The sequence below is a fragment of the Manihot esculenta genome, chromosome 12 (genome assembly GCF_001659605.2).
Source record: "Manihot esculenta cultivar AM560-2 chromosome 12, M.esculenta_v8, whole genome shotgun sequence".
Classification (NCBI taxonomy): Eukaryota; Viridiplantae; Streptophyta; class Magnoliopsida; order Malpighiales; family Euphorbiaceae; genus Manihot; species Manihot esculenta.
The window spans coordinates 17,680,065-17,752,153 of NC_035172.2; the positions used below are offsets into that span (position 1 = coordinate 17,680,065).

Below are 72,089 nucleotides of genomic sequence, written 5' to 3' on the forward strand. Positions count from 1 at the left end.
ATCAGTAAGCAAGCTGGAATCTCAAGGGAAACTGCCCTCCCAAACCGTACTAAATCCAAAATAGAATGCAAGTGCAATTACGCTGCGAAGTGGGAAGGAGTTGAAATCTGCCAGCCCGAAGAAGCCCAAGGTAGTACGGCAGGCCAGAAGGCAGAAGCAGAAATAGAAATTCTAAAAGAGAAACAACCTTAGAAATCTGAGGAAGAACCATCCCCAATGTAGGTAATACGTCCACCTTTTCCCAAAAGACTTGCACAAACAAAGAGGGAAAAGGAAGAAAAAATAGATCTTTCGCAAAGTCCAAGTGAACATACCCCTTATTGAAACCATAAAGCAAATACTGAGGTATGCGAAATTTCTAAAAGACCTTTGCACTAATAAAAGAAAATTTTATGGGTACAAAAAGATTAAAGTAGGGGAGAATGTATCAGTTGTACTCCAAAAAAAATTGCACAAAAATATAAAGATAAAGGCATGTTTGCAATATCATGTAAAGTTGGAAACCTTGAAGTCAAGAAGGCAATGTGTGATTTAGGAGCTTTTATAAATGTTATGCCTCTGTCAGTTTATTTGTCTTTGGATGCAGGTCTTTTGAAACAAATAGGAATCATACTCTAACTCACTGATAGATCAATAGTTTATCTTAAAGGCGTGTTGGAGGATGTTTTGGTCCAAGTGGAGAAATTAATTTTTCCAGCAGACTTCTTTATCTTGGATATGGAAGATGACATTTCATCCAACTCTACAGATTTATTGCTAAGAAAACCATTGTAACGACCCGAAAATGGGACCGCTATACCGGCGCTAGGATCCAGGTCGGCTTAAGGCTGCCGAGACCCGTAGCAAGCCTGCTATCCTCTCTGTAAACCTGTAAAAATCCCATACATGATCATACATTTCTGCAAAAACTGTAAAACTCTGCTCTGTACCAAGGCTCAACCAGTTCATGCACTATCTCTAAACTCAGCGCACAGACCCCTTACTAGAGCTCTCAATGTCCTAGTTGGGTCCACACAATATATGTTAAGCCTGGTATTTCATACTCAACAATAAAACATTAATAGAACATGTATACAAACAGGGATTTACAAAACATATGGGTCAAGCACAATACTATACTATGTACAATACTAAAACATCTCTTTTACAATATTATATGTCCACACTAAGCTATTACACAACTCTTTACTCTTCCTATACCCTGCTGGACTCCTGCTGTACTCTAAGCCTACAAGACTGGGGTTAAGGGAGTGGGGTGAGCTACTATAGCCCAGTGAGTAGAACAGTAAAACATGTTAATAAACATGCTCAAATGGAATGCATCACATCACAAACAATTCACATTAAGGATGAACGTGTTACCAATAGTCCCAACACTTACACTATACCGTGCCAGGGCGTAGAATGGGCTCTTGGACTTTCTCATATACCGTGCCAGGGCATAGAATGGGCACCTGGTCTTCCTCAGGGACTAATGGATCATCCACTATCCATCTACATCAACAACATAGAATGCAATGCAACATATTCGTGAATTCTAATGCAATCAACCTATAGCATAACCATGGTGCATGAAACATGCTAAAAGCATTTGATTTCTCAATTAGAAAGATTAAGTTTAGTTCCACTCACCTCTGGCTAACTCTAGACTGACTCTGAAGCAGTGCTCACTGCTGATCTCTTCGGTTCCTCTGGTCCGTTCCTACACAGGTGGACTCAAATGAGGGACCAAACTAACTCAAGAACATCTTTATAAAACTCCCAAAACCCCCTAAAACATCCTAAAATAATCAAGGGAAACAAGCAAAAGAAGGCTGGACAGGGCACTTTTAGCGGCAGGTTCGGCGGCCGAAAGTCCTCTCCAGAGACGAATGTTAATTTTCTGATAGATTATCTACTTTTTTGCTGTTATTATTTATTCAATTAGCTTGATCAATCGTTGCACTTCTGTTTGTAGAAAATTAAAGAATCTGGTGGCAAGAAGAGGAAGGGCGAAGGAGATGGTGAAGAAGGAATTGAAAAATATTTAGGCATCAAGGATAAGAAGTCCAAGAAGTTCAAGAAAATATGAGATCAGCATAACCTTCTGTGGAATTTCTTTTTTAAATATTTTGTTATGTAAAATAACTTTTGTTGATTACACAACATTACTTCCCTTCATAATTACATAGCTAACTATCCTCTCTCAGCATTTAGACGACTTTTCTTTACTTGTCTCTTTAATTTGACTATTTTGGTGACAGTAGAAAGGATAGATTTCTATTCTCAGGTGGTAGTTTTATTCAATTTATGTCTTTTTGAATAAGTTAAAGTTATATAATATGTAAATTAAATTAAAATATTTTACATGTCATGTTTATATGTATATGTATAACTTTGCACACCTAAAATATGTTAATTTTTAGAGTTGAAATGAATCAAAGTTAATCACAAATTATTTAATCATTGGCTTAATAAAAAACGAGTTTAAATTAGACGAGTCAAGTTTAAAATTCAATAGTATTAAGTTTATCAAGACTTCTTGTGAGTTGGCTTGTTAAACATCTTGAGATTATAGGAAGAAAACTGTTTTTATTTTCTTATCTCTTGTGTAGTAAGTTACAGAGTTTATATAGTACATGATATGAACAATTAGACCTTTGATTGAGCCCTCAATTATGTCCTAGAATCGTGCTATGCTAAATATGGTAATATTTGATCACTGACTGATTTACAATCATGACAGAGGATCACTGATTGATTTACAATCATGGCAGAGGATTCTTTCCAACAACTGATTGATTTACAATCATGGCAGATGATTCTTTCCAACACTCCCCCTCAAGTTGGTTCATGTGGATCTAGCATACCCAACTTGCCCAAAACCTCATGGAATATTCGTCCAGCTACTGCTTTGGTTAGGATGTCCGCCCATTGATCCTCTGATCGAACAAATGGTAAAGATATCAGACCATTGTCCAACTTTTCTTTGATGAAATGTCGGTCTATTTCAACATGTTTTGTTCGATCATGCTGAACTGGATTTTCAGAAATGCTTATTGCCGCCTTGTTGTCACAACGGAGTTCAGCTGCATCCTTTGATGGGAATCCAAGCTCAAACATCAACTTTCTGATCCATAGGAGTTATGCCAGTCCTTTTGCTATTCCCCTGAATTCTGCTTCAGCACTTGACAGTGCCACCACCTTCTGTTTCTTACTTTTCCACGTTACCAAATTTCCTCCGACAAAGGTAAAGTATCCTGAAGTAGATCGTCTGTCAGAGAGATCTCCTGCCCAACTTGCGTCCGTATATCCACTGATACTGAAATGACCATTCTTTTTGAACAACATGCCCATCCCAGCTGTTCCTTTCAAATATCGAACGATTCTTAATGCTGCCTCCATATGGTCTTGTTTTGGATCATGCATGAACTGACTTACCAAACTCACAGCATATGCCACGTCTGGTCTGGTGTGTGATAAATAAATCAGTTTTCCTACCAGTCTCTGGTACCTCCCCCTGTCTGTGGGTCCTTCTTTTGAGTCCTTGCTCAACTCGTGATTGACCATTACCGGAGTATCGACTGGTTTGCAATCTATCATTCCTGTTTCAGTTAACAAATCAAGAATGTACTTTCTCTGTGATATTAGAATTCCCTGGTTTGATCTGAGAACTTCGATTCCAAGAAAATATTTTAGCATCCCCAGGTCTTTCATCTCAAATTCTTGGAATAAGTTGTCCCTCAGTTGTTTGATTTCGTCCACATCATCTCCAGTTATAATCATGTCATCCACGTATATAATCAAACACGTGATCTTCCTTCCTTGCCTCTTCAAGAATAGAGTGTGATCGGAGTTACTCTGTCGATATCCATTTTTCTTCATTGCTTGAGTAAATCTCCCAAACCATGCTCTGGGTGACTGTTTCAACCCATACAAGGCTCGCCTCAATCGACACACTTCTCCCCTTCTATATCCACTCATGAACCCTGGTGGAGCATCCATGTATACTTCCTCCTCCAGATCACCATGTAAGAAAGCATTTTTCACATCAAATTGGTGAAGTGGCCAGTCTAGGTTTGCAGCTAGAGAGAATAGGACCCGTATTGTATCAATTTTTGCTACTGGAGAGAATGTTTCAGAATAGTCAACTCCATAAGTCTGAGTATATCCTTTTCCTACAAGTCTAGCTTTATATCTGTCCACCGTTCCGTCTGACTTATACTTTATGGTAAACACCCATTTGCATCCCACTGGTCGTTTTCCCTTGGGTAGCCAGCATTTTTCCCAAGTCTTGTTTTTCTCCAGGGCATCCATCTCGGTCTCTATCGCCTCAACCCATCTTTTGTCCTTCTGGGCCTCTGTGGCATCCTTTGGTATCCATTCTGAGCAAATGTTTTTCTGTAGGTTGACCAACTGAGGTGATAGTCTTTCTCCTCTGGTAACATTTGCCACAGGGTATCTGGACCTGGCTGCCTCGAATTCTGGATCATATCTCCTGGGTGAAATTCCTCTATTATTCCGAGGGGATAGGACATATTGGCCTGTTTCAGAAACCTCAAGGGAAATGGGTTCAGTAGTAAGGTTATTAGAACCAGGGGAAAGTTCAGATTCACATACCTCAGTTGTGTGTTCCTCAGGATATTCTACGGTGTCAGGTTCTGGTTGTGACGTTGAGACCGAGGACTGTACTAGATGGTCAGTGTCTCCCAGTTCTGGTGTAGACTCAGGAAGAGAAGAATGATCAAGTTCTGGCCCCTCCTGACTAAGCCAATTTGGCAGTGGTGGTGATTGTGCCATTGTCTCCCCCTCACTGCTAGTTGGCGAGGGAAAAAAATATTCCTCTTCCAGAAAAGTGCAGTCCATGGTAGTGAAGAGCCATTTAGAGATTGGGTCAAAACACCGATAGCCCTTTTTATGGACACCATAACCAAAGAAAACACACTTAAGAGCACATGGATCAAGTTTAGTGCGGTGTGTTTTAGGAATGTGAACATAAACTGTACAGCCAAAGATTTTAGGTGGAAGGTTGAGAAAGGAAGGGATGGTGTGATGAGAGGACAAGGTATGCAAGGGAGATTGGAAATTAAGGACGCGAGACGGAAGTCGATTAATGAGGTAAATGGATGTGGCAACTGCTTCAGACCAAAACTTAGGAGGAACTTGGGCTTCAAACAATAGGGCTCGGGCAGTCTCAAGGATATGTCGATTTTTCCTTTCAGCAACCCCATTTTGCTGTGGTGTATAAGGACAAGTAGTTTGGTGAAGGATCCCATTATCCCGGAAAAAGGTTTGGAGATGGTTATTGACAAATTCCCCCCCATTGTCAGATCGGAGGACTTGAATGGTCTTGTGAAATTGGGTTTTAATCATGCGGAAAAAATCACAGAATTTCTCAGCCACTTCACTTTTTTGTCTTAACAGGTAAACCCAAGTAACACGAGTGCAATCATCAATAAAAGTCACAAAGTATCTATAATCAGGGGAGACAGTTTCCGGGGCAGGCCCCCATACATCAGAGTGTATTATTGAGAAGGGAGTATCAGATTTATTTGTGGATATATGATAAGTACTCTTATGACTCTTAGCAAGCACACATGAAGAACAAACTGGAATGTCAATGGATTTAAACTCAGGAAACAAAGTACGAAGATAATCACTTGAGGGATGGCCGTAGCGCCGATGCCAGAGCCATAACTGTCGGGTTGAGGACCCTTGAGCTAAATGAGCTGACCCAGTACTTGAGATCTCCTCCACATAGTACAGTCCATCTTTCTCAGTACCATGGCCCAGTACCGTGCCCGTATGAATATCCTGCAAAACACAAAAATGAGGATACATGAGTACTCTGCAATTTAACTGTTTGGTGATCTGACTGACAGAGAGTAATTTGCAAGATAAGGAAGGTACATAGAGGCTGTTGGAGACATTTAAAGTGGGGGTTATAAAAACGGTACCACCACCGATGACCGGGAAAGAGCCACCGGTAGCGTTTAGAATATTGGATTTTGAGGGTGGGGCTGACAGAACAAAATCTGAAGAATCATTAGTCATAGTGTCTGTGGCTCCTGAATCAAATATCCACCCACTAGTATTTTGTACCTTGTTAGAATTAAAACAAGCAGAGGCACATTTAGATTTATTTAAAGAGACAGGGGTAGAAAGGTCATTTGCCCTCCTTTCTAACCCTAAAATACCTCCTTTCCGATCATAAGGGACACCCGTGCCTCCTCCTTTCGCGGCTCCTTGTAGTGCCGTGATAAACATCTCCATCATCTTTGCCCATACAACATAATTGGAATCATTCAATTTTATGTCGGACGGTGGCTGTGCTGAATTAAGAGTGAATTGGTTCACTCATTTCAGATTTCCATCTTGGCTATTCTGAATTAACTGGAATAGTTTTTGTGACAGGTCTGCTATTGGATCAATTATTGTCTGGGATTGGTCAACCGGACTGGGGAGGTCGGCCATTGTTGTTTCGGTGAGAGAAAGAAGTTGGGAAGGGTATCTGGTAAAGGATTATTGCAGGATGGCTATATTTTTAGACCGAAACCTGCTCTGATACCATCTTGAGATTATAGGAAGAAAACTGTTTTTATTTTCTTACCTCTTGTGTAGTAAGTTACAGAGTTTATATAGTACATGATATGAACAATTAGACCTTTGATTGAGCCCTCAATTATGTCCTAGAATCGTGCTATGCTAAACATGGTAAGATTTGATCACTGACTGATTTACAACCATGACAGAGGATTCTTTCCAACAACTGATTGATTTACAATCACATAAATACATTTATACAGTTCCTAATCTATCCAACTCATCCCCATTTGTTACTCATGAACCAAGTGTATGATGAATCAAAATATAAAAATCTCTATATAAGATTATTTATTAATTTCAAGTTAGAGGATCACTTACACAACCATCTCTTGAGTATTCCATAGACACAAGTTATTTTTCATATAGATTTCTTAGGTGGATCAGTTCAATGTACTCATTCACAAAATAAGCACAAACATATTAGTTCCAGATATCTCACATATCTCAACCTATGAGATTAATTTCTTCCTCTAAAAAGAAAGAACATAATATGTACCAGTATCAACAGTTGTAATCATTGTCCAATCATGATAAGAATATCGATCAGAAACATTTGGAGACGTTACTTAAATGCAATAGAAATCTCATAATTATAACTATATTATAATTTCCATTACATAGTAATATAGTCTCATGACTTTATCTTTATTCGAGATTCAATTAAATTAACATTAAAAATAAATAATTGCCTTTATATTTAAATACTTAAAATACACGAATAATAATATCCAATTACAACCAACAGATTGGCTGTAGGGCATATTTCTAACAAGTACCTCCCTTTCTAATTGAATTCAAGTTATGCTAACATTTTGGAGAAACTTCTTAGCCCTTTTCACATGATATATCTATCTTCTCAATCTCCTGGAGAAACTTTTAGAAATACAAGCCAGTTGTTCTGATATGTCGATCGTTGTTTGAGAAGGTTTTTCTTCTCAGTTGGTCTTAGGAATTCTCTAGATTCGAACTCCTTCACAAGCAACACTATTTTGGATAGTTTTTCAAACTTATAGTTAACATTAATATTTATAGTTATTTCTATAAATATCTAACATTAACCTTAGATGTATTTTTAAAATTTTAAAATTAAAATTTCCCTCCAACTTATGCACTACTTTCTCTATTAATTTTCTTTTAACTACATCTTCCTTTTTAACAAATAATAAGAAATTGTGTTATTATTTTGAAGGAATAACAAATAATTAAAAAATAAAACTTCTTTTTTAACATTTAATTTCTCTAAAAAAATTTAACATATAATCTATTAGGTAAAAAATGGTATCATTTATTACTTATTTTTATTGTTTAAATAATGTTTTTAAGTAATGTGATAATCACTTGTGATCAATTTAAAATATGTCTGTTAAATGTGAAATCAATTTAATTAAGAAAAATAAATATACAAGGGTAAATTATATTTTACATTAATTAAGATTAAATAAAATTGTTTATTACACATAATTCAATTTATTATATATTAAGGTCATATCAAATTGAATTTACGTGTCAGCATTAATAGATTACGAGATGTGGAGACAATGTGGAGACAATGTGATTACATGGTAAAGTCATGGATTCTCAATTCTATTTCAAAGGATCTGGTCGGAAGTTTTCTTTATGCCATCAACGCTCAAGAACTCTGGTTCGAATTAGGAGAACGATATGGAGAGAGCAACAAAAAGATGATTTATCAAATTAAGCAAAGAATAGCATCGATCTTCCAAGAAAATCTCTCTATGACGACATACTACAGCTGTAATACCCGGCTAAGCTCTAGCGTCGGAATTCCAGTCTTCCGACGGAATTCCCATTGGAATCCGGAATCTCGAAATTGGAATCTCTTAGAAGGGTAAAATAAGGTTTTCATAAAATGAATTTGAAACTTTTTCTTTTAGAGTTTTGTGTTAAAAAGAAAGAGAAGAGTGTTGAAGGAAAACCCAGGTTCGGCCGCCGAAGGGAGGTTCATCCAGGCCGCCGAAGGTGGTTCCTGTTCGGTTGCCGAAGGTGGTTATCCAGCCAGCTATAAGAGGCTTTCAGCCCGAAAATGTGAGAGCTTTCTCTCTATTTTCGGGCAAAGGTGAGTCTTTGCCCTCCCTTTGTTGCTCTTGTTGTTTTTCCTCCAATCTCCTCAAAAAATTCCTGAGTTTTCTCTTATTTTTGAAGTTCTGAGTTCAAATCTAAAGTTTTAAGCCTTGGAGACCTCTGAAGGCCGTTTTACCTCATCTCTAAGTTGGGGTTTGCTGTCACCTTTAGATCTCCAATAGGTAAGCCTAGATCTTTACTTTCTCTATGTTTTAAATAAGTTTTAAGAAGGGGTTAAGGGTTGTTAATGCTTGACATGGTCAAATCTAAAGTTTAGGTTTTGAGTTAGGTTGTTAATGAATGTTTTCTCTTGTGTTGTTTTTGTTGTTGCTTGATGGGGATTAAGCTAGTTTTTATGTCCCTTATGCATGTTGAGTGAGTATGAATGTTTTTGAGTAATTGGGTGTGAGGATCGGAGTGTTTGGTGGCTGTGTGCATAGGGCAGAATCGAGTTCTGTCTTGCTGGAGAACCCAGGTTCGACCGTCGAAGCAAGGTTTGGCCGCCGAACCTGCTTGTGGAGGCAACCTTTTGGCCGTCTAACCCGCCTTCGAAGGTTTCAACTTTCGGATCTGTGTGGAGTTTAGGCCGCCGAACCTGCCTTCGAAAGTCCCTGACTTTCGGATCTGTGAGGGAACTTCGGCCGCCGAACTTGCCGCCGAAAGTTCCCTGCCCAGCCTTCTTTTGCTTGCTTTGTATGCATGTTTTGGTATGTTTTAGGGGATTTTGGGGGAGTTGATTAGAGTCTTGTAATAGTTATGTTTAGTCCCTCATTTGAGTCAATCTGTGTAGGATCGGACCTGGGAGACTGTAGAGGTCTGTAGTGAAATAACTGCGTCAGTGTTAGGCGAGCATCAGCTAGAGGTGAGTAGAACTGAACTAATCTATTATTTTAAAGAAATCGAATGTTTTAAGCATGCTCATGCATCACGAATGCCATGTATATGTATCAGGTTGTTTTGCATTAGAATTTACGAATATGATGCATTGCATAATTTACTGTTGATGTGGATGGATATTGGATGACCCACTAGCCTTCGAGTATGATATGTTATAACGGATATGGAAAGACCAGGGCTACCCATTCTACGCTCCTGGCACAATGTAAGAAAAAGACTAGGGCTGCCCATTCTACGTCCCTGGCATTATGGATATGTTATGTTATGTTTAAGAGGAAGTCCTGAGGAGCTCCCATTGAGGGCCGAGCACTATTGGAATTTGTGGAGGGTTACTGGTGACAAGTCCATCTTGATGTGAATTGTTTGTGTTGTGACGCATTTCATACAAGCATATGTTTATTAAACTGTTTTTATGTTCTGCTCACTAGGCTCTTGTAGCTTATCCCTTTCCCCTAACCCTAGGTTTACAGGATCAGAGTTAGCATGGGAAAGTCGGTATAGTTGCTGGTATAGTCTAATGTAATAGTATAGATGTGGACATGTATTATTTATTATAGTTTTAGAATAGTGCTTTGGCTTAATTTTTGACCTTGTAATCCATGTTTACATGATTCTGATGTAAAAGTTTTAATTATGAGTTATGTTTGAACTAAGCTTGAGGCATGTGATGTTTACCACACTGGAGTATTTGATGAGGGCTCTAGTATAAGTTTATGTTTTTCAGTTTAATACATGCACAGGTCGAGTCTTGGTTCATGAAATGTTTATGTTTTTGTTATATCTTATGATCATGTATGGGATTTTATCAGGTACACAGGATGTATAGTAGGCTTGCCACGGGCTCTGGTAACCTTAAGTCGATCTGAACCCTAGCGCCGGTAGCGGTCCAAATTCCGGATCGTTACAACAGCAAATTGAAGTAACTATAGGACGAGTTAGCCAACATTGTGTCGATACTTCCATGCAGTTGTGGATCAAAGAAGCTCGCGACAAAAATTCACAATGCTGATCATCTAATGCAATTTTTGATGGGGCTTATTGATGCCTTTAATCAAGTTTGCAGCCAAGTATTGCTTCTAGATCCATTACTGACGGTGAACAAAGCCTTCCCAATGGTTCTGCGGGTAGAATCTCATAAGGAAGTTCAAGCCAACCTCATAAAGCATACTAAGGTTATTGCTTTAGCCATTCGATCTCACAGGCGAGATTACAGGAAGTAAGATACAAGGAAGGGCTACTGTGATCATTGCAATTTAGATGGACATACACGAGCGGGGTGCTTCAAGCTGATCAGTTATCCAGAATGGTTCAAGGACAAGAACAAGCAATTCACCAATCCAAGGGTGTTCAAACCAAGATACATAGCTCACATGTCACACATCGAAGGTCACAGTACATAATCAATTTTGAAAACACCATTAGCAAGTGTTGGATTGATCGCCACCACTAAACAAAATGGAAGAAGTCAATTCAAAGCTCGAACTAATGCAGCAAGAAATGAACAGGGTGATCAAAGGTAAAGCAGTTTGCTACGATAAATACAGTCAATTCGCATTCAGCCTACTCTTACAATCCAACTGACTATTCTAGTAATAACCTCAGCCCTTGCCATTTCAACAGTAAAGTTTCTTTAATTTTTGCTTGTTGTGCTATGATAACTGAAACAGAGGCATGGATAATTGACACTAATGCATCAGATCATGTCACACTATATAAGCATCATATGATATCTATATGTTCTGCTTCTGCACTAATAACTGTGCATTTACTGAATGGCTTGTCCACACAAGTCCCACACACTGGAAATGTTACATTAAACACACATAAAATTAATTGATGTTCTCCTTGTTTTTAATTTTACTATGAATCTTTTGTCTGTGTCTTAAACATACCAACTTGACAGTACAGTTTTATTCATCATGTTGCTTCTTTCAGGACCAGAAGACTAGGTCTATTATAGCTGTTGGACGAATAATTAGTAGGTTATACATTTTAGATAATAATAGTTTTTCTGCTTCCAAAGTTTAATACTGTATTGACTCTATTTGTAATGTACTTGCCTCAAATCTCACTTAAATGCTGCTGAGTTTCATAATTGCAATAAAGAAATTGCATATCTTACAAATTCCATAACAAAAGTTCCTTTTTTTATTCCTCATGTTAGATTAGGACACTCTTCTTGTCATAAAATGTCTCATATGCTTGTTTTTAAGCAATTTGTTGATACTAATCACACATGTACCTTGTGTCCTCTAGCTAAAATGTCTAGATTGCCCTTTCGTAATAGTAATATTCTTATTGTCAATCCTTTTGACCTTGTACATATGGATTTATGGGGACCCTTTTCCATTCATTCTTTCATTGGTGCCAAATAGACCAACAATAGAAATTTGTCATTCCACTACCTTTTCCCGAGAGGTTAGCAAAAAACAAGAAGAAAAAAGAAGAAAAGGAATTTATTGAAACTTTTCGCAAGGTTGAGATAAACATTCACTACTTGATGTTATTAAGTAAGTGTCTAAATATGCGAAATTTTTGAAGGAGTTTTGTACCAAAAATAAAAAGCTACCCGAAAATGAAAGAGTAAATGTGGGGGAAAATGTTTCTGCAGTTAGTCAAAGAAAATTACCTCCTAAATGCAATGATGGAGGTATGTTTGTTATTTCTTGCACCATTGGTAATGTTAGATTTAAAAATGCTATGTATGATCTTGGAGTCTCAATTAATGTCATGCTTTTATCCATTTATAATTCATTGGAGTCTCAATTAATGTTATGCTTTTATCCATTTATAATTCATTAAATGTTGGTCCCTTAAAAAAGCAAGTGTTGTCATCCAACTTGCTGATAGATCCATTATGTAACTTGAGGGTGTTTTGGAAGATGTCCTAGTCCAAGTTGATGGATTAGTTTTTCCTACAGATTTTTACATCATTGACATGAAAGAAGATAAAGTTTATATTATAGTTGATATTTTATTGGGTAGGCATTTTCTTACCACGCTAATAGATGTGCATGATGGTACACTCATTATAGAATTTGAAGGGGAAGTTATTAAATTTAATGTTTATGATTCTTTGAAATTTTCTTGTGATGTAACTAATGGTAATGATATTGATGTTCTTGATACTTTGAGCCAAAATACATTTGAGTTTAGTCATGATGACAAACTAAATGTTTTATGTAGAACCCAGTTTCGGGCAGTTTGGACGATTGAAATTCCAAGACAGATGCTGAAATCAAAGAAACAACTTATTCTTTAGGTTCTGCACAGCTGAAGACACACTTCACTTAAAAAAGGAGAAGCTAATTATATTACTTTATGAGTACAAAGAAACAATAGGATGGGTTATACCAACACAAAAAGCATACTACACTTATGGATTAATAAAAAATATTATTTTTTTAAATGTGGGTAGGGAGAGTAAGATGAAGAGGGAATTAAAAAATGCAGATTAATTATACGTCGTCGCTTCACATAAAACGCACCACTTTGCTCAACCATTGAGATCCTACTAAACCCTTGCCGTTCTCCTTCCTATTCGCCGCCGCAAGTTATTATTCATGCACCATCGTCTCCTGCCTTAAACAACTCAGCTTTGTTGACTTGGTTAGGCACAGTTTTTTAAAATTCCCTCAATCAAATAATTCGGAGGCACAAGTAGTGATAATTTTTTGTTTCTAAAGCTGAAAAATGGCAGAAGAGAAAGAAGAAGTGAAGACTTTTAAGGATTTAGGGATATGCGAACAATTGTAGGAAGCGTGTGATGATTTGGGATGAAAAAACCCTACGAAGATACAAGTCAAAGCAATTCCCTATGCCCTTGAAGGTTTATTCTCTTTTCTTATTATGAATTTATCTCATTCATAGTTATATTTGTTTTAGTCGACGATCTATTCCTGATGATGACTATATACTTTTTAAATTTTTAGGCAAAGACTTGATCAATCTTGCTCAAACGGGTTTTGGTAAAACTGGAGCTTTTACTCTTCCCATATTGCAATTGCTTCTCGAAGCTTCAGAGAAATCTACGCAATCGTTCTTTGCTTGTGTGATGTCTCCTACGAGGTTTTTGTGCCTACCTATTTTTGTTTGACTGTGAACAGTAGTTGTTTGATTTAATTAGGAATTCTTTATATCTATAGATGGGTTATTTATATTTTATTTTTCTGTTATTGAAGGGAATTGACAATTCAAATAGCAGAGCAATTTGAAGCTTTAGGATCTGGCATTGGTGTGAAATGTCTTGTAGTAGGCTTTTACTCTGAACTGATAAGATGTTCATAGAATAGGTTTTATGATTTAACTATTTCTCATTTCATAAAACTATAACAATTTTTTTGTTTTTAACTTAGCCATTAAATTTTGAGTATTAAACTTTCATTATCCCTCTTTTTAATAGCTTATTGGTGGGGTAGATATGGTGCAACAGGCTATCGCACTTGGAAAGCGACCGCACATCATTGTAAGTATTTTTAACATTTTGCAAAACTGTAATAGGGTGTGTTCAACACTGTTTAGTCAGTATGTTGTGTATTATTTTTTCCTTTTGGTTTTGCCTTTAATGTTAAACAAATATAATAATATATTACATTCTAAGAATGGGAAAAGATTTTTTCAATTTCTTGCTTCGTTGTAGGTTGGAACCCCCAGACGTCTTGTGGATCATTTGTCGAACACAAAAGGTTTTTCTCTACGCACACTGAAATACTTGGTATGGTCTTTTAAAGTTATGATTTAAGTTACTATCTTTTTAAGATATATATATATATATATATATACTTAGATGCTCTATGGCTGCTATTAGATATAAGTTTTTCATTCATTTGAATAGTTTATTGTTTTTTTGTGCATTGAACAGGTTTTAGATGAAGCAGACAAGTTGCTAAATGAGGATTTTAAGAGATCACTTGATGAAATTCTAAAGGTTATACCACGGGATCAAAGAACATACTTATTTTCTACAACTAAGACCAAAAAGGTATGTAAAAGAAATGTGGTAATTTTGTCGAAAAGAAGCTTTGAGGGTTTTGCTATATTTCCTGCTCGTGAGAGGAATTCTTTTGGTGGCACCAACTTGTCAAACATTCATGCAATTTTTTTTAATTTTATTTTATTTTGTCAAATGTTGTATTATCTTGATTGTGGCTTATCTGTACTGCCTAATGATGGAGAAGTAGCTCCTATATGAGTGTAGATGATAGTTTACTATCTGTGAAATAGTCTGTTTTGGTAGCACATATATTATGTCTAACTGTATCTGATAATATTGTTTCACGAAATGAAAGAAGTTGTTGAAAAAATATAAAGAAAGATGCTGCAAGGATGAAAGTTTGACAATTTGTCCTCTTATTTTTGTAGGTGAAAAAGCTCCAAAGGGCATGTCTAAGGAATCCAGTGAAGGTATGGTAATATCATTTCCATCCATCTTATTGTTTCTTCATGCTCATTTTGGCTACTGGTAACTCATGCAAGTCCTTCAATTGTTTCAAATAGAAGCAGCATCTAAATATTCCACTGTTGACACATTGAAGCAGCAAGAACGCTTTATTCTTGCCAAATACAAGGTTTGTACTCTTTCAATTACTAGATTATGTAACAGCCCGGAAACCGAACCGTTACCGGCACTAGGATCCAGATCGGCTTAAGGCCGCCGGGACCCGTAGTAAGCCTGCTGTGAACTCTGTGTACCTGTGAAATCTCATACATGATCATACATTTTCTGTAAACATTGAAAACTTTTTCTTTTCTTTTCTTTTCTAGAGCTTAACTTGTGCATATTGTACTCATTCTATGTTAAGCCTGGTTTTCATCGCATACATCTCATAAATCATTTCATAAAATGATCATGCATACCAATAGATTACATCTCATAGATTGGTCAAGCACTGTTCTATACACTGTACAGTACACTCTATCTCTTTACAATCACATGTCCATACTATCTATTACATATCCTTCCATTCTTCTTACCCTGCTACCCTCTGAACTCTGAGGTCTACAACCTGCAAACACTGGGATGAGGGGAGAGGGGTGAGCTATACTAGCCCAGTGAGTCAATAAATAACACATGCTCTCATGGAATGCATCATAGCATAATCATCTTACATCATGTATCTTATCCGTTCTGGGTTCACGCATGCGTCCTTCCCCATATGAGTTCACGCAAGCGTCCTTCCTCAAGGAGTTCACGCAAGCATCCTTCCTCCCTTGGATTTCTTTTACTCTTACTCATATAAGCATGGACTAATGCAATGCATCATCTTAGTGAGGGCTAATGCAAACAACCTAGGTACATCATGATGCATGAAACATGATTTCATGAGACAAGTATTTGAGTTTCCATTCCACTCACCTCAGAAAGACTCTTGCACGAACGTAACACTGTGCTCACTGCTGAGCTCCCTGATTCCTTTGATCCGTTCCTACACAGGTAGACTTCTATGAGGGATCAAACGAGCATAAGAACAACTCTAAGAAACTCCCCAAAACCCCTCTAAAAGATCCTGAAACAATCACATAAAACATGCAAAAGAAGGCTGGACAGGGCACTTTCGGCGGCTGGTTCGGCGGCCGAAACCCCCTCCAGAGACGAAACTCATGCATGTTCGGCGGCACCTTCGGCGGCCGAAGGTCTCGTCCAGAGACGAAACTCACATACTTTCGGCGGCCGAACTTCATCTTTCGGCGGCCGAAAGTCCTTTTCTAAACCGAAAGTCTAGCTTTCGGGGGCAAGCTTTGGCAGCCGAAACTGCCTCCTCAAAGGGTTCGGCGGCCGAACATTCCTTCGGCGGCCGAACCTGGTTTTGCCCGAAGGGCAGAACCTTGCTCTGCTTCATGCAAACTTACCCAAAAATCCTACAACATGCATATCAACTACTCCCAACTAGCATATACACATATATATGCACAAAGGGGTCCAAAACTAACCTAAAACCCCAAACAAACATCATCAAATAACACTTATCATGCTTGAACATCAAAATCAACAAAACCTCCTCTAAACCTAAACATGCATACTACCCATACAAACTTCATAGAACCTTTCAAAAACATGCTAGAAGCTCAGGATCTTCACTTACCTCTTGAAGAACTTGAGGTTGAAGGATCCTAACGTGGAGATATGAAGAAAGCTACTCTCCAAGCTTCAAACTTCTAAACTTGGTGATTTTGCTCAAAACGGCAAACCAACCATAAAACCTTTAAAACTCATGAAAACTTTGAAGGAAAACTCAAAAATCATCAAAGTCAACTTTGGAAGGGTTTGGAGACACCTCTGGCTGAAGATGGAAGCAAAATATCCTGTTTCCACCGACTTGGCGCCCTTTATAGGTGGCTGGCCAGACCACCTTCGGCGGCCATACGTGCATCCGAAACCATGCAGGGTTCGGCGGCCGAAAGTGACCTTCGGCGGCCGAACCTTTGCAGTTCTCCCTAATGCTTTTCTTTCAAAACCTTAGTCCTTAAACCATTCTAACACATTCAAAACACTGAAAACATCTTAGAAAACACATATATTACCCTTCGAGATACCTCCGACACCCGAGAGTCCACCGGACTACAGGAATTCCGATGCCGGACTCTAGCCGGGTATTACATTCTCCCCCCCTTAAGAACATTCGTCCCCGAATGTTCCTCACACAGATAAACACAGAAACACATAGAAAAGGGGAAACACGCACCTCCAAACAGATATGGGTATTGCTGGAGCATAGACTCCCGGATCTCCCACGTGCACTCCTCTAGGTTGTGATGGTTCCAAAGGACTTTCACCATTGGTATCTCCTTGTTCCTTAACTTCCTGATCTGGGTGTCTAAGATCCGCACTGGCTGTTCTACATAAGTGAGATCTCCTAGGATCTCTACATCAGGTTTATTGAGAACCTTACTCGGATCGGACACAAATTTTCTCAACATAGAAACATGGAATACCGGGTGAATCCTCTCCATAGATGCAGGTAAAGCCAGTCTGTACGATACATTCCCGACCTTCTGCAGGACTTCAAAGGGACCAATGTACCGTGGAGCTAGTTTACCTTTCTTTCCAAAGCGAACCACTCCCTTCATCGGAGACACCTTTAGCAATACCATATCCCCCTCCTGGAACTCTAGCTGCTTCCTACGGACGTCTGCATAGCTTTTCTGTCTACTGACAGCTGTCTTGATCCTCTCTCTGATGATCGGCACCAACTTGCTGGTAATTTCTACAATCTCTGGCCCTGCAAGAGCCTTCTCGCCAACTTCTTCCCAGCAAACAGGTGTTCGGCATTTCCTTCCATACAGAGCTTCATAAGGAGCCATCCCTATGCTAGTATGATGGCTGTTATTGTAGGCAAACTCCACCAGAGGTAGATGCTGCCTCCAAGAACCGCCAAAGTCTAATACACACATCCTCAACATATCTTCGATGGTCTGGATGGTCCTCTCTGACTGACCGTCTGTCTGTGGATGGAAAGCAGTGCTGAAATCCAATCTTGTGCCCATCTCCTTCTGCAGACTCCGCCAAAACCTGGAGGTGAACTGCGGTCCTCTATCTGATACTATCGACACTGGAACTTCATGCAACCTCACTATCTCTGCCACATATACCTGCGCTAACTTGTCCACAGAGTAGTTACTCCTGACTGGTATGAAGTGAGCAGATTTAGTCAGTCTATCCACTATCACCCAGATGGAGTCTAGCCTGTTGGACGTCGCCGGTAACCCCACTACAAAATCCATCGCTATATTCTCCCATTTCCATTCTGGAATAGGCAGTGGGTTAAGCATTCCAGCCGGCTTCTGGTGCTCTAGCTTCACCCTTTGACATGTTTCGCAGGCTGACACATACTGTGCCACTTCTTTCTTCATTGCTGGCCACCAATACACTCTCCTCAGATCCTGATACATCTTGGTGGCTCCAGGGTGAATGCTATACCTCGCATTATGAGCTTCTCTCATAATGTCTTCCTTCAAACTAGGGTCATCTGGTACGCATATCCTCTTACCATGACGAAGAATCCCCTCACTATCAAATCGGAACTCTGCACTATTGCCAGACTGAACAGTCCTGGCAATCTTCACTAACTCAGGATCCTCGTGCTGTTTCAGAGCCACTTGCTCAAGAAACACTGGTGTAACTCTCATCTGTGCAATCAAAGCACCTGTACCCGATAACTGCAACTGTAGCCCTTCATCCATAAGCTTGTAGAAGTCCTTCACCACCGGCCTTCTCTCTACTGAAATGTGGGTAAACTGCCAAGTGACTTCCGGCTTAAGGCATCAGCTACAACATTAGCCTTACTCGGATGATACTGGATTTTGCAATCATAATCACTGAGCAATTCTACCCACCGTCTCTGCCTCACATTTAACTCTCTCTGACTTAAGATGTGCTGTAGGCTCTTATGATCCGTATAGATCTCACATTTTACCCTATAGAGGTAATGCCTCCACATCTTAAGTGCAAAGATAACAGCTGCCATCTCAAGATCGTGTGTCGGGTAGTTCAGCTCGTGCTTCTTCAACTGTCTAGAAGCATAAGCTATCACTCTGTCCTTCTGCATTAACACACAACCTAATCCCACTCGGGATGCATCACAGAACACTGTGAAATCTTCCTCACTGATCGGCAGAGCTAACACCGGTGCTGAAGTCAACCGTCTCTTCAATTCTTCAAAACTCTCCTCACATTCCTCTGACCATACAAACTTCTGGTTCTTTCTGGTCAGTCTGGTCATAGGAGCAGCTATTTTCGAGAAGTCCTGTACGAATCTCCTATAGTAGCCTGCCAAACCCAGAAAACTCTTGATCTCTGTCACTGTAGTGGGTGTAGGCCAGTTGGCTACTGCTTCTACCTTTTTAGGGTCCACTGCTATTCCTTCTTCTGAAACGACATGACCCAAAAAGGAAATGCTCCTTAGCCAGAACTCGCACTTAGAGAACTTGGCATATAAGCCATGCTCTCGTAAGGTCTGAAGAACTATCCGCAGGTGCTGGGCATGTTCCTCTACATTCCTGGAGTACACCAAGATATCATCTATAAAGACGATCACAAAGCGATCCAGGTACTCCCTAAACACCCTGTTCATGAGGTCCATGAATGCTGCAGGGGCGTTAGTTAACCCAAACGGCATTACTAGGAACTCATAATGCCCATACCTGGTCCTAAAAGCGGTCTTGACTACATCCTCTTCCCTAATCCTCAATTGATGGTATCCAGATCTTAGATCAATCTTAGAAAAGCAACCTGCTCCTGCCAGCTGGTCAAAGAGATCATCGATCCTGGGTAGAGGATACTTGTTCTTGATAGTGACTTTGTTCAACTGCCTGTAGTCGACACAAAGTCTAAGAGGTCCATCCTTCTTTCTGACAAATAATACTGGAGCACCCAGGGTGAGGTACTCGGGCGGATGAAACCCTTAGCTACCAAATCCTGTAACTGCTCTTTCAACTCTCGCAACTCTGCTGGTGCCATCCGGTAGGGAGGAATAGAGATCGGTCTGGCATGGGGCATCAACTCAATCTCGAACTCTATTTCCCTATCCGGTGGTAGTCCTGGAAGCTCTTCAGGAAACACATCTGGGAACTCACTAACAACTGGTACTGTGGATGGTTCCCTAACCTGTTTGTCTAGCTCTCTCACATGAGCTATGAACCCCTGACACCCCTTCCTCAACATCCTATGAGCCTGAAGGGCTGATATCAAACCCTTAGGTGTCCCCCTCCTGTCTCCTCTGAAGACACACTCCGACCCATCCTGGTCTCTGAAACTCACTATCTTATCTCTACAGTTCAGGGTAGCATCATACGTAGATAACCAGTCCATCCCTAGAATGACATCAAAGTCTGTCAACTCTAGAACCACTAGGTCAGCTGGAAGGTATCTACTCTCTATACATACTGAACTGGACCGACAGACTGACTCTGCCAATGATGGGTCACATCTGGGTCCACTAACCCAAAGAGGACACTCTAACTCGGAGACTATCAAACCCAACCTCGCTACGGCTCTAGGAGCAATAAAAGAGTGAGAAGCACCGGGGTCCATCAAAGCATACACCTCTGAACACCCAATGATGAGATTACCTGACACCACTGTGTTCGAAGTGTCTGCCTCCTGCTGAGTCATGGTGAAAATCCGTGCTGGGGCTGACGGACCAGCACCTCGAGAACCCATCCCTGATGAAGAGGCTGCCCCTCTTCCTCTGCCTCTGCCACTGCTTGGTGGTATGGCTGGAGCTGTTGGCTGTGCTATACTGCCTGTGCTCATCTGCTGTGATGATGCCATAGAGGTCATGTTAGGACACTGCTTTGCCATATGCCCTTCCTGCCCACACCTATAGCAGGCTGAAGATCCCTTCAGACAAATTTCTCCATGCTGCTTTCCACAGTTTTGGACATACTGGCTTATCAGCGCCCGAACCTGAGCCTCTACCCAGTCCTAAACTGGATTTCATTCTGCCCCAGAATTTGCTCTTTTTCCCTTTACCCTTCTCTCCTCTCCTATCTCCGGACGAAGCTACACTAGTAGCTTTAGAACCTAAGGACTGTGCCACCTGTCGCCTTGCTGTCTCTTGACAACTGACACTAGCCTCCATCATTCTTGCTGCATCTACAATCGAGTGAAAACTATCTTTCTCCACTGCCTGGATCAAAGAGAAATACCGAGGGTGTAACCTCATGGCATATCTCCTTGCTTTCTTCTTTTCAGTGTTATAGGCGTGCCCCACATATTGGAACAACTCCAAAAACTTATCAGTGTATGCATCTACACTCATTCCCTCCAGCTGTCTCAACTGCTCAAATTCCACCATTTTCATTTCTCTAGAACTGTCAGGAAAAGCCCACCCAGCAAATTCATTGGCGAACTCTTCCCATGTTATACTGTCTATTCGAGGGTCCACATAATGCTTGAACCACTCTCTAGCTTTCTTGCACTTTAAGGTGAACCCTGCCATCTCAATGGCCAGATGATCATCTGCACCCAGCTCACTCGCTATCATTCTAACTGCATTGAGATACTCAAAGGGATCATCTCCCGTGTTAAATTTAGGAGCATCCAACTTTAAGTACTCTGTCATCTTCACCTTTCTTCCTCCTGAAGAACTGGGTTGCTGTGCCTCCACAACAGGGGCTACTGGTTCAGGTGGTGGTGGTGGAGGTACTGCTTCTGGTTGGGCTGAACTTGTTGGATAAGGTGGGGGTGGATACATGGGATAGGGTGGATAAAAGGAGGGATAAGGCATGTAGGGCATATACGGTGGATATGGAGCAAAACTAGAGAAATCCGACATACCTCCCATCGGATACCCTGGGCCCTGTGAAAAGCGTGGATAGCCATATCCCGAGGCCTGTGCGCCTCCCTGCGACTCCCCCATACCTTCTTCGGCCCTTCCTACACCCATGCTTACATCTCTACTCTGTTCCACACCCCTAGCTTCTCTTTCTTCCTCTACTCTTCCGCCTCTGTTTACTCCTCTTCTGCTCTCGTCAGAAGACCTTCTAGGGTCTTGTGACGTTCCCTCTCTGCTTGACCTGTGAGTCCTTGCCCTTGGCAAAGCAGGAGGACGAGCAGCTATTCCCTCACTTACTGGTGGGACTCCAGTCAATCTCGCAGATCGACGAGTTCCTCGCATCTTATCTTTCTGAAAACACAACATATAGCATAGCACATAAGCACATATTCATCATAGATCATAATGCACATGTATATAGCATGGCATTTCACAGCATCATCAGATAGACAGGACTAACATCCTATCCTAGTGGACATGTTTTCCTAGTGTGCTTGACCAACTACACCTCTATGAGCCCATCATTCTCTAAAGGTCCGACCATACGAACCTTGTGCTCTGATACCACTCTGTAACAGCCCGGAAACCGAACCGTTACCGGCACTAGGATCCAGATCGGCTTAAGGCCGCCGGGACCCGTAGTAAGCCTGCTGTGAACTCTGTGTACTTGTGAAATCTCATACATGATCATACATTTTCTGTAAACATTGAAAACTTTTTCTTTTCTTTTCTTTTCCAGAGCTTAACTTGTGCATATTGTACTCATTCTATGTTAAGCCTGGTTTTCATAGCATAATCATCTTACATCATGTATCTTATCCGTTCTGGGTTCACGCATGCGTCCTTCCCCATATGAGTTCACGCAAGCGTCCTTCCTCAAGGAGTTCACGCAAGCGTCCTTCCTCCCTTGGATTTCTTTTACTCTTACTCATATAAGCATGGACTAATGCAATGCATCATCTTAGTGAGGGCTAATGCAAACAACCTAGGTACATCATGATGCATGAAACATGATTTCATGAGACAAGTATTTGAGTTTCCATTCCACTCACCTCAGAAAGACTCTTGCACGAACGTAACACTGTGCTAACTGCTGAGCTCCCTGATTCCTTTGATCCGTTCCTACACAGGTAGACTTCTATGAGGGATCAAACGAGCATAAGAACAACTCTAAGAAACTCCCCAAAACCCCTCTAAAAGATCCTGAAACAATCACATAAAACATGCAAAAGAAGGCTGGACCGGGCACTTTCGGCGGCTGGTTCGGCGGCCGAAACCCCCTCCAGAGACGAAACTCATGCATGTTCGGCGGCACCTTCGGCGGCCGAAGGTCTCGTCCAGAGACGAAACTCACATACTTTCGGCGGCCGAACCTGGTTTTGCCCGAAGGGCAGAACCTTGCTCTGCTTCATGCAAACTTACCCAAAAATCCTACAACATGCATATCAACTACTCCCAACTAGCATATACACATATATATGCACAAAGGGGTCCAAAACTAACCTAAAACCCCAAACAAACATCATCAAATAACACTTATCATGCTTGAACATCAAAATCAACAAAACCTCCTCTAAACCTAAACATGCATACTACCCATACAAACTTCATAGAACCTTTCAAAAACATGCTAGAAGCTCAGGATCTTCACTTACCTCTTGAAGAACTTAAGGTTGAAGGATCCTAACGTGGAGATATGAAGAAAGCTACTCTCCAAGCTTCAAACTTCTAAACTTGGTGATTTTGCTCAAAACGGCAAACCAACCATAAAACCTTTAAAACTCATGAAAACTTTGAAGGAAAACTCAAAAATCATCAAAGTCAACTTTGGAAGGGTTTGGAGACACCTCTGGCTGAAGATGGAAGCAAAATATCCTGTTTCCACCGACTTGGCGCCCTTTATAGGTGGCTGGCCAGACCACCTTCGGCGGCCATACGTGCATCCGAAACCATGCAGGGTTCGGCGGCCGAAAGTGACCTTCGGCAGCCGAACCTTTGCAGTTCTCCCTAATGCTTTTCTTTCAAAACCTTAGTCCTTAAACCATTCTAACACATTCAAAACACTGAAAACATCTTAGAAAACACATATATTACCCTTCGAGATACCTCCGACACCCGAGAGTCCACCGGACTACAGGAATTCCGATGCCGGACTCTAGCCGGGTATTACAGATTACTTCAGTGGATGTTATTGATTAGAAAAAGGATAATTGGTGGTCATTCATTTATAGTTGGTGCAGTAATTCTTAGCAAACAGTTTAATAGAGGATTGACCCCTAAAAATTGACTGCAGCTTGATCTGAATCTGTTGAATAAAATAAAGTTTTGGAACAGCATACCTTAGAAGTTATATCATGTGACTCAGTGATTGCTGCCTGTGAAGACCCTTGTGGAAGAATAAGGCAAAAAATTTATATTCCTTGTTAAATTATACTTTATGGAGGAAAGAAAAAGGATCTTTAATTCATCTTTTGCATACATGTGGATTTTATTATTATGGCAAGGGAAAAAAGTTAGGTGATATAAACTCTGATTTTCATTTGCGTTCATCTATAGTGAATTAATCATGAAGAACTGCAAGGTACAACTGTATTGTGCATATTGAATTTAGGTAATTTGTTGGTTCTCATAATATACATACTAGTTTTTTTTTCTTTTGTTCATTCAAGATTATTCTTGTGTGACAATTTGAACTCAATGAACCAAGGGCTGCTTTATTTCTTGGCTAACTGATTTAATGATTTGTCAGGTTCTTTTTATTTGTCATGATTATAGGATTGCTACCTTGGATATATTCTGACAAAGATGTCTAGAAGTACTTCCATGGTTTTTTACTCGAACATGTGATGCAACTACTTTTTTGGCCTTAGTCCTCCAAAATCTTGGTTTAAGGGCCATCCCAATTAATGGTCATATGACTCAGGTAGACTGATTTAGTCAAAATACTTGTTCTTGATTCTTATATAATTATAGGATATCTTTTTCCTTGTTAACAAATAGGATCTCACTTTTAGTGGAATATTGCAACAGTCAAAGAGACTGGGAGCCTTAAATAAGTTCAAAGCTGGAGAGTGCAGTATTCTTATATGCACTGATGAGGCAAGTAGACGACTTGATATTCCATCAGTGGATATGGTTATTAATTATGATATCCCTACAAACTCAAAGGTTAGGCTTTTTATTTTTCTTTTTCTAGCGTGCTTTCACAATTTTTAATGTGTGAAGCTACTGTGTTGTGTTCTAGAACTTTTTTTTAACCTCTAATTGGTCTCAATATTCTTTCCCTCTTAGCAATTGAGAAGTTCTATCTAATCTAGTTCCTGCAAATTAGTGTTATTCAGCTGGTTACTTGTGTATCTCATGTAATAGGTTGGGAGACATGTAATTAACAAACTAAGGTGGTACATGATTTATTTTAGTATTATAATAATGGGAATATTGTTAGTGTTCTTACATATTTCTTACATACAAAGAAAGAGAATGTTTCAAAAATTATTTCAATAATTATTTCTTACATACAAAGAAAGAGAATATTTCAATAATTATTTAATGAGCAGTGTGCACACAAATTTTAAACCTTTCATTGTCCATTGCAACTTTTTACCTGAATTCTTTATAAATTATATTCTGTCTGCCCAATGAATGGAGGCTTTTCTATATCTCCAAATGCACAAGTTTTTACTCACATGGCTATTTATGGATGTAAAATTTAATGATTTATCAGAGAATTATAAGAACTTCCAGGTTTTAATTTCTTTCACTACAAAAAAACAGTGATTTAGCGACCAAAATTTGGTCACTAAAAGGCAGAATTTGGTCGCTATTATGAAATAGCGACCATTTAGTGACCAAAATTAAATGGTCGGTGTTTGGCCAGTCGCTAAATTTTTGGCGACAATCTGGAAATTGGTCGCTAAAATAGCGACCAATCAGCGACCATTTTTTGGTCGCTAATTTTGTGTCATGGCAAATTAGGTATTAGAAATATTAGTCGCTAAATAGTCACTGTTTTGTCGTTAAATTTTGATCGTTAAATGGTCGCTGTTTTGATCGCTAATTTAGTCGCTATTTCGTTGTTATTTGATCGCCTCAAGGAAGAGCATTTGGTCGCTGTGTGGAAGTAAATTGGTCGTTAAATTTCGGTCGTTAAATGGTCGCTGTTTTGGTCGCTAGTTTAGTCGCTATTTCGTTGTTATTTGATCGCCTCAGGGAAAAGCATTTGATCGCTGTGTGAAAGTAAATTGGTGAAATTAAAGGAGAGACTAATTAATTATTTTTTTAAATATTAAAAATATTTTGGTATTTTATTTGAAATTGAATAATCAAAACAATAATTTTGTTTTACTATAAAACGATTTAAGTCCATCAGTTAGGATAATTACCTTCCAAGCAATAGACCCGGGTTCGACTCCCGGCAAACGCAGAACTTTTGACTTTTTTACTTTTAAAAACATATCCTTATCATTCATTTCAGGAAACTGCAAAAATATAGTGTACATTTCTCGAAGATCAAAACTAATACTAACAATAAATTAATAAATACAATATATGCAAGTTTTTATAAATATGAATTCTGACATCTACCCTTAATCTGACTTGTGCAGATTATGAAGGATGTATAAAGAAGCAGATGATAAGAAAATACAAACAGAATAGCTTAGTAAATCAATTCCTGTAGCTATTGTCACCATTTTGCTCCTCTCAAACATCTTCACCAGAAGAATCATAACAATAACATGTCTTACTTTTGTCTTCAGTTCATCAAGTGAGCTAATCTTCATCCACTTTGGTCTCTCCTGCAAACCCCAAAAAAATTCTTTCAATTGCATCAGAAAAATTCCTGGAAAGTGAGCAAGTTTCTCAGGGAGTGAAATTTACCTTCAAAGCAAACATTCCAAATAGGGAAGAGCCTTTTAGGGCTCGGTCGACATGGGAAGGAACATCAGGAGGCACATTGCTGATAAAAATCCGTATAAGCCCATGCCGAAGATTAGCATCACAGTTCCAGCAAGATAAACATCTGCATTCAGCATAGATATATCAGCATAAATGTTCATCTTCAACAGAAACTTCATATTTCGGATTTAAAATAGGAAACAGCATAAATTGGACTTCTGAGAATGAACTTCAGTGACAAAATTCAATACATGAAAATTGATTGAGAGCACCCTACATATGTGTATTCTCAAAATTAGTTCCCCTATAAAATATTTTGTGAAATTAACATGAATGCTCTTAAGACTAGAAAAATCAAACAAAGCATTGAACTAATTCTTAGAGAAGCTTACCAATAGCTTCGACTAAGCGCAGAACCATCTGTCCAGTGTGAATTCCTTTAACACAACTACTCCAATAAACTTTGTATGCATCAAAAATGTAAACACAACCCTGCAATAGATCAAAAGGGGTGACAGAATTAATCTCATTCTGCACATAGTTTTCTATTAATGTTGATTTAACTGCAATTCATACACTTAAGCTAGAGCTATTAGTTCACATTTCAAAGCACAACCCTCTCAAAAGACCAAAACAACACAAGTTTTGTATCAAAAGCAGCTACCAACTTATGCAGAGAAAGGCAGGTGTACTCAGCCTCTCACTGTGGGAGAGAAAGCCAATAAACTCCTTTGGACAAAATACTAAAGCTCTACCATCATAATTAATTAATGTAAATTCCAATTCTATGCGACTGAATGAAAGAAGTTGATAAATGCTGGGTAGAAGAAAGTACATTTAAGAAGCACAAGAGTGAACCAGCTAATGAGCCTCCAATAGCCAGAAGAGCCAAAAAACGGAAATCAAAGATCACCTGCCACCAGTGAATATAAAAGGTGCTCCATTGTCAGACTTGATATACATAAAAGAATCCAATAAAAACGATTTTGTAAGAAAATTCATGTGTCCAGAATCAATTTTAAAATGAGAGTTCATTTGAATTCTAGTTTTTGGAACAACTAACAACTAAAATTAACGTCCTCATTTTCTATTTTGCCCTTATTTACAAATAAATGTGAGTTAAAGTAGGTTGTTTTTAAGGGTTTTCAATAGAACACTTCATTAAATGAGTCAGAATTCTTGCAAAATAAAGCCACTTTTGTCGTGAATTCATTTATTTCAAAATGACTTTTTATAAAAGACCCAAAACAGTTCCCCTTATGCCTTCTAAAATGACTATAAAACAAAGAACCAGACACAAAAATCCCCAATTCAATGGCTCGATGTAGAAGTTAGCATGCCTGGATGCATTTCACAATGAACAAATATCATTTGTGTCTACAGATAGTGTTTGCATATCATAAACACTCTCCTTTCAGAACATACTCTTTATAAAAATAAAATTACTTACCTTTTACAGTTGCTGATGAGGACTGAGGACTGAACTGAGGAAGACTGAGGGCTGAGGAAGACAGAGGATTGAGGACAACCAAGTTGCTGACGGCGCGGAGAGCCGATGGACTGGAGAGCGACGACCGACGATTGTGTGGAGAGCGACGACCGACGCCGACGATTGTGTGGAGGCCGTGAAGAGGCTCTTCTTGCATGCAACACATCAGAAAGCGAAAAAAATGTCAACAACACAAAGAAGCAAGCACTTGGAGAGAGGATTTGGGTTAGAAGCTAGAGAAATTGAAAAAACCTTGGGAGAAAACTGCAAATCCACCAGTGACAGAGAGACTAGAGAGCGACAGTGAGGTGAGGAGGCAGAGGCATGTGTGATGTGAGGCGGCGTGGAATGGAGATTAGCTTCTCTACTGACTTTTAGATTTAGGGCAAATAAGGGTACATTTCAAAACGACGTAGTATAGGTGATTTTGGTTCGGTTCGATTTAATCGAAAATTTTGAATTTAAAACTGAACCGAACCCTAATAGAACGGATTTGAGTAGTTATAATCGGCTTTGGAATGGGTTCGGGTTTTAAAAATAATACCCGTTGCGGATTCGGATCGAATTCGGATTTTATGTACAGGTATCCACTACCTGAACCCGTTTATATAAATAATTAATTTAATATAAAAAATATATTTTATAATAATATTTATAATTTTTTTTATATAATTTTATTTAAAAATTTAAATTTAAATATTCTTTAGAAATATTAGATTTTTTAAATGAAAATTATTAATGAAAAATATTTTTTATATAAATTATTAATTAAAATATATAAAATTAAACGGGTTCGTGTTTTATTTGAATAATAATAATCGGGTTTGTAACTGTAATACCCGGCTAGACTCCGGTATCGGAATTCCTACCGTCCGGTGGAATCTCGGATATCGGAAGCCTCTAGTAGGGTAGAAACATGTTTTCATAAAATGTTTTAAGGTATTTCATGATTTTAAGTATGAAAATCTAATGAGTTTTTGCATGAAAAGTCTTTGGAGGAAAACCCAGGTTCGGCCGCCGAAAGTCAAGTTCGGCCGCCGAACATGCATGCGTTTTGGAGGCACGTTAGGCCCCCGAAAGCATGAGTGAGGGAAGTTCAGGTTCGGCCGCCGAAACCCAAGTTCGGCCGCCGAACATGGCATGCATGCGGAAGCACTTTCGGCCCCCGAACGTGGCCTGGCCAGCCACTATAAAAGGGTCACTTAGCCGAAATGGGCGAGCTTTCTCCCATTTTCGGCCATAGCTAGCTTCCGACCTCCCTCTCCCCAGATCTAGTGTTTTTCCTTCAAATCCCCACCATTTTTCTTGAGTTTTAAGCTTGCATTGAAGATTTTGAACTTTTGAAACAAGTTTTGGAGCTTTGGGAACCCAGGAGCTCATTTTCGTGGATCTCCAAGTTTAGGTCGTCTTCCTCTCGATCTTCAAGAGGTAAGGGCCGATCTTAAGCTCCTTATATGTTTTAAATAAGTTTTATGAAGTTTTATGGGGTAGAAATGCATGTTTAAGTTAGTTGAGCTATGTTAGGTTTTATGTGATTTTTGAACAATGTGGCATGTTTGAGTATGTTTGAAGTGTTGTAGTTGGGGTATATGCTAGTTTGAGGCCCCTAGGTGTAATGTATGATATGTATGCATGTTTTAGAACTAGTTTATGCATGATTGGTGAGTTTGGAGGCAAAAATGCACAAAGGAGCCGAGTTTCTGCCCTTTGGCAGAAACCAGGTTCGGCAGCCGAAGGCACTTTCGGCCGCCGAACATGGCTGGTGAGGCAGGCCTTTCGGCTGCCGAAGTTGCCCCCGAAAGGAGACTTTCGTCTCTGTCTGGGAGTTTCGGCCGCCGAAGGTGCCGCCGAACCTGCCTGACTTTCGGCTCTGGAGGGACTTTCGGCCGCCGAACCTGCCGCCGAAAGTGCCCTGTCCAGCCATTTCTTACATGTTTTTATGTAATTGTTTCATGATGTTTTAGGGGGTTTTTGGGGAGTATATTAGAGTCATTTTTACGTATGTTTGGTCCCTCATTGGAGTCCACCCGTGTAGGTTCGGACCCGAGGAACCGAGGACCCCAGCAGTGAGCCAGCTGCTACAGAGTTTGTCAGAGCTAGCCAGAGGTGAGTGGAATAAACTTTAAGTTTTAAAAATAAATGAAATATGAATTTTTAGCATAATCCATGCATCATGAATGCCATGAGATATAGTAGGTTGTTTGCATTAGTATTCACGAATATGTTGCATTGCATTTACGATGTTGATGTGGATTGGTTATTGGATGATCCTTTAGTCCTCATATGATATGATGATGATGTTATGGCATGATATGGTATGGAAGTCCAGGTTGTACCCATTCTACGTCCCTGGCACGATGTAAGAGAAAGTCCAGGTTGTACCCATTCTACGTCCCTGGCACAGTTGGTCCATATGATATGTTATGATAAGGGAAAGACCGGTTGACCCATTCTACGTCCCGGCACAGTTGGACCTACGTAGAGGACTATAGGTGACAATACCATCCGAGATGTGATTTGTTGTGATGTGTTGCATTCCATGAAAGCATGAAATTTTAATATATTGTTTTCTACTATTCTGCTCACTGGGCTTTGTAGCTCACCCCTCTCCCCTAACCCCAGATGTGTAGGTACAGGGTAGACCAGGAGGTTAGCCAGAGATTGAAGTATGTCTATGTAATAGTTAGATTATGGACATGACAATTGTACTATGATGTAATGTAAGAGATTACAGTATGTTATGTATTGAGGTTATAGATATGCTTGACCCTATGAGTATTGTAATCCCTTGTTGATGCATGATCTTAGATATTTGATGATAAAGATGTTAGCCAACTCATCTCATGTTGTATCGCCCGTTGGGGCATTGATGAGATCCCACATAGGGATCAGGATTATGATTATGACTATGTACTTGTATGTTCAGGTTGAGTTGGATGTTTAAAGGAAAAGTTTTTAATTTTTATGTATGATTGTTGATCATGTATGGGATTAAACAGGTTTACAGGATGTATGTTTGGCTTGCTACGGGTCCCGGCGGCCTTAAGTCGACCCGGATCCTAGCGCCGGTAGCGGTCCAATTTTCGGGTCGTTACAGTAACGGATTCGGATAGTTTAAATTAATTTTTATTCGGGTTCGGAATGGGTTCGGATATTACTAATATAAATCGGGTTCGGATTCGGGTAGTTTAATTTTCGCGGATACCCTACCCGTTTACATCCCTAACGGAGAGAGGGAAGTGTGACTTGAGTAAAATGAAAAAATAAATGAGGGATTACGGTTAGTTTTGTTAGTATAGTTAATTAGGGATTAGGGATTAGGGATTAGGAATTAGATATTAGGGATTAGGAATTAGAGATTAGAAATTAGGGATTAGTAGGGGTGAGCATTCGGTCGGTTCGGTTCAAAACCGAACCAAACTGAATAAACCGAAAACTGAAATTTTAGTGTTTATGAAAATCAAACCGAACCGATTTTGGTCAGAAACCGAATCGAACCGAATCGGTCTGATTCGGTTTGATTCAGTTCGGTTTGATCGGTTTCGATTTTTAATAATTTTTTTATTTTTTACACTTTATTTTTTGTATTTTTAAATTTAATTAAAATATTTTAATCTTAATATGATTTAATTTCTCTATATTAATGAAAAAACAAATTATTATCATTAATCGGTTCGATTCGGTTTTTTCAGTTTTTTCTGATCAAAACCGAACTGAATCGAAATAATAAAAAATTTTAAAATTAAAAACCGAACCGAACCGAAATGTATAAAAAACCGAACCAAATTTTCAAATCGGTTCGGTACGGTTGGTTTTTTCGGTTTAAACCGATTTCTGCTCACCTCTAGGGATTAGGGTTAATTTTGTTAGGGATTATAGATTAAAATTAAGAATTAGGGATTAGGGTTAATTTTATTAAGGATTAGGGATTAATTAGGGATTAGAAATTAGAGATCAGGTTAGAGTATCCTTAAATTGTCAAAACGACGTCATTTTGTATACCCAATTCAAATCACTTAATTTAAATTTTAAAATTTTAAATAAAATAAAATTTAATTAAAAATTAAATTAAAATTTTAAAAATGAAATGGTTGCTGATTGGTCGCTATTTAGCGACTAATTAGTTTAGTCGCTAAATATGGTCGCAAAATGGTTCGCGCTATTAATTCCTGCTAAATTTAGCGACCATTTTAAATTTGGTCGCTAAATAGCGACCAAATAACGACCAATTTTTGGTCGTTGAGCTTTTTGTTAAATAAAAATATTATTTCATTCATGTAGTAGCAGAATGGTCGCTGATTGGTCGCTATATAGCGATCAAAAATTTTGGTCGCTAATTTTGGTCGCAATTTCACAGTTTTTTTGTAGTGTTCCCTGCCTATCTATCACATACTTGTGTAGTACTGAATTTCGAGGTCCTTTGCTTTGCATCGTGTTTAACAGTGATTTGTTGTTATCACGTGCTTTCCACTTTTTGAAGTTTCTTTACAAATCTTTTCTGGACAGCCTAGCAATAAAAGCAGTATAAGAATTTCTTATAATTCTACTTAATTTATTTTCTGATATAGAGTGGGTGCAAGATTACATTCATCATGTTGAAGGAACTGCCTATGCAGGAGGATCTGGGATTGCAATCTCGTTTGTGAATCAGTATGAACTGGATTAGTATCTACTGATAGAGAAGCTTATTGGTAGGCTAGAAATTCTATGCTGCTGCTTAGAGACTAATTTATTTTTCACTGGGTTTTGGGGGTGAGATGTGCTTCATAGAATGAACAACATATCATCATGTTCCAGGTAAAAGTTACCTGAATTTCCTGCTGAGGAAGAGGAAGTCTTGCTTCTGCTAGACCGTGTCACTGAAGCCAAAAGAATTTTCCAGATGGTATTAACTTGTATTTTATTAGCCTTTGTTTTTTCTCCAATATGAAAGTTTCAAACTTCCTATCATTTGCTTGTCTGGTTATTAAATTTGAATACTGGCAACTTCACTTGCAAATGCTGGCTTAACAAATGAAATATCAAATTACTAATCTTGAGCTCTTTATTTCTCAAATTCTATTGTAAACTGTTTTACTTGCTTTTTTATGATTGTATTTGGTTGTAATGTTTGAATGCTAATTTTCTGCTAGATTATATGTTTTTTTGCTATTATTATTTATTCAATTAGCTTGATCAATCATTGCACTTTTGTGTATAGAAAATTAAAGACGAGATCAGCATAACCTTCTGTGGAATTTTTTTTAAATATTTTATTATGTAAAATAACTTTAATTGATTACACAACATTACTTCCCTTCATAATTACATAGCAAACTATTCTCTCTCAGCATTTAGATGACTTTTCTTTACTTTCCTTTTTAATTTGATTATTTTAGTGGCAGTAGAAAGGATAGATGTGGTGGTTTTATTTAATTTATGTCTTTTTGAATAAGTTAAAGTTATATAATATGTAAAATAAATTAAAATATTTTACATTTCATGTTTTATTAAAATTTATAAATCACTTAAATATTTATATACATTTTATATTTATAAATTTAGAGTTATATTTATGTTAACTATAAGTTTTTAAGATTATATCATTTAAGAGTAGAGTATAATCATTAGAAATATAATTTTAAATTTATAATAAAAATTTAAGTTAGTGGGATCATCATGAGTAATAAATTTAATGTATTATATAATAAATATGTTGTTAATATAAAATAATAAAAAATTAAATGGTAAATTAATAAGTAACACGATAAATATTTTTAATGAAAATATTATAAAAAAAATTACAATAATATTTTCTCGGTATTTCAGACTAGGGGTCGATAATTTATTTTATTAGTTATTATTTTTATAATTTAATTAATAAATTAATATTATTATTTTATTTTTTTATAGTGTACAATTTATAAATGCTATATCAATTATATATAAATAATATTCTCTTAAAATACTCTTTTAATTTTTAATATATATTTATATTATTTTTTATCATCTCATTTTTAAAAGTGTATTTAAAGAAATATCTTTCTAATTTAGCTATTTGTTATTATTATTATTTTCACATATTTATATATATTCTTATAATTATTCTCATATTTATTATTATCTCATTAATTTTATAAATTAAAGTATTTTACAAATATTAAATAATAATTTTTTATCTATTTTTATCTCAGATTATTTAGTATTTCAAAAATACTAAATAATAGGCCATAAGCTAGCACTCGAATACATGATCACGTGTCAAGAGTTTAATTAGATAATATTCAGTCCCACCGAGAAAAAAAAAATACCTAGATGCTTCAGATCTCAGCTATTCGTTAAGACTCGCCCTCTCAACCTATAGAGTGAGACTCCATAGAAAGTTACTGTTAAATGATATTATATATTAGATCTTCGTTACGCCTATAACTACGGGATCTCTTATCTTCGTTTACTAATTTGAGTATCGGAGTGGCTGTTATAGGCGCCTACCATCTCACGTTCTCTTTCTTACAGAATGACCAATCGTAGTACAGTTTTGTTTCAGTCATATCATTTGGTTCTATTGAATTTTCTCTGTTTATTTGGATTAAAACTAGTCTCTTATCGCCTTTCTCTTTAAAAGAAATCTTTCTTTTCTCTCTCGAAATGCCCGGCAGTTCACGAGCTGCTGCTAAGGTTTCTACACATGAGGGCACTATCATTTCTTTCGCTCCTGCTAGTAGACAAAACACACCCTCTATGGTCAACGAAGCAAATCTCAATAATCTGATCAATGAGCAGATACTCCTGTAATACCCGGCTAGAATCCGGCACCGGAATTCCTATTGTCTGGTGGAATCCGGGGTGTTGGGATTCTATATAAGGGTAGGAGTTATGTTGTCTCAGTATTATGAGGTGTTTTCTGGTTTTACAGTTCTTTAGTTTTGAGTTTTGAGTTGAAATAAACCAAGGCAGAGGAGCCAAGTTCGGCCGCCGAAGATAAGTTCGGCCGCCGAAAGTGCTCAATATTCGGCTTCCGAAGGTCAAGTTCGGCCCCCGAATGTTGCATGGTTTTGCATGCGATTCGGCAGCCGAAGCTGTGTTGGTCAGCCAGCTTTTGAGCCATCCTTAGTCAGCATTGTGGACAGGTGTTATGTCCAACTTGTTGCCAGACGTTGGCCACGTCTCCCTTGGTTTATTTGCTGAGTTTGAGCAGCTCATGCAGGAGTTTACTCGTTTACCAAGTTTTGAAGGTTGTGAAGCAAAAAGTGAGTTTGAGAGAGTTTGAGAGTGTGAGAGGAGGTGATCCGTTTTCCCTTGTTCAGAGTGTGTAGCTTCTTACTACAGGAGGTAAGTGATGTTCTTGAATATGTTTTCTGAAGGTTTTAGGGGGATTTGTGGAAGGAGATGCATGTTTAGGTTCTTAATGATAGTTTTGATGAGTTATGCATGTATACATGTTTATGTGTTATGTTTGATTTGTTGTTTGGGGTTATTAGATAGTTTTGGACCCCTGTGATCATATACTTATGTATATGTGTGTTGAGGAGTTGGTATATGCATGTATGGAGAGCTTGAAGGGAAGGAGGAGATGGTTTGCCGTTGAAGCTGAGTTCTGGATGAACTCAGGTTCGGCAGCCGAAGGTTCATTCGGCCGCCGAACCTCTTGTATGGTGGCTTAGGCTGCCACAGTTTGCCCCCGCGAGTTTTGCATGTTCGGCTCTGTGTGGGGGATTCGGCCGCCGAAGGTGCCGCCGAAGGTGCTTGAGTTTCGTCTCTGGAGAGGACATTCGGCCGCCGAACCTGCCGCCGAAAGTGTTCTGTCCAGCTTTTCTTTTGCATGTTTTGCATGCGTATTAGAGTGAGTGTAAGGGGATTCTTGGGGAGTTTAATAGAGTTGGTCATAAGCTTGTTTGGTCCCTCATTTGAGTCTTTATGTGCTTATACAGACCAGAGGAACCAGAGAGAGCAGCAGTGAGTACTGCTCCAGAGGTTCAGAACCTGCAGAGTCAGTCAGTCCAGATAGCCAGAGGTGAGTGGAACTAAACTTATGACTTTGAATTGAACTATAAACTGCTTTTGAGTATATCTCATGCATCATGTTTATGCCATAGGTTGATTGCATTAGTATTCACGAATATGTTGCATTGCATCGTTATTTGGTGATGTGAGTGAATGCTGAATGATCCAATAGTCTCAGACAGGAAGTCCAGGAGCCTTTGACTACGCCCTGGCAAGTATAGCAAAGTCCAGGAGCCTTTGACTACGCCCTGGCAGGTATATAGTAAAGTCCAGGAGCCTTTGACTACGCCCTGGCAATGGTAAGTACAATGGTGTTATATACACATATACATATATGACAGGAAGTCCAGGAGCCTTTGACTACGCCCTGGCACAGAGTTACTGGGACTATGTGGTGACAGGTTTACTCTTGATGTGGCTTGTCTGTGATATGGTGCATTCCATGAGATCATATTTTACTGAGATGTTTTACTGTTCTACTCACTGGGCTATAGAGCTCATCCCACTCCCTTAACCCCAGTTTTGCAGGTTCAGTGTACAGTGTACAGGGACAGTCCAGCAGAGTACAGGAAGAGTAAAGAGATCTGTAATAGCTTAGAGTGGACATGTAATATTAAAGAGATGTAATAGTTGTTGCTTGACCTAGTGATGTATGTTTTGTACATGATCTGTATATGTATATATGTTTTTCTGTATGTGAAAACCAGGCTTAACAGGTATGAGTTAACCCATCTAGAGCAAGCTCTAGTCAGGGATACAGAGTACAGAGTACAAAGATAGTGCATGCACAGGTTAAGCCTTGGTTCAGAAAAGAGTTTTATTTTCACAGAAAATGTATGATCATGTATGAGATTTACAGGTACACAGAGAGTATAGCAGGCTTGCTACGGGTTCTGGCGGCCTTAAGCCGACATGAATCCTAGCGCCGGTGACGGTCCATTTTGGGGTCGTTACAGATTGGTATCAGAGCCCTAGGTTCACATGATCGGACCTATAGAGACAGTGTTGGGCTCAGATAGGTTAGAAGTGGTCAAGCACAATAGGAAATCATGTCCACTAGGATAGGGTCTTGAGTCCTATCTGCTATGATATGCCATGAGTGTATGATTGCTATGTGATGTTTATGTGCTAAAATGGTATGTTATATGTTGTGTTTTCAGAGAGGAAAGATGCGAGGAACTCGTCGATCAGCTCGATTGACTGGAGTCCCACCAGAGAGTGAGAGACCAGCTGCTCGTCCTCCTGCATTGCCAAGGGCAAGGTCGCAGAGATCTAGCAGGGAAGGTATGTCAATAGACCCTAGAAGGTCTGTGGACGAGAGCAGAAGAGGAGTAGTTAGAGGAGGTAGATCAGAGGAAGAGAGGGAGGCGATGGAGACTGATCCGTCTATGGATGAAGGTATGGGCGATTCCGAGGGAGGCGGTCAGGCCTCAGGTTATGGCTATCCATCCTTGTTTCAGGAGCCAGAGTATCCGATGGAGGGTATGTCGGAATACTCTCGTTTTGACCCATATCCTACATACCTGCCATATATGCCATATCCTCACTACTATCCACCATATCCTATGTATCCATCTTCCCCTACCCGTCCAAGTGCAGCACACCTAGAGCTAAATGACCCAGTATTACCACCAGAACCAGTAGCCCCTGTTGTTGACAGACATGAACATAGCCATGGATTTTGTAGTGGGTTTACCAGTAGCGTCCAACAGGATAGACTCGATATGGGTGATTGTGGACAGACTCACGAAATCTGCTCATTTTCTTCCAGTACGGAGTAACTATTCTGTGGATAAGTTGGCACAGGTTTATCTGGATGAGATAGTGAGATTACATGGAGTTCCAGTGTCTATAGTTTCAGACAGAGGACCTCAGTTTACCTCCCGCTTTTGGCGGAGTCTGCAAAGTGCAATGGGCACGAGGTTAGATTTTAGTACTGCTTTCCACCCACAGACTGATGGACAGTCAGAAAGGACCATCCAGACCATAGAAGATATGCTTCGCCTATGTGTGTTAGACTTTGGCGGTTCTTGGAGGCAGCATCTACCTTTGGTGGAGTTTGCCTACAATAACAGTCATCATGCTAGCATTGGGATGGCTCCTTATGAAGCTTTGTATGGGAGGAAGTGCAGATCCCCTGTTTGCTGGGAAGAGATAGGAGAGAAGGCTCTTGCAGGGCCAGAGTTAGTAGACATTACCAGTAGAATGGTGCCCATGATCAGAGAGAGAATCAAAACAGCTCAGAGTAGACAGAAAAGTTATGCAGACGTTCGCAGAAAGCAGTTAGAGTTTCAAAAGGGTAATTGGGTATTGCTGAAAGTGTCTCCAATGAAAGGAGTGGTTCGTTTTGGAAAGAAAGGTAAATTGGCTCCACGGTACATTGGACCCTTTGAGGTGTTGCAGAGGATCGGAAATGTGTCGTATAAGCTGGATTTACCTGTTTCTATGGAGAGAATTCACCCGGTATTTCATGTTTCTATGCTACGACAGTTTGTGTCAGATCCGAATCAGGTTCTGAGTGAGCCTGAGGTGGAGATTCATACAGATCTCACCTATATAGAGCAGCCAGTGCGGATTCTGGACACGCAGATCAGACAGCTAAGGAACAAGGAGATTCCGATGGTGAAAGTGTTGTGGAACCACCATAATCTAGAAGAGTGCACCTGGGAGACGCGAGAGTCTATGCTCCAGCAGTATCCCTATTTGTTTTGAGGTTAGTTTCCTCCTTGTGTTTTGTTTTTGTGTGTTTTAGGAACATCCGAGGACGAATGTTCTTAAGGAGGGGAGAATGTAATACCCGGCTAGAATCCGGCACCGGAATTCCTATTGTCTGGTGGAATCCGGGGTGTTGGGATTCTATATAAGGGTAGGAGTTATGTTGTCTCAGTATTATGAGGTGTTTTCTGGTTTTACAGTTCTTTAGTTTTGAGTTTTGAGTTGAAATAAACCAAGGCAGAGGAGCCAAGTTCGGCCGCCGAAGATAAGTTCGGCCGCCGAAAGTGCTCAATGTTCGGCTTCCGAAGGTCAAGTTCGGCCCCTGAATGTTGCATGGTTTTGCATGCGATTCGGCAGCCGAAGCTGTGTTGGTCAGCCAGCTTTTGAGCCATCCTTAGTCAGCATTGTGGACAGGTGTTATGTCCAACTTGTTGCCAGACGTTGGCCACGTCTCCCTTGGTTTATTTGCTGAGTTTGAGCAGCTCATGCAGGAGTTTACTCGTTTACCAAGTTTTGAAGGTTGTGAAGCAAAAAGTGAGTTTGAGAGAGTTTGAGAGTGTGAGAGGAGGTGATCCGTTTTCCCTTGTTCAGAGTGTGTAGCTTCTTACTACAGGAGGTAAGTGATGTTCTTGAATATGTTTTCTGAAGGTTTTAGGGGGATTTGTGGAAGGAGATGCATGTTTAGGTTCTTAATGATAGTTTTGATGAGTTATGCATGTATACATGTTTATGTGTTATGTTTGATTTGTTGTTTGGGGTTATTAGATAGTTTTGGACCCCTGTGATCATATACTTATGTATATGTGTGTTGAGGAGTTGGTATATGCATGTATGGAGAGCTTGAAGGGAAGGAGGAGATGGTTTGCCGTTGAAGCTGAGTTCTGGATGAACTCAGGTTTGGCAGCCGAAGGTTCATTCGGCCGCCGAACCTCTTGTATGGTGGCTTAGGCTGCCACAGTTTGCCCCTGCGAGTTTTGCATGTTCGGCTCTGTGTGGGGGATTCGGCCGCCGAAGGTGCCGTCGAAGGTGCTTGAGTTTCGTCTCTGGAGAGGACATTCGGCCGCCGAACCTGCCGCCGAAAGTGTTCTGTCCAGCTTTTCTTTTGCATGTTTTGCATGCGTATTAGAGTGAGTGTAAGGGGATTCTTGGGGAGTTTAATAGAGTTGGTCATAAGCTTGTTTGGTCCCTCATTTGAGTCTTTATGTGCTTATACAGACCAGAGGAACCAGAGAGAGCAGCAGTGAGTACTGCTCCAGAGGTTCAGAACCTGCAGAGTCAGTCAGTCCAGATAGCCAGAGGTGAGTGGAACTAAACTTATGACTTTGAATTGAACTATAAACTGCTTTTGAGCATATCTCATGCATCATGTTTATGCCATAGGTTGATTGCATTAGTATTCACGAATATGTTGCATTGCATCGTTATTTGGTGATGTGAGTGAATGCTGAATGATCCAATAGTCTCAGACAGGAAGTCCAGGAGCCTTTGACTACGCCCTGGCAAGTATAGCAAAGTCCAGGAGCCTTTGACTACGCCCTGGCAGGTATATAGTAAAGTCCAGGAGCCTTTGACTACGCCCTGGCAATGGTAAGTACAATGGTGTTATATACACATATACATATATGACAGGAAGTCCAGGAGCCTTTGACTACGCCCTGGCACAGAGTTACTGGGACTATGTGGTGACAGGTTTACTCTTGATGTGGCTTGTCTGTGATATGGTGCATTCCATGAGATCATATTTTACTGAGATGTTTTACTGTTCTACTCACTGGGCTATAGAGCTCATCCCACTCCCTTAACCCCAGTTTTGCAGGTTCAGTGTACAGTGTACAGGGACAGTCCAGCAGAGTACAGGAAGAGTAAAGAGATCTGTAATAGCTTAGAGTGGACATGTAATATTAAAGAGATGTAATAGTTGTTGCTTGACCTAGTGATGTATGTTTTGTACATGATCTGTATATGTATATATGTTTTTCTGTATGTGAAAACCAGGCTTAACAGGTATGAGTTAACCCATCTAGAGCAAGCTCTAGTCAGGGATACAGAGTACAGAGTACAGAGATAGTGCATGCACAGGTTAAGCCTTGGTTCAGAAAAGAGTTTTATTTTCACAGAAAATGTATGATCATGTATGAGATTTACAGGTACACAGAGAGTATAGCAGGCTTGCTACGGGTTCTGGCGGCCTTAAGCCGACCTGAATCCTAGCGCCGGTGACGGTCCATTTTGGGGTCGTTACAACTCCAATACATCAAAAGGTTGCAACCTACTTTCGAGTAATACAAAGGTCGGGGGAAGCATCATTCATGACTCCTAGGAGAAGGGAGGAAGCCTCCATTAATACTCCAAGGACTCAGATAGAGGCGATCCAGACGCGATCAAAAGTGAAGGTCAAGTTCAAAGAAAAAGAGTCGTTAGACGATGCTCCGAAGGACATCGACTAGAAGCTGGTGTGGGCTGTTTAAAGGTATCAGAAGGAGCAGGAAGAGGACTTTGGCCTGGATGATGCCTCGCCTCTTTCAGAAGAGATCTTGCTAGAGACATTTTCCGCTAAGTTCAAACTTCCAAGTTTGGATAAATATAACGGAATGGCAGATCTTAGAAAATATCCGGAAGCTGGCCAGGGTTGGTTGAGGCAAGAGAAAGCTCAGAAACTTGCCAGGACGTTACCATGTCGCTCAGATCAATTTTGGCCAGAAGATAAACAAGATCTTGGACCGAGCTGGTCGGCAGGACAAGTATGAAGAAGACAAGGATAGCGCACGCCCAGCCTGGATCGAAGTTGACCTAGTTTGATGAACTAAACTAAGGTCGCACAGTTCCACGTAGGTTTGGGACGGTTGGTATGATTTACACTCGAGGACTGTGATAGAAGTCACGACCAGGCCACTAGGAGGGTACTATCATTTCTTCCGCTCCTGCCAGTAGACAAAACACACCCTTTATGGTCAACAAAGCAAATCTCAATAATTTGATTAATGAGCAGATACTCCAATACATCAAAAGGTTGCAACCTACTTTCGAGCAATACAAAGGTCGGGGGAGGCATCATTCATGGCTCATAGGAGAAGGGAGGATGTTGGAAAATCTGGAAATAATTACAACCCAAAAGGCGCAGCGGAAAAATAAAAATTCTGATTTCCTTTTTCTCAGAATTCGAGTGCTTCGTTTATTTCATAAGAAAGATATGAGACTAACCTGTTAATCTCGTCGAGAAGATACAATGCCGGACTGGTTGTGCTGCCTTTTGAAACGAACACCCTCTATGGTATCCACACGAACATCTTCTATCCTTCTAGAGTGCTAGCTCTCTCAAAGATGGATAGATTATGTACTCCATAATCTACAGCTATTAGACTGAATTTTCTCAAAAACGTGCCTTCCATAATTCGTAGAACGAGTATTTATATGTTTCAGTCTTTTATTTTTCCCACAACTCCTTTTCCTAAAAAGAGTTGTGTTCATAACCCACTATCACAATCTCGCAGATACTCAAATATCTTATGTGATAGAGTCTTTTATCTGTAACAATTATAGATAAACTGCAGATCTTTTAAATATTATTATCTCATAATAATAAATAATTAATAATAATAACATTTTATTATTATTAATTACATTAATAATTAATATTAATAATAATAACACTTTATTATTATTAATTAAATAATAATAACACTTTATTATTATCAATTATATTAATAATTAATATTAATAATAATAACACTTTATTATTATTAATTATATTAATGGGCTTTGGGCTTTTAGCCCATTAATATAACATAGCACATCAACAACATTTTTTTGTGTGTGACTCAATAGACTCACATTAATTGGCAATAGACCCAGTCTCACAAGGCCCATAAGTCATAAGTGGCCTCTAGTAAGACATTATAACTACCTAACTAATATGAGGATCAATAGTCCAATAAAGCCTAATAAATAGAATATGTATTAATCCCTTTGTCACACGATATCTAGTTTGAACATAAGTCATGGTCAATGTCAAGCTTATAATGTTCAAACTTATGATTTCTCAATCTCTAAGTAGATTGATAAAATCAAATGATATTGATCACACTATCAATTCATTTGAGCACGGCCATGCATTTCTCAATTTCACTTATTGAGGGGTCCAGAAGATATCTCTCTCAAAAAGAGGGACAAATCCTATCTTGATTGTTCAATATTCTCTACATAATTTCTATCATGTTCAATCATAACCTTTATGATTGTCCGATTAAAGACAATGTTTGGTTATGTCAAAACATAATAGTCTTTATGTTGGAAACTATGACAATCTCAAGTTAAATGATTAAGACATAACTACTTTGAGATTCACTTATGAGAATGACCCATGTAGTGATCTCAATGCGGGTCCATTCAATACTTTATTCTCTAACAAGTATCTATGATTATTGAATTATATCAACATATACATAATCATCTCATGATTATCAATCAATAATCATACTAGTTATATTTTATTATTATCAACATAATAATAAGTAACTAGGGATGTTAATTATTATTATGTAACATGCAAACAAATAATAATGATAATAAAAACCTTTTTTAGTAATAACCAAAACGACATACAAAATGGTTCAAGACAATGGCCTAGGGCAAATACACTAACAGAGGAAGCCTTCATTGATACTCCAAGGACTTAGATAAAGGTGATCCAAACGCAATCCAAAGTGAAGGCCAAGTTCAAAGAAAAAGAGTCATTAGATGATGCTCCGAAGGACATTGACTAGAAGTTGGTGTGGGCTGTTTAAAGGTATCAGAAGGAGCAGGAAGAGGACTTTAGACTGGATGATGCCTCGCCTTTTTCAGAAGAGATCTTGCTAGAGACATTTCCCGCTAAGTTTAAACTTTCAAGTTTGGATAAATATGACGGAATGGCAAATCTCAGAAAATATCCGGAAGCTGGCCAGGGTTGGTTGAGGCAAGAGAAAGCTCAGAAACTTGCCAGGACGTTACCATGTCGCTCGGATCAATTTTGGCCAGAAAATAAATAAGATCTTGGACCGAGCTGGTCGACAGGACAAGTAAGAAGAAGAAAAGGATAGCGCACGCCCAGCCTGGATCGAAGCTGACCTAGTTTGATGAACTAAACTAAGGCCGCACAGTTCCACGTAGGTTTGGGACGGTTGGTATGATTTACACTCGAGGACTGTGAAAAATGTCACGACCAGGCCAATAGGAGGGTACACGTCAGGCTAACGATCGGATATCAGTCTTGATTAATAAAAACTCTCAAATTATTATCATGACCAGGTATTAAGTTCGGTTTGTTAGTTTTTTTCATAGCCATAAGGTAATTGTCATTTATGGGCAAAAGTAGACAAAACGATACAAAGCCAATCCAAACAAGCCATATGCCCCAGATCGTGAAGACTATTGTCACCTTCGAATCTAAAGAATCAAAGACCAGCAGGGGACTTCTGATATTACATAATAATAACCCAAAGAAGGCCATGTACTGGTACTCGAAGATAGGACCATATGGCAAGAGTCTGATTAGATGATGTTGGTCCCACCGAGAGAAAAAAAGATCTGGACGCTTCAAATCGTCCTCAGTCCGGCTCTTCGTCAAGACTCGCCCTCTCCTAGAGAGGTCATGTCTTCACAGGAAGTTACCATTAGCGGCTACAATCCAGCAAACCCCCTTTACACCTATAGTCATGACATCCCTGACTAATTAGCCAGCTAGATACTTTATCAATGAGTCGGGCACATCATTGATTGAGGATACTGGTAGGAGGTGAATTAATCATGAGACAAATTTCTCACTAATACCACAAGCTTATTTGAGCCACGACTCGCCTTGCTTTACAAGAGTTTTTTTTTTCTTCTTCTTTTATTTGCCCAAGTCTAGATCCAAAAACCCTCAATCGAAGAGATTTAAGCTATCAATTATGGATTGGACATGAGTTTAAATTTTTGCTCTTAATTATCAATTCAGAATGGAACCAATCAACTACACACTCTTAATTGTTGGATTTAGAAACCAAGCTATACACTTCCTTCTTTCATCTCTTAGACGCGTTTTCTCAATTAATCACCAACATGCTAGCTAGCATGAGAAAATAATTTTATAAATAACTTTCTTTTTATTGTTTTCATGCGATGATACTTTATGGTGAATATGTACTTTAATTTTTAATGTGTTTAGAAACTTTTTCTCAATTAATCAGCAACATGCCAGCTAGTATGAGAAAGTAATTTTATAAATAATTTTCTTTTTATTGTTTTCGTGCGATGATACTTTATGGTGAATATGTACTTTAATTTTTAATGTGTTTCTCAATTTCTTATTTATGTCGATATTCATATATGCGATGCTGCTTAAGCAAGAGAGCTCATGGTGTCATGACGAAGCACATCTGTCCTCGGCAACCTTGGCGTCTTTTAGCAAGGAAGAACACCTGCCCTCCAAAGTAGAGACCTCGCAACGAAGCTATCATTATTGAAGCTGAGAGTTATCCACAGCAAGAGCCAAACCCTTCTTCTGTTTGTTTGCTAAGCTATTGTTGGAGTACGAAGACGTGGGCTAGAGCTTCATCATGTTGTTTGCGGATATATTCCAAAGATGGCAATTTGGTAAGGGTGTAACAGCCCGGAGACCGATACCCTTCTGTAATGGCCCGAACCGCTACCGGCGGTAGGATCCAGATCGGCTTAAGGCCGCCGAGACCTGTAGCAAGCCAAACATACATCCTATTACCTGGTCAAATCCCATACATGATCAAAACTTTAACATAAAAACTGTAACATACGATGTATAGACCGAGCTTGACCTGTATGCGACATAACTGGAAACATAAAGAAACCCCTACTGGAGCCCTCATCAAAACTCTAGCTGGGTCAACATAACATACATCAAGCTGGGATTACATCCAAAGAACTAGAATCTAACCTGTGCATGCATCAGACCACAAACGTAAGACCTCCACTAGGGTCGTCATAAAATACTCTAGCGTGGTAAACAACACATGCCACAAGTTTAGTTCAAACTCAACTCAACACTAAAACATAACATACATCATGTACTAAACAGGGACTAACCAAGTCTTAGGGCCAAGCACAGCACTAATCCATTACTCTACTATACTTGCATTACATTACATTGTCTTATTTTACAATCCATTATATCAATTTATAATACATGTCCACACTAAAAGTACTAATCTATTACATTAACAAGACTATTACCCCTGACGTCTTCCTGGACTACCTCTGACCTGCAAAACTGGGGTTAGGGGAGAGGGGTGAGCTAAAAAGCCCAGTGAGTAGAAACAGAAAAACAGTTCATTAATTTTATGCTTTCATGAGATGCGTCACAACACAAACATTTCACATAACGGATGGACATGACCACCAAAACTCCCTCTGACTGTAACATAACATGGTGCCCGGCCCTTCGGACTCCTCAGGACTTCATTAACATATCATAAATGGGGCTATTGGGGTCGCCTTGGTCCATCCACATCAACAGTAAATAATGCAATACGTCATATTCGTGTAACTAATGCAATCAACCTATTACATATAAACATGATGCATGAACATGCTTTAGGCATTTGACTTTCATAAAATAAAAGATTAAGTTTAGTTCTACTCACCTCTGGCAGACGCTGGACTGACTCTGCAACTGCTAACACTGATGGCCTCCTCGGTCCCTCGGGTCCAATCCTACACAGGTGGACTCGAATGAGGTGCCAAACACACTCTAAACAACTCATAAACAACTACCCAAAAATCCCCTAAAACAACCTCAAAACATGCATAGAAAACAACCATGAAAAGCCTGGACAGGGCACTTTCGGCGGCCGAATGTGCCTTCCAGAGCCGAAAGCCATGCAGGTTCGGCGGCCGAAGTCTCTCTCCAGATCCGAAAGTCAAGCACCTTCGGCAGCCGAACATTACCTTCGGCGGCCGAAAGTCTACTCCAGATCCGAAACACAGCTTTCGGGGGCAAGGTTAGGCAGCCAGCCCATGCATCCATAGGCAGGTTCGGCGGCCGAAACTACCTTCGGCGGCCGAACCTGAGTTCATCCAAAACTCAGCCTCTTATGCATACAAGCCTCCCAAGCCTTCCAAACACCCCAAACAAGCACCCAACCTCTTAATAATAAACCCTTAACCATGCACAAAGGAGCTTAAACAAGCTTAAACTCCAACAAAAAACATCATAAAGCATACATAAATAGCTTATGACCCACATAAGCCAAAACCATCAAAACTACTCAAAACCTCACTTGCTCTCTCCCAATCATGCATACACTCTTCCACATGCATAAAGGAGCATAAACTAACATAAACTCCTCAACACAAACATCACATAACATACATTGGGCATAAAATCCACATAAACCCTAACATGCATATCTACCCATACCCAACCACAAAAACATCTTTAAACTTACTTAAAACTTCATTAAAACACTAGGAAAGCGAGGATCTACACTTACCTCTTGAAGATCGAGGGGTGGTGCGATCCCTAACTCGGAGGTGTGGAGGATCCAAGCTCCAAAAGCCTCCAAGCTCCCAAAACTCCTATTTAAGCTTCAAAACTTCAAAACAAGGGTAGAACTCATGAAAAATTTGAGGGATGGGTAGAGAAAGCATGAAAACGACCAAAGGAGTACAAAAACTCACCTGAGCTCGAGAATGGGGAGAAAACTCGCCCATTTTCGATCTGAAGGCTCTTTATAGGTGGCCTAGTCAAAGACCTTCGGCAGCCTAACGTGCCCTCTAAACTCATGCATGTTCGGCGGCCGAACCTTGGTTCGTTCAAACAAAGCTTTCGGAGGCCAAAAGCTCTCCCGAAACCTTTCCATGTTCGGCGGCCGAACTTCACTTTCGGCGGCCGAACCTGGCAAACGCCTCCTTGGTCTTTTCTTTTCAAAACTAAATTCTTTTCCATTTAAAACCATGAAATCAGTAAAAACATTTTTGAAAACACATTTTACCCCTCTAGAAGACTCTGGCATCATTAAAATTCCAGATTCCAACAGAGATTCCGCCGGAAGGTAGGGATTCCGATGCCGGAATCTAGCCGGATATTACAAAGGGCTTCATCTCATTGGAGCTCTGCAGCAGACACTCATTGAGATGATTAGGCAGCCTCTTCCCTCAGATCACCTATTTGCTTGGTGAGATCTAAGATTTTCCCCTTGAAAATATTGATGTGATCGTGAGACACAGCAGTGACAGTTAAGTTCTCATCCCGTCGCGCTTCCTCGATCAGGAGATCAATATAACTCTAAATAGATCGATTCCTAGCATCGATGTACATAAAAATGCCTAAAGAGTAGCAAAAAGGGAACAAAATGAAATAGGTGAGTAGAAAACAAGATAAAACATTGAAAAGAAAAGGTAATACAACTTACCATAAGTAAAAACTCTCATAAATTTTTCCTAAGAGTTTTCAGAGGGCGTGAGCTGCAAGCGAGTTGCTGCTTGGTAGAACAGGCTAAATTGTAGAGACTCCTAGGAAATGAGGATCAGAGACATCTAGCACTCTACCAAAGACCTTGTTACAAAGCAGCCCGGTCATAGATGCCAGCATGAAATCCACATTGATCTGGGAAAAGGCTAAACAACTATCGTCTGGGGCAGAAGACAGATTGATAGAGATCTCCAAGGCTCTCTTCCCTTTGTTAATAGATGAAGGGAGTTTGGCATTAGTAGGAGTGGAATTCCTAGCTTGTTTGGCCGGATGACCCTCAATAATCAAGTCCCTCTAGCAGAAGGGACACTTTGGATAGGAGAGTCGTCGCCTTTCTTTGAGCCCTCATGCTCTGATTCACTGACATTAATAAGGTTTAAGAAAGAACACTAGGTTACGTCCATATTGAGCATCTATCAAACCCTTATTTGATGAATCAAACAGAACTATCCTCTCATTACCCTAATTCTAAAATTTTTGGTGTCTATAAGATCTCGAGAAAGGTGTTCGAGCAATGAAGAAGAAGTAACAGAAGAGACTAGATCCTCCACTATCAAAAATTCAACAGGAGCCATGAAGAGAGTGATAACGTACCTCTAATTAGCAATGCAAGATTACTAGGAAAAGGAATGTAGAAACAAAGCAGAAACAAAGCAGAAATGGAAGCAATGGATACAAAGTAAAATTTTGAAATCAGAAGAAGACAAGGGAAATGACACATATCATGCTTCTTTCTCGAACCAGAAAAAATTAAATAAAGTCTCGGTATTTACTTTCTCTCCAATCATGAAATAATTGATGAGGAAGTAAAGAGGCACTTGATACTAAATGGGCTGTGCACCAATAGGCTTACAATGGCTCACACGATGCCTATTAGAGTCGGTTAAAATATGGGTCCAAAAAGCGTTATTGATTGAGATTAAAGCCCAAATTAGGCTTTACAATATGAGGCCAAACCAAAACCAAAGAGAGTTGAGAAATCCAGTCAAGCTCTACTGACCCACAAAATCGATCTAAAATAGAAGCTGAAAAAGTAGGGATCATACCTTTTAAATGTCAAAACCAAATGAGAAATTAAATAACTGCCTAATAAATATCAAAATCTCATAATCGTCAAATGAGTCATCCTGGCGGCACAGGAGCCATGTCAAAACATGGGACTATAATGGAATACCCACAAAAGACAAAAAAAGGCATGGAGTAAAAAGGAAAAGAATAATCAAACCCAAAAAGAGCTTACCAAAAAACTCAACCCTGAACCTTACATTTGGATCTCGAGATATCAATTTGCACCATCTGGGCAACAGGCCCTCAATCTGCCGCTCTTGTTGGTCTTTTCCTAACCTGGCATGGGTTTACCCTCCCCATCGCTGGTTTTGCTTTCAGCAGCGGTGCTCCTTTGGAGAGTGTTATCATGTGGCTACTGTGTTGCTTGTGTGTTTTTCTTCTTTGCTTCTTTATACAAGTTGGAGGCTGCCCAGATCTGTTCTTATTGTGGTTACCTGGCAAGAGAAGGAGGCGGTGGCTCATGGAGTTTGAGGCTTAGAAGGCAAAAAGGGGATGTCGAAAAGTGCACCTTCACCAACTCTCTACTAGCGACTTTAGATCTGGAGCAGTTTTCCTTGTCTTTGGTATCTTCCCACCAGATTTGGTTTGCATGCAAAGCTTCCTTCTACTAGGTGCTTTTCCTCTTATTTCGAAAGATCTTAGTTTTCCTTTCAGCTGCGGGCTCTCCTATGGTCATCAGTGAGTGTTTTAAAGCCAAGTTCTTTGTGGGAGTTTTACATCACCATGGAGCCATTGTTTCCGGTGGCAGTTTCTTCCAAAGCTTGGGTAGCGACTACTGGCGCCTCTTCTTCCTTCTGAATTGGGTTTGGATCGTGGGTTGTGAGACACTTAGGTCTCTAGGGTTTTTCTTTGATGATGATTTTGTTTGTTTGGGCCTTAGAGATCTAATAATTTTAGGACCTACCTTCTTTGGCTTGAACTTGTATCATTATATTGGGACATGTAATTTCTTGATATTTTAATGAATATCTTTTATCTCTGACAAAAAATAAGACAAAGGGATGATGTGCTACTCCAATTGGAGGAGTATGGGAAGTGTTGGAAAGAATCCTCTGCCATGATTGTAAATCAATCAGTTGTTGGAAAGAATCCTCTGCCATGATTGTAAATCAGTCAGTGATCAAATCTTACCATATTTAGCATAGCACGATTCTAGGACATAATTGAGGGCTCAATCAAAGGTCTAATTGTTCATATCATGTACTATATAAACTCTGTAACTTACTACACAAGAGGTAAGAAAATAAAGACAGTTTTCTTCCTATAATCTCAAGATGGTATCAGAGCAGGTTTCGGTCTAAAAATATAGCCATCCTGCAATAATCCTTTACCAGATACCCTTCCCAACTTCTTTCTCTCACCGAAACAACAATGGCCGACCTCCCCAGCTCGGTTGACCAATCCCAGGCAATAATTGATCTAATAGCAGTCCTGTCACAAAAACTATTCCAGTTAATTCAGAATAGCCAAGATGGAAATCAGAAATCAGTGAACCAATTCACTCTTAATTCAGCACAGCCACCGTCCGACATAAAATTGAATGATTCCGATTATGTTGTATGGGCAAAGATGATGGAGATGTTTATCACGGCACTACAAGGAGCCGCGAAAGGAGGAGGCACGGGTGTCCCTTATGATCGGAAAGGAGGTATTTTAGGGTTAGAAAGGAGGGCAAATGACCTTTCTACCCCTGTCTCTTTAAATAAATCTAAATGTGCCTCTACTTGTTTTAATTCTAACAAGGTACAAAATACTAGTGGGTGGATATTTGATTCAGGAGCTACAGACACTATGACTAATGATTCTTCAGATTTTGTTGTGTCAGCCCCACCCTCAAAATCCAATATTCTAAACGCTACCGGTGGCTCTTTCCCGGTCATCGGTGGTGGTACCGTTTCTATAACCCCCACTTTAAATGTCTCCAACAGCCTCTATGTACCTTCCTTATCTTGCAAATTACTCTCTGTCAGTCAGATCACCAAACAGTTAAATTGCAGAGTACTCATGTATCCTCATTTTTGTGTTTTGCAGGATATTCATACGGGCACGGTACTGGGCCGTGGTACTGAGAAAGATGGACTGTACTATGTGGAGGAGATCTCAAGTACTGGGTCAGCTCATTTAGCTCAAGGGTCCTCAACCCGACAGTTATGGCTCTGGCACCGGCGCTACGGCCATCCCTCAAGTGATTATCTTCGTACTTGGTCTCCTGAGTTTAAATCCATTGACATTCCAGTTTGTTCTTCATGTGTGCTTGCTAAGAGTCATAAGAGTACTTATCATATATCCACAAATAAATCTGATACTCCATTCTCAATAATACACTCTGATGTATGGGGGCCTGCCCCGGAAACTGTCTCCCCTGATTATAGATACTTTGTGACTTTTATTGATGATTGCATTCGTGTTACTTGGGTTTACCTGTTAAGACAAAAAAGTGAAGTGGCTGAGAAATTCTGTGATTTTTTCCGCATGATTAAAACCCAATTTCACAAGACCATTCAAGTCCTCCGATCTGACAATGGGGGGGAATTTGTCAATAACCATCTCCAAACCTTTTTCCGGGATAATGGGATCCTTCACCAAACTACTTGTCCTTATACACCACAGCAAAATGGGGTTGCTGAAAGGAAAAATCGACATATCCTTGAGACTGCCCGAGCCCTATTGTTTGAAGCCCAAGTTCCTCCTAAGTTTTGGTCTGAAGCAGTTGCCACATCCATTTACCTCATCAATCGACTTCCGTCTCGCGTCCTTAATTTCCAATCTCCCTTGCATACCTTGTCCTCTCATCACACCATCCCTTCCTTTCTCAACCTTCCACCTAAAATCTTTGGCTGTACAGTTTATGTTCACATTCCTAAAACACACCGCACTAAACTTGATCCATGTGCTCTTAAGTGTGTTTTCTTTGGTTATGGTGTCCATAAAAAGGGCTATCGGTGTTTTGACCCAATCTCTAAACGGCTCTTCACTACCATGGACTGCACTTTTCTGGAAGAGGAATATTTTTTTGCCTCGCCAACTAGCAGTGAGGGGGAGACAACGGCACAATCACCACCACTGCCAAATTGGCTTAGTCAGGAGGGGCCAGAACTTGATCATTCTTCTCTTCCTGAGTCTACACCAGAACTGGGAGACACTGACCATCTAGTACAGTCCTCGGTCTCAACGTCACAACCAGAACCTGACACCGTAGAATATCCTGAGGAACACACAACTGAGGTATGTGAATCTAAACTTTCCCCTGGTTCTAATAACCTTACTACTGAACCCATTTCCCTTGAGGTTTCTGAAACAGGCCAATATGTCCTACCCCCTCGGAATAATAGAGGAATTCCACCCAGGAGATATGATCCAGAATTCGAGGCAGCCAGGTCCAGATACCCTGTGGCAAATGTTACCAGAGGAGAAAGACTATCACCTCAGTTGGTCAACCTACAGAAAAACATTTGCTCAGAATGGATACCAAAGGATGCCACAGAGGCCCAGAAGGACAAAAGATGGGTTGAGGCGATGGAGACCGAGATGGATGCCCTGGAGAAAAACAAGACCTGGGAAAAATGCTGGCTACCCAAGGGAAAACGACCAGTGGGATGCAAATGGGTGTTTACCATAAAGTATAAGTCAGACGGAACGGTGGACAGATATAAAGCTAGACTTGTAGCAAAAGGATATACTCAGACTTATGGAGTTGACTATTCTGAAACATTCTCTCCAGTAGCAAAAATTGATACAATACGGGTCCTATTCTCTCTAGCTGCAAACCTAGACTGGCCACTTCACCAATTTGATGTGAAAAATGCTTTCTTACATGGTGATCTGGAGGAGGAAGTATACATGGATGCTCCACCAGGGTTCATGAGTGGATATAGAAGGGGAGAAGTGTGTCGATTGAGGCGAGCCTTGTATGGGTTGAAACAGTCACCCAGAGCATGGTTTGGGAGATTTACTCAAGCAATGAAGAAAAATGGATATCGACAGAGTAACTCCGATCACACTCTATTCTTGAAGAGGCAAGGAAGGAAGATCACGTGTTTGATTATATACGTGGATGACATGATTATAACTGGAGATGATGTGGACGAAATCAAACAACTGAGGGACAACTTATTCCAAGAATTTGAGATGAAAGACCTGGGGATGCTAAAATATTTTCTTGGAATTGAAGTTCTCAGATCAAACCAGGGAATTCTAATATCACAGAGAAAGTACATTCTTGATCTGTTAACTGAAACAGGAATGATAGATTGCAAACCAGTCGATACTCCGGTAATGGTCAATCACGAGTTGAGCAAGGACTCAAAAGAAGGACCATAGACAGGGGGAGGTACCAGAGACTGGTAGGAAAACTGATTTATTTATCACACACCAGACCAGACGTGGCATATGCTGTGAGTTTGGTAAGTCAGTTCATGCATGATCCAAAACAAGACCATATGGAGGCAGCATTAAGAATCGTTCGATATTTGAAAGGAACAGCTGGGATGGGCATGTTGTTCAAAAAGAATGGTCATTTCAGTATCAGTGGATATACGGACGCAAGTTGGGTAGGAGATCTCTCTGACAAACGATCTACTTCAGGATACTTTACCTTTGTCGGAGGAAATTTGGTAACGTGGAAAAGTAAAAAACAGAAGGTGGTGGCACTGCCAAGTGCTGAAGCAGAATTCAGGGGAATAGCAAAAGGACTGGCATAACTCCTATGGATTAGAAAGTTGATGTTTGAGCTTGGATTCCCATCAAAGGATGCAGCTGAACTCCGTTGTGACAACAAGGCGGCAATAAGCATTTCTGAAAATCCAGTTCAGCATGATCGAACAAAACATGTTGAAATAGACCGACATTTCATCAAAGAAAAGTTGGACAGTGGTCTGATATCTTTACCATTTGTTCGATCAGAGGATCAATGGGCGGACATCCTAACCAAAGCAGTAGCTGGACGAATATTCCATGAGGTTTTGGGCAAGTTGGGTATGCTAGATCCACATGAACCAACTTGAGGGGGAGTGTTGGAAAGAATCCTCTGCTATGATTGTAAATCAATCAGTTGTTGGAAAGAATCCTCTGCCATGATTGGAAATCAGTCAGTGATCAAATCTTACCATATTTAGCATAGCACGATTCTAGGACATAATTGAGGGCTCAATCAAAGGTCTAATTGTTCATATCATGTACTATATAAACTCTGTAACTTACTACACAAGAGGTAAGAAAATAAAAACAGTTTTCTTCCTATAATCTCAAGAGGAAGCTCAAAGATAAACTAAAGTGGAAGACAGAGCAATTCAAACATCTTGAAGAAGCACATGAAAAGCTCCGGAATCAGTTTACTGAATGCAAGAAAGAGTGGGAACTGGAGAAGTCTGCACTAGTTGATGAGATTTGTTCACTGCAGACAAGCTTAGATTCTCAAACCAGGATCTCGAAAGATCTTCAAAACCAATTAAAGATGTGCAACCAAGCGCTAGCTCATGAAGAAAGCAGGAGAAAGTATCTGGAAACTGAAATTTGTGAATATAAATCATGCTTTGAGAATGTTTTCACTGAGTACCAAGATGCAAAGTCACAACTGGAGTGCTTGACTTCTCAGAGGGACAAAGAAATTGCAGCTCTTAGACATTCATTGGGCACAAAAGAGACATTTTACAAAGAAATTGAATACCGAGCTGAGAAATTAGAGCAAGAAAATCAAGAGTTATTGACTTCCCTTAAAGAACTCCAGGAAGCTCAGATTCAGGAAGTGGGAAATTCTTCTTCTTGGGCAAAACTGCGAAACAAGCTCAAAAGAGTGGAACAGATGCACCAAGATTGTTCTGCAAATCTTAGAGCTAAAGAAGCTGAATGGAGCTCTCAACTGGAAAAATTGACTAAAGAGCTGAATGGTTATAGGTCTGCACTAGAGAGCAAAGAAACTTTGTGATGCCTTAGACACGGCAAATTCAGAATTGGCCACAGAACGTGAGAAGGCAGTTTCTTTGTCAAAAAAGGCTGCATGCTTAGATATTATTGAGAAAAAGCGGCAATTGATGGAGAAAGAGCTTGAGCGGTAAGCTTTACAGAAGGAGAGTGATTCTCAGGAGAAACTTCAAGAAATTTGTGCTGCCTTAGACAAAGCAAACTCTGAACTGGCATTGAAAATTTGTGAAGGACAAGCTGTTGAATTTGAATTGTGGATATGGAAATCTATTGCTCAGCGCTTAAATGATGACCTTGAAGAAAATCAGGCACTGCGTAAAGAATTAGAAACTTCACTTCTTGCACAAGTAGAAGATGGAGAAGCCTTGAAACAAGAGCTTAAAACAAGAGAGTCAACTTAAATTTAAAATCTTGTATTCCAATCCCCTACTTTTTCTACTAGAAAAAACACCTTTCAGTTGAAATAAAATTCAACTTAAATTTAAAAATTTAATTCAATCAATTTAATATGAATTTTATTTTTTATTTTTTTTAAAGAAATTTAATTTAATTTATTTAGTTTTATTACAAAGAAAATAATTTTTTTCCTGTAAATCAGTGATATTTTATATTCTCTTAAAGTGTATGTATTGATATATTTTTTTATGAAAGAGGGTTTATGAAAGACCGTTGATATTTATTTTTACGAAAAAGTATTTGATATTTATTTTTGTTGATTAAATAGATAGTGATATGTTGAAATTTATTTTTATTGATTTTGGTAATTAATTTTGAGATATTAATATTAAATAAATAGTGATATAATATAATAATCGTCAAGACTCGCCTCTCAATCTATAAGACCTTTAAAGTATATTATATATTAAATCATTTTTATGTGTAAATTATAATAACTCTTATTAATTAGTCAGTACGAATTAAATTTTTAGGAGATACGATAATTAATTATATTTTCTTATAATATAAAGTGAATGATCGCAGAGAAAATATACATATTTTTACATAACTATTCTTGATTTCTAAACAATTATTTATATTCGTCGTTGTTTTTAATTTACTCATTTGAGAATAGGAGTGGAGGATTAGAGTGGTTGCAATCAATGTCAACCACCTTGCATCTTTTTTCTACATAGGAACCAATTGCGATACAGTTTAGTTTCGAGCGCGTTACATAAAAACTAATTTAATTTTAAGATTTAAATTTGTGTGGGAACTAATTGCAGTTTGGATATATATTAATTTTAGCTTATTTCTTATTAGGTCATTTAAGATGTGAATATTGACTAGTAATGAAATTGTAGGAATAAAAAATGCTACTTTTGTTTCATTCGATTAATTAATAAGATTTTTATTATTTTTATTTTAAAATTTAATTATGAAATAAAAAATTATTTTAATTAAATGAATTTCCTATTTTAATTTTAAATTTTAAATTTCGTGATGAATATAATTTTATTATGATTTTTAATTTAATTATAATTATAGATTTGCATTTAAAAATATTAAAATTAAAGTTATAGGTAAATTATTTTTGTTAATTTTTTATTATAATTAAAATTATTAAAAAAAATTTCAAATTGCTTAAAAGCTTTTAAGTTAATAATGTAAACTTTAACTTTTTTAAATAAAAAAAATTAAATTTTAACATTATATTGAATAATATTTATAATATTTAAAAATTAAATTTTATTTATTACATTAAATTTATTATTGTTATTAAACGGTAAACTTAATAATAAATAATCATTATTTATTTAAATGTGATTAATTCATAGTACTTAATAAAATTTATTTAAAAATTTTTAATATTATGATCTACATAAGATATTTGAATCGCTTAATATCGCTAAAATAACATAATATAGTATTATATTATTTATTGTATTATTTATATAGTAGAATAAAAATAAATTAATAGACATTTATTTATTTTTATTGCTATTTAATTTTTAGTGTTCAATAAAATTGATCGAATGTTTAATTATTTTTATTAATTCAGAGACTGTTATGAGATAAATCGAGAGATATCCCCTCAAATTAATAATACTTTTAATTAGAATGAGCAGTATTCAGTTTAAATTGAAATAACTAATGGAACCGATTAATTTTAAAAATTTAATTCAATTTTATTTTTTATTCAATTCGATTTGATTTAAAATTTTTAAAAAATAAGTAATTTTCATTCAGTTCTGTTTTAGACATAAAAATTTCCATTAGATCGAACGAACCGAAATCACTTATAGTTTCCTAATTCACTTCCCTTCCCTGCCCTAAATCTAAAATGATTTTTCTAGCTCCGTGCGTGCCGCCAGTGCTCCATCCTCCACTTCCAGCGGCGTTTCTACCATCCACCGTCCAGCCTCCAGTCTCTTTCTGAGTAGAGCCACGCACGCATCTCGCCCTGTGCCTCCGCTCTCCTCCCGACTGGACTGATTCACCATCGTCGATTAACTTTCAGCTCTGCGCGACTCTGCGAGCTGACTCCTCAGTCCTCACCTCAATCCTCTATCGATCTTTAGTCTCTCTTTCCACGCAATCATCGGCGTCGGCCGTCGCTCTCTATCGGCTCTCCACGCATCGTCGGGCCGTCGGCAATTTGGTAGCCCTCAGTTGAGCCTTTCACAGTCCGTGGACCAGACTCCGAGACCAAGAGTGCCTCTCGCTCCTCCAGCCCTCGGTTGTTTCGTCTCGTACATCGCTGACTGCCAGCGCCACCCTGTGTTGTTGAACTTGAGTCAACTGTAGAAGGTAAGTAAATATTTGTGATTTGCTGTTGATTGCTGAATTTGTGTACTCTTAATTGTTGAATTTGTGTGCTGTTGATTGTTGAATTTGTATGCTCTTGATTATTGAATTTGATTCAGCAAAGGTGTCTTGTTATTGAATTTGTATGCTCTTGATTATTGAATTTGATTCAGCAAAGGTGTCTTGTTATTGAATTTGTGTGCTCTTGTTCATGTATTTGTTGAGAACCTGGAATCTAAAGCCAGGAGATATCTATCACAAATAAAAAAAAACACAAGAAAATTCACAGCTTGCAGATACTGTATTTATATCTTGTGCTAAAGAAAGAAAATTCTTTCTTCTCTTTGAATTGCCATAAAAAGGATTGAAAATCCTATTCTTTCCGTCAATAGATCCCAAAAAAGAAGAAACACTGCTTGCTGAAAAAAAAAGTTAACTTTAAGAAGCTATGGCCAATCAAATTCATAGCTCCTGGGTATGCATCTCGTTAGTTTCTTTTATGTCATTGAAGTTTATTTTATTAAGTTCTCTATATTTTAATTATATTTAAGCCTTCAAACGGGTGATTAGTGTTGAGTTATTGTGGTTGTTTTTTCTTATGGGCATGCAAAAGTTTCTTTTTTGGTGAATAGATCTCAAGAAAGAACCAGTCTCCTTCACCGCAATGATAAAAGGTTGTTCTTTCTTTTAATTTCTTGAATTGCAATTAAGAAGAGTGAAAAGGAAAAGAATCCCGCCTTACAAATAATCGAGTTGAGGCTGCAGACAAATTCAAACCCTCACCAGGTACTAACTAACTATATATATATGCAATATAATTTCAGTTGAAGTAAACCCATGGCAGTGAAGTATATTTAATCTTGTTTAGATGTGTAAATGAAAATATTATGTGAATAATTTAGGAAATTAGAATAAGAGCTTAAATTGCATCATGAAAATATGTCTTTTATTCATTAGCTAAAATGAAATAAATAGCCAACACTATAATTATATTGGACTAAAATAGAATTTGGATCATGTAATTTTGGACTTTTGGATTATGAAACTTTCTTTATATTTATATTGGACTATTGCATTATAGACTATATTTTATATCGTGTATGAATATGATGTGTAAAATAGTAGAGCGAATTATTTTAATAGTAGACTAGAGATGTTAAATTTTAATTTTTATATTGTTTTATGACTATTATTGATTTTTTTTTCGTAAAAGTTAAAATTAAAACACTTGAATTTTAGAATACTAAAAATCAATGTAAAAAAAATATAATGAAAAGTTTGAAAATTGGTTCAATCGATCGAACTGACCGAATTGAACCAGATCGGTTCGATTCAGTTATCCCTCTTATTCGGTTCGATTCGGTTTATGTAAAATGTTGTAATTCGGTTTTCAGTTATTTCGGTTCGGTTTGATTCGACCGAATGCTCACTTCTACCTTCAACCTTTCAGGTTCTAATTGTATTGTTAGTCTCTCAATTCTCAGAGATACTATTTGTGTTACTTTTTAATTTTTAATTTATTTATATTCTTAATTTTTATTTTTTATATTATAATAACATATAATTTAATTATTATAATTTTATTTTATTTTATTTTTAAAAAAGTATTCTAAATATTTTTTAATACTAAATAAAATTTAATATTTTTAAAATAAATATAATTAAAAAATTAATAAAAAATATTATTTTTTTAAATGTGGGTAGGGAGAGGAAGATGAAGAGGGAATTAAAAAATGTAGATTAATTATAGGAATTAGCTTCACATAAAACGCACCATTTTGCTCAACCACTTAGATCCTACTAAACCCTTGCCGTTCTCCTTCCTATTCGCCGCTGTAAGTTATTATTCATGCACCATTGTCTCCTGCCTTAAACAACTCAGCTTTGTTGACTTGGTTAGGCGCAATTTTTGAAAATTCCCTCAATCAATTAATTCGGAGGCACAAGTAGTGATAATTTTTTGTTTCTAAAGCTGAAAAATGGCAGAAGAGAAAGAAGAAGTGAAGACGTTTAAGGATTTGGGGATATGCGAACAATTGTCGGATGCGTGTGACGATTTGGGATGGAAAAACCCTACGAAGATACAAGTCGAAGCAATTCCCCATGCTCTTGAAGGTTTATTCTCTTTTCTTATCATGAATTTATCTCGTTCATAGTTATATTTGTTTTAGTCGACGATTTGCTTATGATGACTATATACTTTTTAAATTTTTAGGCAAAGACTTGATCGGTCTTGCTCAAACGGGCTCTGGTAAAACTGGAGCTTTTGCTCTTCCCATATTGCAATCGCTTCTCGAAGCTTCAGAGAAATCTGGGCAACCGTTCTTTGCTTGTGTGATGTCTCCTACGAGGTTGTCGTGCCTAACTCTGTGAAACAGTAGTTGTTTGATTTAATTAGGAATTCTTTATATCTATAGATGGGTTATTTATATTTTATTTTCCTGTTATTGAAGGGAATTGGCAATTCAGATAGCAGAGCAATTTGAAGCTTTAGGATCTGGCATTGGTGTGAAATGTGCTGTGGTAGGCTTTTACTCTGAACTGATAAGATGTTCATAGAATAAGTTTTATGATTTAACTATTTCTCATTTCATAAAACTATGACAATTTTTTTGTTTTTAACTTAGCCATTAAATTTTGAGTATTAAACTTTCATTTTCCTTCTTTTTAATAGCTTGTTGGTGGGGTAGATATGGTGCAACAGGCTATCGCACTTGGAAAGCGGCCGCACATCATCGTAAGTATTTTTAACATTTTGTAAAACTGTAAGAGGGTGTGTTCAACACTGTTTGGTCAGTATGTTGTGTATTCTTTTTTCCTTTTGGTTTTGGCTTTGATGTTAAACAAATATTATAATGTATTGCATGCTAAGAATGGAAAAAGATTTTTTCAATTTCTTGCTTCATTGTAGGTTGTAACTCCCGGGCGTCTTGTGGATCATTTGTCAAACACAAAAGGTTTTTCTCTACGCACACTGAAATACTTGGTATGGTCTTTTTAATGTTATGATTTAAGTTACTGTCTTTTTAAGATATATATATATATATATATATATACACTTAGATGCTCTATGGCTGCTGTTGGATATAAGTTTTGCATTCATTTGAATTGTTTATTTTTTGTTTGCGCATTGAACAGGTTTTAGATGAGGCAGACAGGTTGCTAAATGAGGATTTTGAGAAATCACTTGATGAAATTCTAAAGGTTATACCACGGGATCGAAGAACATACTTATTTTCTGCAACTATGACCAAAAAGGTATGCAATAGAAATGTGTTACTTTTGTCGAAAGGAAGCTTTTTGCTATATTTCCTCCTCATGAGAGGAATTCTTTTGGTGGCACCAACATGTCAAATGTTCATGCTATTTTTTTTTTAATTTTATTTTTTTTTTTGTCAAATGTTGTATTATCTTGATTGTGGCCTGTCTGTACTGCCTAATGATGGAGAAGTAGCTCCTAGATGAGTGTAGATGATAGTTTACTATCTAGAAATGGTCTGTTTTGGTAGCACATGGATTATGTCTAACTGTATTTGATAATACTGTTTCACAAAGTGAAAGATTACTTGTGAAGTTGTTGAAAAAATATAAAGAAAGATGCTGCAAGGATGAAAGTTTGACAATTTGTCCTCTTGTTTTTGTAGGTGAAAAAGCTCCAGAGGGCATGTCTAAGGAATCCAGTGAAGGTATGGTAATATCATTTCCATTCATCTTATTGTTTCTTCATGCTCATTTTGGCTACCGGTAACTCATGCAAGTCCTTCGATTGTTTCAGATAGAAGCAGCATCTAAATATTCCACTGTTGACACATTGAAGCAGCAATATCGCTTTATTCCTGCCAAATACAAGGTTTGTACTTTTTCAATTACTGGATTAATTCATTTATAGTTGGAGCAGTAATTCTTAGCAAACAGTTTAATAGCTTGATCTGAAACTGTTGAATAAAATAAAGTTTTAGAACAGCATACCTTAGGAGTTGAAGACCCTTGTGGAAGAATAAGGCAAAAAATTTATATTCCTTGTTAAATTATACTTTATGGAGGAAAGAAAAAGGATCTTAATTCATGTTTTGCATATATGTGGATTTTATTGTTATGGCAAGGGAAAAGTTTTAGGTGATATAAACTATGATTTTCGTTTGCGTTCATCTATAGTAAATTAATCATGAAGAACTGCAAGGTATAGCTGTATTGTGCATATTGAATTTTAGGTGATTTGTTGGTTCTCATAATATACATACTAGTTTTTTTTTTTTTGTTCATTCAAGATTATTCTTGTGTGACAATTTGAACTCAATGAACCAAGGGGTGCTTTATTTCTTGGCTAACTGATTTAATGACTTGTCAGGTTCTTTTTGTTTGTTATGATTATAGGATTGCTACCTTGTATATATTCTAACAGAGATGTCCGGAAGTACTTCCATGGTTTTTACTCGAACATGTGATGCAACTACTTTTTTGGCCTTGGTCCTCCGAAATCTTGGTTTAAGGGCCATCCCAATTAATGGTCATATGACTCAGGTAGACTGATTTAGTCAAAATACTTTTCTTGATTCTTATATAAGTATAGGATATATTTTTTGTTATCAAATAGGACCTCACTTTTAGTGGAATATTGCAACAGTCAAAGAGATTGGGAGCCTTAAATAAGTTCAAAGCTGGAGAGTGCAATATTCTTATATGCACTGATGTAGCAAGTAGAGGACTTGATATTCCATCAGTAGATATGGTTATTAATTATGATATCCCTACAAACTCAAAGGTTAGGCTTTCTATTTTTCTTTTTCTGGCGTCCTTTCACAATTCTTAATGTGTGAAGCTATTGTGTTGTGTTCTAGAACTTTTTTTTAATCTCTAATTGGTCTCAATATTCTTTCCCTCCAAGCAATTGAGAAGTTCTATCTGATCTAGTTCCTGTAAATTAGTGTTATTCAGCTGGTTACTTGTGTACCTTATGTAATAGGTTGGGAGACATGTAATTAACAAACTGGCTGGTACATGATTTATTTTAGTATTATAATAATGGGAATATTGTCAGTTTTGCACTCAAAAATTTCTGACATACAGAAAGAGAATATTTCAATAATTTTTTAATGAGCAGTGTGCACGCAAATTTTAAACCTTTGATTGTCCATTGCAACTTTTTACTTGAATCCTTTATAAACGTGTGTAGTACTGAATTTCGAGGTCCTTTGTTTTGCATCGTGTTTAACAGTGATTTGTTGTTATCACTTGCTTTCCACTTTTTAAAGTTTCTTTACAAATCTTTTCTGGACAGCCTAGCAATAAAAGCAGTATAAGAATTTCTGATAATTTTACTTAATTTATTTTCTGATATCGAGTGGGTGCAGGATTACATTCATCGTGTTGGAAGAACTGCTCGTGCAGGACGATCTGGGGTTGCAATCTCGCTTGTGAATCAGTATGAATTGGAGTGGTATCTACTGATAGAGAAGCTTATTGGTAGGCTAGACATTCTATGCTGCTGCTTATAGACTATTTTATTTTTCACTGGGTTTTGGGGGTGAGATTTGCTTCATAGACTGAACAACTTATCATCATGTTCCAGGTGAAAAGTTACCTGAATTTCCTGCTGAGGAAGAGGAAGTCTTGCTTCTGCTGGAGCGTGTCATTGAAGCCAAAAGAATTTCCCAAATGGTATTAACTTGTATTTTATTAGCCTTTTGTTTTTTCTCTAATATGAAAGCTTCAAACTTCCTATCATTTGCTTGTCTGGTTATTAAATTTGGACACTATCAACTTCACCTGCAAATGCTGGCTTAACAAATGAAATCTCATCTTGAGCTCTTTATTTCTCAAATTCTATTGTAAACTGTTTTGCTTACTTTTTTATGATTGTATTTGGTTGTAATGTTTGAATGTTAAATTTTTGCTAGATTATCTATTTTTTTGCTGTTATTATTTATTCAATTAGCTTGATCAATCGTTGCACTTCTGTTTGTAGAAAATTAAAGAATCTGGTGGCAAGAAGAGGATGGGCGGAGGAGACGGTGAAGAAGAAATTGAAAAATATTTAGGCATCAAGGATAAGAAGTCCAAAAAGTTCAAGAAAAGATGAGATGAGCATAACTTTCTGTGGAATTTTTTTTTTAAATAGTTTGGCTTAATAAAAAATTGGTCAAGCATTTTTTAAATGATTTTAAATTTGAGTTTAATTGTAAGTTTATTTATTAGATGTGTCAAAGTTTAAAATTCAATAGTATCAAGTTTATTAAGATTTTTTGTGAGTTGGCTTGTTAAATAAATTCATGTTCAAATTTAGATTTATAAATAAATTGAACGAATTTTTTTAAAATAAATTGAATAATAATTCATAAATCAAAATTTATAAATCACTTAATGAGTAATAAATTTAATGTATTATATAACAAATATGTTGTTAATATAAAATAATAAAATACTAAATGGTAAATTAATAACTAACACTATAAATATTTTTAGTGAAAACATTATAAAAAAAATTATAATAACATTTTTTTGGTATTTCAGATTTTTTAGTTATTATTTTTATAATTTAATTAATAAATTATTATTATTATTTTATTTTTTTATAGTGTACAATTTATAAATGCTGTATCAATTATATATAAATAATATTTTCTTAAAATTCTCTTTTAATTTTTAATATATATTTATATTATTTTTCATACTATCATTTTTAAAAGTGTATTTAAAGAAATATTTCTCTAATTTAGCTATTTGTTATTATTATTATTTTCACATATTTATATATATTCTTATAATTATTCTCATATTTATTATTATCTCATTAATTTTATAAATTAAAGTGTTTCAAAAATATTAAATAATAATTTTTTTATCTATTTTTTATTCTCTGTACGTAATTAGAAAAGTAATTTGCTTTTCTCTTCTTTTAAATTGAAAATTTTATCGATTTTTAGGTAACATATTGCTGATTTTTTTCGATTTTGGATTTTGACAAATGATGCTTTTAGATGCTTATAGTTTTCGTTTCAGTGATGTGATTACGTAATTTTTTTTTTTCTTGATTTTGCAGAAAGCAATGGTAAATTCAGAAATTTAAATTAAAAATTTTATTTTATTTTTTTAATAAAATATTCTATTATTCTTATTTTTAAAAAATTTTTTCTTTATATAAATATTAAAAATAAAGTTTTTAGGTTAGAATTTTAAAGTAACAATAAAAAGTTCATACTCATAAAATTTTGTAAATTAGGAATTACTTTGGCCACTTTAAAATTCGTAATCTATTAATTTTTTTTGGATTTATTTTTTTTAAATTTAAATTGTTCATAAAAAATATTAAATAGTTTAATTATTGCTCATATAACTTTTTTTTAAGTTTAAAATTTATTTTTATATCTAATATATAATTTTAATCTTATAATAGAGATAACAAATCTACTACTTTTTAATAATTAAAAAGTAATTATATAAAAATAAATTAAATAATAAATAAATAAATAAATTACCTTATAAATATATTGAAAAGAAAAAAAAATAATTAAGATATTTAATAGTTAAAATTTTGAAAATTAAAAGCAAATTATCTGAATTTGAAAATAATAAAAAAATAGGGTGAATATTGTAAAAAAAATATTTAGGGTTGTGATTTTTATATAAGAAAAATATTATCAAAGTTCTTAGAATTTTAAAAAACAATTATTAATTTATATTTATATTAAAATATGTTCATGCATGGAGGTTTTCGATGCAGGCTGGGTCTGGACCGAGAGGCCGGTCTTTGAAGTATGTTGGGTGGAAGCCGCCAGAAACAGGCTGGGTGGTAGTGAATTCCGATGGTAGTGCATTGTTGTCAGCAGGAAGGGCAAGTTGTGCAGGTTGTTTTCGAAACAATGAAGGTAGATGGCTTTTGGGCTTTCAACGGTTTTTGGGCAATTGTGGAGCAATGGAAGCTAAGCTATGGGGAATATATTATGCTTTAGTATTAGCATGGGATTCAGGGTGGAAGAAGATTGAAATTCAAACGGATTCTCAACTCGCGTTAGATTTACTTGCAGGTAGAGGTGCAGGAGTTTTTAGAGTTGCTAATTTGGTGAGGAATTGTCGTGATCTTATCAATACTGGGAAGTCAAGATGGTAAAAATTTACAGGGAAGCAAATGCGGTAGCGGATCGTTTGACTAGTTTAACCATTGGTGATGATTTTAATTTGAAAATTCATCAATGGCCTCCTGTTACTATTAAATTTTTACTGGATGCTGATAGGTTGGGGCTTTCATGGCCTAGATTAATAAAATAAGGGCTCTATCCCTCTTTTTCTAAAAAAAAAAAAAATACACGAACAATAATATCTAACTACAACCAATAAATTGGCTGGAGGATATATTACTAATAATTTTTCACTTGCACTTATCACATAAGTATAAATGCGATAATTATGTTTCTATTTGAACAATATCTTTCTTATTAGTGAACTCACTTTATCTCCACACATTTCCTTTCAAGGATCTCTCTAATCATTTGAAATCGCTAATGAGACCTGAGTTCTCTTGCTTATGGGCTCCACTATTATCACAATTCAATATAACTGGATCAGCAATGATAGGAACCATATCAAGTTCAAAAATAAACTTCTTGATCCAAAACTGTCACTTTTGCTAACTAGGACATAGAATTGTACTTTGGCTTTTGTTATAGAATCTACAATGGTCTCTAGTTTAGAACCTTTCTGCTCCACCATTTAGAGTAAAATTGTAACCAAATTGAAATTTGTTATCATCAAAATCTGATTGGAAATTTGCATCCGAATATCCATGAACTTTGAGTTCATCAGTTCCTTCAAGTGACAGTTAATATGGAATCCTCCATATTAAACTGTTTTTAGCATTTTGTCAATTTGAGTGGATTTTGGATAAACAAGCAACCTTTTAGATTTATCTCTATAGATCTTAGTGACTTATCCCAAATCCTTCGTAAATAAATTTTTGAACAATTAAATCTTTACATATTGTTGCAATGGAATATCATTTCCTATTATTAATATGTCATCTAAATATAAAATAAGAAATACAACTCCACTCCTATTAACCTTCTTGTACACAAGGTTCATCCATGATAAAATCAAACAGCTTGATCATTTTATCAAAACATATGTTCAATCTGCATGCAACTTTGTGTTTCCATAGAAGACACTATAATCTTTGGTTTTGGTTCCACTTGGATGTTACAAGCTCCCGTTCGTGGAAGGGAAATTCGTTGTACTTGAAGATGGATCTAAAGATTATGAGATGTGGAGACAATGTGATTACATGGTAACGTCATGGATCCTCAATTCTATTTCAAAGGATCTGGTCGGAAGTTTTCTTTATGTCACCAACGCTCGAGAACTCTGGTTTGAATTAGGAGAACGATATGAGGAGAGCACTAGAATGATGATTTATCAAATTAAGCGAAGAATAGCATCAATCTCCTAAGAAAACCTCTTTGTGACGACGTACTACAGCAAATTAAAGCAACTGTGGGATGGGTTAGCCAACATTGTGCCGATACCTCTATGCAGTTGTGGATCATAGAAGCTCACAACAGAAATTCACAACGCCGATCATCTAATGTAATTTTTGATGGGGCTCAATGATGCCTTTAATCAAGTTTGCAGCCAAGTATTGCTTCTAGATCCAATACCAACGGTGAACGCCCTTCTTGATGATTTTGCGGGTAGAATCTCATAAGGAAGTTCAAACCAACCTCACAAAGCATATTGAGGTTATTGCTTTAGCCGTCCGATCTCACAGGCGAGATTACAGGAAGTAGGATACAAGGAAGGCCTACTGTGATTACTGCAATTTAGATGGACATACACGAGCGAGGTGCTTCAAGCTGATCAGTTATCCAGAATGGATTAAGAACAAGAACAAGCAATTCACTAATCCAGGGGTGTTCAAACCAAGACACATAGCTCATGTGTCACACATCGAAGGTCCCAGTACAGAATCAGTTCTGGAAACACCATTGGCAGGTGTTGGATCGATTGCCACCACTGAATTAAATAAAATGGAAGAAGTCAATCTGAAGTTCGAACTACTGCAGTAAGAGATAAGCAGGCTGATCAAAGGTAAAGCAGTTTGCAACGATAAATACAGTCAATTCGCATTTAGCCTACTCTACAATCCAACTGATTGTTCTAGTAATAACCTCAGCCTTGCCATTTCAATCGTAAAGTTTCTTCAATTTTTGCTTCTTGTATTATGATAATTAGGACAAAGGCATGGATCATTGACACTGATGCATCTATATGTTCTGCTTCTGCACCAATAACTGTGCATTTACTGAATGGCTTATCCACACAAGTCTCACACACTGGAACTATAACATTACACACACATAAAATTAATTTATGTTCTCCTTGTTTCTAATTTTATTATAATCTTTTGTCTGTGTCTTAAACATACCAACTTGACAGTATAATTTTATTCATCATGTTCATTCTTTCAGGACCAGAAGACTATGTCTATTATAGCTGTTGGACGAATAATCAGTGGGTTATATATTTTAGATAATAATAGTTTTACATATTTATGATTCTTTAAAATTTCCTTGTGATGTAACTAATGGTGATGGTATTGATGTTCTTGATATTTTGAGCCAAAATACATTTAAGTTGAGCCATTATGACAAACTAAATGTTTTATGTAGAACTCTAGCCTCGGGCAGTTTGGACGATCAGAATTCAAAGCAAATGCTGAAATCAAAGAAACAACTTATTCTTTAGGCCATTGCCCAGGTCAACTTGACTGAAGACTTGCCCAAATCTAACTTACAACTGCAGCCATCTGTTATGAAGGCACTTGAATTGGAGATCAAGTTGCTATTTAATCACTTCAAAAATTCATACTTAGGGGATGAAGACACTTCACTTAAAAGAGAAAAACTAATCATGTTACTTTATGAGTATATATAAACAATAGGATGGGTTATAACCAACACAAAAGGCATACTGCACTTCTTGCTTGATCATGTTGGAATTCCTTTCCCTCCATCAGTTATTTGAGTCTTGCCTTATGCTTTGTCCACACTAACTTGACTAGGGGAGTACTGTTCTAACCCTCTTTGTATAACTTTTTATTTTTGCACACATTGAGAGTAATGTGTTAGTCAAGTGTGGGGGAGGAAATTATATATGCTGCATTTTTATTTTGCAAATTTTTTTATTTTCATGCATTTCTTTTACTTTTATTGTGCATTTTGGTAGGAGATTTGGCTAAGCATTTCAATTTGATTATTTATGTGGGTGATTGTCTCAATTTTTACATTGCTTGCAATAGTTTCTTATAATTGTCTTGAAGTATAAATAGTTGAGCTTGAATAAGATGTGTGTGCTTACATGATTAATGTACTAGTGGAGTATAACTAGGATTTGTTAAAGTCATGAATTTTTAATTTTTTCAAAATTTTTGTCAAAGAAATAAGGTATTCAAGGTATCAAAGAAAAAGAAAAAGAAAAAGAAAAAGAAACAAAATAGAGTACAAAATAGTTCTACTCCACTCGTTAAGTGACTATGAGTGCTAGTAGCTACTTGAAATTGTGACCAATTGAGTAACCGGAGTTGGGTATCACAAATATGTACCTTTGCATCAAAAGAGTGGTGACATTCTAAGTAAAAGATATATAAGTGCTTATAAATAATAAATAAAAAAAGCCTTGGATATTTTATTTTTAGACCTAAAAACCAGTTTTGAAGAATAATGAAATTGACTAAGATAAGGCCTAATGACTACTCCATGATAAGCCTTGACTATTTGTGTGATTGATTATGAACAGTTTGAGCTCTCTTATTAACATTGAATATTTTGTTGGGATTATTATTTGTAATGTGACTATGAGACTATTAGTTATATGTATACTAGTATACTGTTGTGTTTCAATCCAAAAGTCTGGATGAAAGAGTGAAGTTAATGATCTAAATTGTTTGAATGCTGGAATTTGATAAATCACAAATTTAGCATATATTCTCCTTCTTTTCTATTACCTATATAAGTGATTTTCTATTAATTCTGAGTTTTTATAATGTTTTTGCAGAAAAGTAAAGGATAGAAAAGATGAAATAAAATCAATGAGAAAATAAGTTGATTATATATCGTGGCTAAATAGACTAGAGTAAATATTTACCCAAGTCTCTGGGCAAAATTTCGAACAGAAGAATATCTGACGTGGAAAAAGATTTAAAATCAGATCTTCCCGTTAAAGAATACGTGATCTCATGCGTTTCAATCCAGATTTCACGATATAAACTTTCCCAAAGATCAAGAAATATCCATCCCTCTTAGGAAGCAAATCAAGAGAGTTATTTTATTGAATGTATTCAAATCAAACTCTTTTAGGAAGAAATTTCAATAGAATTTCTCTAAGATTTTGCTATTTAAATACCTTTTTGACAGTAGGAGCCCACATTTTTTTATCCTGCTGAATTTCTTTCTTTCTTTTGTGCTTTAGCCAATTGTGGCTAAACTCTTTAGTTCTAGTTGAAAATAGGTTGAAGTTTCAGTTTTTTCATGAATGGTGAGATCTAAATATTATTGTTATTTTTTATTCTTTTAATATTTATGTAATTTCAGTTATTATTATTATTATTATTTTCACAATTAACTAATAGGGTCCGTCATTCATATTTTCAGGTAATATATTGTTAGTTTGGATGTTCGAAATCCATAATTGCTTGAATTATTCAACAACAAGTAATAATTAGTATAACTCACTAAGAAATTGCATGATCTACATCGAACTCACCATGCAGTTTGGTTTGTTGGTTAGAATTGAGTCTCTCTAATTTTAAGGCAGTTGATAAATTAAATCCAATAAACGTTATTTAGGTTGTTTGTTGACTAGTATTAATTAGCGAACATTTCTTAATTAATTTACACCTAAGGAGATATTGGTTATGTGGATTGTTTTTCATAAGTAGAATTAAATTAATTGGAATGAATAAAGATATTTTTGTTTATATGATCAATTCTCACAGTTGAAATAGATCCTAATATTTGACTAGAATTTATTTGCATTGATTTGATTTTCTCTTGATTATTGCTTTCTTTTGATTTTTTTATTTTGGTTTCACTTTTCATCAAAACTCTCCTTTTTATTTTTATTTATTTTTTTAATTATTGAATGGAGATTCTTAGTATTAATTCCTTGTGAATTCAGTCTTGTTCACCCTATACGTAATTTATATTTATTAAAATTGAATAGATTATTTTTAGTGGTTTCCGTATCCATCCATATTCAATTAGTGTCAAGAAAGGGAAAAATTGTTGAAGTTTGATGCTAAATTACCACATATATAATGTTAGTTTGATTCGGTACAGTTTAGCTAATTTCATTTTAGATTTTTTAATTTTTTTTTAAGCCGAAACACTTTCAATGCAGTGATATTATTATTTTCTCTTATTTTTGTTATTGATATTTTATTAATTTTTATAATATCTATTTAAAGATACCGTTAAGTATTTAAATATGATAAGTTGCAATATTTAAATAAAATCTTTAATTTTTAAATTTAAATTGCTAATTTTCGTTGGCTATATTCTTTAATTATTTTTTTTCCCTTATATTATCTAATTTTAATATAATTTTAGCAGTTCTATGTCCGGGGCACAGTGAAAGATCATCTAAACTAACCTTTGCCTTTATACTGAATTTTGCCCCTCTGAACAGCTACCTTCTTCCTGGAATCACCACTTCAAAGCTCTTTCATACATTGTACAAGCAGAGTATATTCTTCATGATCAGTGCAGTACAATTATTCCCTTTCACCTCACATTGTTGATACAGCATGTAGAGATGTACCATTGTCTAATATTTGAATGATTTTATTGTGTAAATTGATCACTTGATGGGCGCTCATGGCTCCCCTTTGTGGGTAATAGTTTGCATTTATACCATTACCTGTTGGTACTTCTCTGTTAGATCTCCATATTACAGGGACCAAATAATAAATTTCTCAAAAAGTAAT

At 37.4% G+C, this 72,089-nt stretch overlaps 1 protein-coding gene and 2 pseudogenes across 7 annotated transcripts; 2 read left to right on the forward strand and 1 right to left on the reverse strand.

Annotated features, from left to right (window-relative positions):
- Positions 1-13,257: 13,257 nt before the first annotated feature.
- Positions 13,258-33,403, forward strand: LOC122721269 (annotated as a pseudogene).
- On the reverse strand, positions 26,402-28,381 carry LOC110627566 (annotated as a pseudogene).
- Positions 33,404-57,622: 24,219 nt separating the features above from the next.
- Positions 57,623-64,365, forward strand: LOC110607918 (DEAD-box ATP-dependent RNA helicase 10). Of its 7 annotated transcripts, none has more exons than XM_043948835.1 (15): positions 57,624-58,120; positions 58,750-58,903; positions 60,090-60,232; positions 60,333-60,471; positions 60,571-60,640; positions 60,792-60,854; positions 61,029-61,103; positions 61,256-61,375; positions 61,762-61,803; positions 61,893-61,967; positions 62,492-62,638; positions 62,742-62,879; positions 63,469-63,580; positions 63,687-63,775; positions 64,083-64,365. In XM_043948835.1, the coding sequence occupies exons 3-15, from the start codon at positions 60,097-60,099 to the stop codon at positions 64,194-64,196; spliced, it is 1,320 nt and encodes a 439-aa protein (XP_043804770.1). In that variant the 5' UTR covers positions 57,624-58,120; positions 58,750-58,903; positions 60,090-60,096; the 3' UTR covers positions 64,197-64,365. The 7 variants fall into 7 exon arrangements, with proteins under 7 accessions (XP_043804773.1, XP_043804770.1, XP_043804771.1 ...); XM_043948836.1 differs by having other exon boundaries at positions 58,832-58,903; XM_043948841.1 differs by having other exon boundaries at positions 57,626-58,120; positions 60,104-60,232.
- Positions 64,366-72,089: the final 7,724 nt, after the last annotated feature.

Bases quoted from the DNA above. Each gene is read 5' to 3' on its own strand.
- LOC110607918 (XM_043948838.1), top strand. From the start codon at position 60,097: ATGGCAGAAGAGAAAGAAGAAGTGAAGACGTTTAAGGATTTGGGGATA. The intron at 60,233-60,332 runs GTTTATTCTCTT...TTAAATTTTTAG, and splicing joins AATTCCCCATGCTCTTGAAG to GCAAAGACTTGATCGGTCTT. The intron at 63,776-64,082 runs GTATTAACTTGT...TTCTGTTTGTAG, and splicing joins CCAAAAGAATTTCCCAAATG to AAAATTAAAGAATCTGGTGG.